The 72,089-nt window shown below is 37.0% G+C and overlaps 1 pseudogene; it reads left to right on the top strand.

The window, feature by feature from the left end:
• Positions 1 to 41,496: 41,496 nt before the first annotated feature.
• On the top strand, positions 41,497 to 61,175 carry LOC149228757 (putative galacturonosyltransferase 13; annotated as a pseudogene).
• The last annotated feature ends 10,914 nt before the right edge of the window (positions 61,176 to 72,089 follow it).

Below are 72,089 nucleotides of genomic sequence, written 5' to 3'. Positions count from 1 at the left end.
ACAACTTGGAATGTAATAGGTCTAGGAAGCAAAAGAAAATAGAGAATGTTGAATAATAGAATGAAACAGGTAGCTCTGGATATAATTTTTGTCCAAGAAACGAAATTCTATGTTCAAAAGATAAGACAAATCCATAGTAGGTGGCTCAACCGATATGAGTTTATAGAAGTCAAAGCATAAAATACTGCAGGGGGTACCCTCATCCTCTGGAATCCCCAAAAAATAAGTATTATTGATGTGGAGGCATCAAGGCATTATTTATCAGTTGTTATACATCTTGTAGGAGACAGGGACACATATCTTGTAACGAATGTGTATGGCCCTCAAAGGTTAGATGACAAAATCAAGTTTATCGATTCCTTAGTGGACCTTCGTAGAAGATTTGCAAGGTTACTGTGGGTTATAGGAGGAGATTTCAACATGATCAGATCTCTCTCAGAGAAAAAAGGGGTACAAGAGCTCTAAACAAAGATTCCTCAACTTTCCAATGTTTTTCAGAAAACATGGAGCTGGTGGACATTGAGACAAACAATGGTCTTTGCACACGAAACAACAAAAGAGGAGGGGATTCCCAGGTAGCTTCCAAGCTAGACAAATTCATGATCTTTGAAGAGCTCATGCTTCTAGACAAGGAAATAATAGCAAATATTCTTCCTTTTGGAGGCTCAGATCACTGGCTGATTCAAATGGAGATCAAGGGCATTGGCACCCCAAGAAACAAACTGTTCAAATTTGAAATATGTGGCTTTCACACCCAGATTTCATCAGAAACATTGGAAAATGGTGGGCTGAAGACCTGCAGATTCAGGGATCATCTATGTTCCTGCTACATAAAAGATTAAAACACATCAAGCAGAAGCTAAAGGAATGGAACTAGAGGGAATTTGGCAATATTTTCACATGTAAAAAAATCGTGGAAATCAAAATCCTAGAGCTCAATGAAGCTTTGATCAAGAATGGTTTTGAAAAAGACAAAAATGATCAAGAAGAAAAATATCACCAAGAATGGGAAAGGCTATGTAAATAAGAATAAAATTTTTGGAAACAAAAATCTAGAGTTCTATGGCTAAAAGAAGGAGAACGCAATACTAAATTTTTCCAAAAATCTACCACTGCGAACAGAACTCACAACAGAATCTCTTCGATCAAGGACGAGAATGGCCAAATTCATCAAGCCCATGAGGAGATAGAAGCAATGTTAGTAAAGCATTTTCGGGACATAGCCAAGGAAAACTTTCCAGGAAGAGAACCTTTCATTAAGAATTTTATTAAACAAATACCTAAACTAGTATCCAGAGAGGATAATTGTAATCTCAACAGACCTGTAACTGAAAAGGAGATCAGTGAAGTCCTTAAGGAAATGAAAAATGGCAAGGCACCAGGTCTAGATGGATTTAATGTGGATTTCTTCAAAGCCTACTGGAATATTGTTAAAATGGATATTGTAGAGATAATAGAAGACTCCAGGAGGAACGAGACCATTTTGAAAGCTCTCAATACATCCTTTATTGCCCTTATTCCAAAATAGGATAACGCTCAAACACCTACGAGATATAGGCCCATCGCCTTATGCAATGTTGTCTACAAAATAATCTCCAAGGTGGTGGCCAACAGAATCAAACCCCTGCTGCCCACGCTTATCTCCAGGGAACAAACAGGGTATGTAGAAGGAAGACAAATTCTGGACAACATAATTCAAGCTCACGAGGTGGTTCACTTGTTAACTTGCAACAAGAGAGCAGGAATGATCATGCAACTGGACATAGCCAAAGCATATGACAAGGTGAATTGGACATACATCAAAAAAGTTCTCACAGCGTTTGGTTTTGATCATAATTGGGTCAAATGGGTCATCGCCCTTGTAACTTCATCCAGCTTTTCAATTTTAGTGAATGGCTCTCCTTCTGAGCTTTTTCTCCCTTCCAAGGGTCTAAGAGACGGAGATCCGCTCTCTCCTTTTCTCTTCATCCTCATGATGGAAGGGCTGGGGCAGTCCATCAAGCATGCAAGAGTAATGAGAAGAATTCAAGGACTCCAACTTACGGAGAATGGGCAAGTTCTGACTCATCAACAGTTTGTAGATGATACCATGTTACAGGGAATTCCCACAGTCAAAGAAGCACTTGCTTACAAACAAATTTTGGACGACTTCGCAAAGGCCATAGGTATGGAAGTTAACCTTACCAAATCAAAAGTCTTTTTCTTTAACACTCATATTGCCATCTAGAGAAATGTCTCCAGAATTTTAGGCTTTCAAAGAGAATCTCTTCCCTCTAAGTATTTGGGGGTTCCACTTACAACTAAACCCCGACACCAGAGTATATGGGATCCATTAATAACTAAAATGCAAGACAAGGTCAGGAAATGGACAAATAGATCTTTAAATTTAGCTGGTAGACTAGTTCTTACTAAAGCAGTTCTCCAAGCTATCCCAATCTTCATGCTATCAGCCCTCCTAGCTCCAATAGGAGTCCTACAACAATTTGGGAGTATTCAATGAGTTTTTTGTTGGGAAAAGAGGAAACAAGGAAAAATGGGCTTTAATCTCATGGGAAAAGATCTGCAAACCCAAGAACCAAGGAGGCCTGGGTTTGGACAACCTAGGGATTCTCAACAAGGCTCTAGGAGCCAAAATTTGGTGGAGGTGGGTTAAGGATCCTAAAGCTCAATGGGCAAGCATCTAGAAGGAAAAATATGACAATGCCTGGCTGGATTCTGATATCATACGTATGAAAGGAACTGTGGAAGGCTCCCCCATATGGAACAAGGCCTAGGAGAATAGAGAAATGGTTCAAAAAAATAGTTTCTGGGAAATCTGAGAGGGAGATCTGGCACCTTTTTGGGAGAAAAAATGGCAACAGGAACCTAATCTACTGAAGGAAGAATTTTTAGGCCTCAAGAAAGACACTGACAATCAAGAACTAGTAAAGGTTAAAGACTTTTGGGAGAACCCACATAGTGTAGGAAAGTGGAGAATCTGGAGAAAAATGGAGGGCAGAGAGGATAGAACCCTCAACAGTAAAGCAGAGTCCCTTAAGAGACTATTGGATTAGTGAATAATTTTAGTAACGGAAGGTTAGGACCAACTGAGATGGGGTAACAACAAAGAGGGCAACTTTAATATCAAGGAAGCTAAAGGTTTTCTCCTTGATTTGGAACCCCAAGCTCCTAATAAAACTTGGCAGAAGCTTTGGAGGCACAAAGGCTGGATGAAAATAAAACTATTCATGTGGTTAGTTCACCACAGGAAAATTTTAACCTAGGACAACCTTAAAAAAAAGGGCATGCTGGGACCCTCCAGATGTCATCTCTGTGAGACCCAAGAGGAGACTATAGAGCATCTTCTCAATAACTTTATTTTCACCGACAAGATATGGGAATTTTTTACCAACATCTTCAAACAGTCTGATAGAGACAAAGAAAGTATTGCCAACACTCTAAACAACTAGAGAAATAAATTTTCAGATAATGAAATTCTCAAGTTTTCTTGGGATCTCCTGCCAAGTTTCATTATTTGGAATGTGTGGAAAGAAAGGAACAAAAGAATATTCAAATAGGTAAAGTCTGCCTCACTTAGCCTGGTGGAGCTGACCATAAAACAACTTAAGGATATAGTGGGCACCACGGTTAGGAATCTCCCCAAAAATCCTCCCTCAGTAGAAGAGTTAAAAATCCTCCAGTTTTTAGACATGCAAGGGCTTACACCTCAAGGTCTAGACAGGAAAGCAAGCATGAGAGATAAGGTGGAGGAATTCTGGCATCCCCCCGTGAAGGTTTTCTAAAGTACAACATTGATGGAGCTTCCAAAGGCAACCCAGGGGAGGCTGGTTTTGGGGGAGTTCTAAGGGATGATACAGGTAGCATAATCTCCCTCTTCCATGGTCACTTAGGAAAAGCCACTAACAACATGGCAGAACTAATGGCTTTGGAACAATGCTTAGAATTTTTTATACAAAGCAATTACCAAAATTTCATAACAGAAGTAGATTCAGAGTTAGTCATAAACACAACCAAAAGAATTAGTAATGGAACAAGGCCGGAAAAGGTCACAAAACACTGGAGGTTAACTAGGGTTCTTCAGATAATTCAAGTGCATATACAGGAACTTCGTACTCTCATATTCATTCATGTGAGGAGAAAGGCCAACAAATTGGCAGAAATTCTAGCCAACCAAGGTGTCAGCTGCAAGGACAACGCAATCTTAAGGAGATGGAATACAATGGCACAGAGCAACCTAAAAAAACTCTGCGATAACTAGGCGGAGGAGGACAAAGAAGAGTACAGAAGCAGAATGATAGAACCCAACCAGTAATGGTCAACGGTCAGAGGGCTACTCCAAGTGGGACAAAAAGGTGCACAATGGAAGGTAAGCCAAGGTTAGAGGAAAGTGGGCCACAATCAGGACTATTCTCTATGACGGGCGACAGAGTTTCCCGGACCGAAGAAAGCAGCAACTAAAACTTTCGCATCATCCTAATTTTTCGGTGACGGAAGTCAAAACTGCCTTTGAGCAGTTTCGAGGTGATCGCACAACTTGCATGTTAAAAGTGGTTTTAGATTTTAGGCAGCAATTCCATAGAAAGCATGACACGTGGTGGAGGGCCCGGTCCAAAAACCACTCTCCCTACGCCCTAAAGGTCGATGAATTCAGGCGCATGATTTTCTACTCAGCTGTCCAAGGGTGCAAGGTAAATCAATGCTCTGGATTCATCGAGTAGTTTCGTGGGGCCCAAGGGTTTCGTCAATCTTTGAGCTCCACGTGGCGGTGGGGCTAGAGGGATTTCCACCCTCATCACATGCTATCACCCGTGCAAGTGGGCAGGTGTGATTTCAATCTCCACCGTTGGATGGTACGTGGAGATTCAACGTATCAGATTGCTCGAAGAAAGCAGCAACTGAAACTTCCACTTCATCCTAATTTTCCAGTGACAGAAGTCAAAACCGCCTTTGGGTGGTTTTGAAGCGATCGCACAAATTTCATGTTAAAAGTGGTTTTAGATTTTCGGCAGCGATGCCATAGAAAGCATAACACGTGGTGGAGGGCCCGGTCCAAAAACCACTCTCCCCGCACCCTAAAGTTCGATGACTTCGGGTGTGCGATTTTCTGCTTAGCTGTCCGATGGCGCAAGGTAAATCAACGCTCTGGATACATCAAACAGTTTGATGGGACCCAATGGTTTGGTCACTCTTTGAGCTCCACATGGCGGTGGGGTTGGAGGAATTTCTACCCTCATCGCATGCTATCACCCGTGCACATGGGCAGACGCGATTTCAATCTCCACCGTTGGATGGCACATGAAGATTCTATGGATCAGATTGCTCGTGCAGACACTCGAGGTAATTGGCGAGCTGCTCTTTAGTCCGACTTGATCTACAGCCGGTGGATCAAATGGTAAGGCTCAAGGGATGAGTTTAATGAGGGAGGCTAGGTTTGGCAGGAAAAGTTCTTTCTAAGGGACTGTTCCTAATTTTGTGAATCTGGGCGGTCGTGCTACCTTTATTTGAAAACAACCATGTGTCCTGTTCTTTTTGGATCAGTCCAATCTTATGTTTTTTTTCTTTTGAGACAAGTAAAGTTTGGAGGTAGGGGGTTAGGAATAGTTTTGTTGGGACATCTCCATAGTCAACGACCATGAAAGTATTGATGTAATATATGTACTTTATTTTGTGATTAATGAATTGAAAGGTCCAACTCTTGCATTAGCAAAAAAATAGAAATGAATTTTAGGGGGCATGTGCCCTTGCAGTCATTATGCTGGGAGCATGAAAACTTATCTCAAGAACAATTTCATTTTTTTTCAAGCTTGTGTGAAAATGAAACCAACCTCAAGCAAAATTTTGCTATGTTTCAAGCTTGTGTAAAAATGAAACCTATCTCGAGTCCATTTCGGTTATTATTTTCAAGACTTGTTAAACTCATGAAAATGTCGAGATCTTTCTGTCTTTTCCTACTCGTTAATTAAATTGAAATTCGGTAAGATGAGTATATTTTTATCACTTTTTCAAACTCATTAAAACTTACGAAAAAGTGAAAGATAGGAGTCTTATTTTAAGCCCTTTTTCAGATTCTTTAAAAATAAAAATATTTCCAAGTACTTGTTTGTTCAAACTCGTAAAAGTAAATGAACAACCATCAACTCAGTATAAGTTTAACCCTTTTACGGACTGAGTTAGGGTTGTTTACGAAAAAGGTATACGTTGAACAAACATGGTCAATAGAGTTCTCTCTTGTATTATTTTATCCTTTTTCGAACCTGAGAGACTAAACTTACGAAAAAGAACCTGATGGAATATACTTATGTTTTTCTTCTGACTCTCTAAGACTGAAAAACACCAAGCTTTACTTTCTCCGGGCTTGTTAAAATTTTACGGTAAAAGAACTAAATTAGTTTCATTTTCGTATCTTTTTCAAACTCTTAAAAGAAAATGACATCGAGTTACTCCTTTACTGGACTCATAAAACTAAACAGTACAAGACTCATTAAGCATAATGAGATCGAACCATTCCTTCCTAGGGTTTGTTACAAATACTAGGATGGACTCATCCAAAGGATGATCTTACAGGACAAGAATATGTTATCCTCCTCAAGATTGTAAAAAATAAAGATGTACTTGCCAGTAATTGTAGGGGAAATTGAGAAGAAAAGTTTTTTTGCTTGTATTTTAGGTAGTATGTCACTCTTGAACATGACACTCAGTCACATATCTGTTGGGGTTGGGGAATCCATTTGTCTCACAGTTAATAAAACCTTACAAATATTTTTCAGTGTAAATCACATGATATTTCATTTGTCGACGCATTTCGAACCAACCAGTGTGGTTCATCGTCAGGACAAGTTGAAGAATTAGATCAAGCTTTTGCATGTTAAATAGTCAGAGTAGAACCTCCAACGGCTACAATTTCTGATCGGGCAATGGCTATATTGACCAACGGTTAAATTTGACCGGGGATCAGTTAGTTAGACCAAGGTCATAAAAATAAGTTAATTTAATATATTAAATAGGAAGATGGCTATATTAAGACAGAGGGACAAATAACCACACCTTTAATTTTTAACTATATATATATATCTAAAGTAATTTTAAATGGTTGTTAATAGTTAGTTATAAAAGGTAATAACTATTTAATAAATACATATAAAATATAAATTTTAGAATAAGAAAATGATATTAAGTTAATTTTATCTATTTTGTTAAATTAACCTATAGGATTATTTGATAAATTAACCAAATTTTAATTAATTGTTTAATAAAACCTTATTGAAAGTATTCAATTGGTTTTCGGTATTATTGTTGAGTCAAATGTTGCCAAGTCATTTTTCCATGTCTCCAATATGTTCAAGAGAAGTCCAAACCTTAGTTCAAATTACCTTGCAAATTGTAGCCTTCAATCGTGTCAGCCATCCTTGAGTCAGTCCTTGCAAATTGTTTTTTCAAAACTTGACATGAGTTTCGTGTCGTAGGCTATCCTATGATGGGTTGCTTCCTATTGACTTCAACTCATTATCTAGGAATTTGATCTAGAAACCTTCAGTACCTTGAGGCCTGCATGCCTTATTGGAAGGTTTCTCGCCTTTGACGACAGGTCCTCATCATTGGCCTCTGATCGAATGATTTTATGGGTGTTCGACTTCATATCGAATATTCGTACTTCATAGATTGTACTAGGAGTACCTTGAGAACCATTGTCATTATTGGTGGTTTCTCTCACACTTGTTAACGGTTCACATCATTGATTGGTAATCAAGTGGTTTCTGCCATGTTTGATTTCGAGACATTCACTCGCATGGTTAGAATTATACTGTGGATCGAGAGATGGAGATCAAGACCCTGGATCTGGTTTCATCAATCCAAGTTGCGAGGAGATTTTATATTCATGATTATGTAGACAGATGGATATGTCAATGTTTTGTCTACCATCTATATGATCTTAGTTTTTCCATGCTTGTTCATTGAGTTCTCTTTACTCTGAGTATGGGAATGCCTACCTCAAAGATGATTTTTGATATATATTTTGCATTATGTTCCCTTGAATGTTCCTTGTAGGTTTCTGACCATTGCCTCTAATCCGATCCTTGGAATGATAAAGCGCTTCAATATTTTAAACTTATTTTTCAAACTTCGCACTTTAGGGGGCAATCTATTACATGTCAATTTGTCGCCATGACACTTGATCAGTTTATGGATATTATTACCATCCGTGAACATGTTGAAACCATATCCCTTAGATGTCCAACAACTCAAAATATGTTAAATTCCATGAGAAATTTGGGTCAAATAGATCTCACACCTTTTTAAGTTCCACCTGTGTTGATTTCTCTGGTGTTCCCCATGCATGCGCTGAAATTTACTCTGAGAATAGCACAAAGTTGCACTTTGTTTGTAACTATAAACTCGCGCAGGTGAATTCTAGAAAGTAAAAATAAAAAGTATATTTTAGAAACATAATTCCCCACTGAAATCTTCTAAGTGATGTCTATTCGAACTATAACCCTCATAAGATGCATCTCCGTCCCTTTTCTCATGGTAACCTAATCCTTCACTAAAGGAGGTTCATCCTCATCTTAGGGATTTGAAACTTCTCCCTCTTTGATCTATAAAAGGCCTAGAGGGTTAAGGGATGAAAGAGGTCAGAATTCAGAGAATACAAACTTATGATGCTAGTTTGAGATTGGAGAGCTTATTATATAAGGAGGATATTGAAGGCATTTAGGAGGGACCTCATAGCATCAAGGCGAAGGTTGTAAGGCTCCTCTTATCTTCTGATTAATACAAATGAGCACTTTCTCCCAATGATTTTGTCTTTTGTGAATGATGAATAGTTTGCAATTGTTTATGTTCAGTAAGGCAAGTTCAATCCCTAATTTCCTTGATCATTAGGCTAAGTTGTTTGAATTACTGTATCACATGTGCTTTTGATCCTTTTTATGGTTTATGTTTGCAGGTTCTACCAATTATTGAAGAGCTACATCAAGTCACAACCAAGGATCTTCATCAAGCATTTCGTGAAACTGGTAAGAGGTCTACCCATTAGTTAGACTACTTGTAATTCGAATAAGTTCAACTTAGGGAAAGAGTTAGTTCATTTGTCTTGATTGTTTCTAGATTCCATTTAGGATCTAGGGAGATCGCTCTTGTCTGCAAGAGAGATTTTCTAGTTTGAAAAACTAGCGACTCCATTGGGGAACATATTTTTCTCTTCCATCTCTTTGTTTTTTATTCTTGAACCTTTTTTGATAGCTTTATCTGAGTCTTGACAAGTTAATGATATTTCAGATTTTCTGATTTGTTTGCATACTTTTTTATTATTTTCTTTAAGTTTCTCGACTTGCGCAATTCTTGTTTAGAAACAAAGTGCACATACGCACATATTACCTTTAGTAACATTGCGCATGCGCACTGTACTATCTTGTCTACCTGCGCATACTCTAAGGATTTTTGGAAAAAATAGATTTTCCTCTCATTAAAGTCTGAATTTTTGTTTCATTACATTTGTCTATGACTCCGGTCAGTCTCCTTGTGTTTGATCGAGTATTGTGAAGTCGTTTTCTTGATATTTTTCTGTTTTCAAGGATTGAAAGGTAGGGTTTCTCAAGATTTAGTGTTTTGATGAGATGTGCTTCTTGTGGTGCATTGAAAACATGAGTCATTTTTTTTCCAGTACTGAAGCTTAATCAGAATTACACTCTAAGCGTTGATTTCATAACATCCATTCAAGCATTTTTATTTTAAGGATTTCCTTGGGTGTTTTGAATTTGAATTCCTTTGGTCATTGCTCAAAGATTTATCTCAGTTTCTTAACAATTTTTGCATGTTTTTGCTTTCATTTTTGCAAAGACATTTGTGCCTGAGTGTGAATTTCCTTTGAGTGTGATTATTTTTTGATCTTTGGAATTTCACCCGATTTCCTTTACTTACACTAGATTGGTTTTTTAGTTGGATTAGTGAAGGGAAATAGTCTTATTATTCTTTCGCTGATTTGGAATCATCTTGTGTTTGTTTTGAAGAATTCTCTTGCATAGATTACATTTGCATGGTTAGAATTCTCATTTCATGAACGAAAATTGTGCATAGATTACATTTGCATAGTGTTAACGATTTGCATAGTTTTCAGGCAAATTGTGCATAGATTACATTGCGTGGTTTGCAACTTAGAGCTTTGAATTACATTGGAAAATTAGAAGTGGTACATTTTGTAGTTAATATTTTTAAGGAAGAACCTCTTTACTTACTCTAGCTACAATTCATTGAAATGAAAAGATTACAAATTTCTTTTTTTGCTAAAGCAAGAATGTTTCCTTCTCATTCAATGGCTAAAAAGTTACAAAATTATATTACAAGTCCCAGCCCAAAAGTCAACGGGAGCAGTCGGTGACCACCAAGCCTAAAAAATTAGGCCTTAGTCTCGTAAAACTCTGAGAACGCCTATAGAAACTCAAAACACCTACAGATTGACAAAACAGATGGACATGAAAGGAAAATAAACCCAATCCAAGGGTTCTATTGGGTCCGTCTAGGGAGATAAATCCCGAGCTACTTTGACATCTGAAACCCAAGAGCCACCACGATGATCACGATAATCTCAGAGGATAACGCATCCAACTAGCTCAATGAACTGTGGTCGTAGATCTTCACCCATTGAATCTGATGGTTGAGGAGAATATCGGGTAGAGAAGTAGCTCGAGGAAAACCTGCCTAATATAGGTGATTTTCTCTCTCCGCCCATCGCCATGTGGTGATTGATGAATGGCATGAGAGGCAAACCACGAAAAACCGCTTGGGCTCTTGGGAGTGCCCGATAAACCACTAAACTGCTTGACCTCTTTTTTCTTTGAGAAAGGAAACCGCTCTTTCTCCGCATCCTTCCATCCATTAGAAAGCTTCTGTCACGCCGATGTTGAGGTCTTCTGCTTGATGAACCCTTGTCTGCCATTCACTTAATTTCCCAATTGTTGTGTCTCCTTCATACTGTGTGTTATCACTTAGATTTTCCTTGAAGTTGTTGGGAAGAGGAAAGGGGTCTGAGGTAACCACAATCCAACTTTTAAGTATAGAATCTAGCTAATCTATACTCAGAGAGGGCTCTCTCTTTATGATTTAGCTTGGTTTTAAAAGATATTAGGCTAGTTGTGAAGTTTAGGAGTTTTGTTTGAATTTGGGTGGTGAGATTCAATAGTAAAGGGGTAAAATTGAGTAATTCAGGCCATTGGGCTAATGGAGTCAAAGAATATGGCTTAACTGGACTTGGTTTCTTAACAAAAGATGGTTTCACAGGGCAAGATGGTCAAACAGGGAACAAATGACAACTTGAGATAAATGGAATGGGTTTAAAATGGGTGATGGGTAGTTAAGAATCCTTCAACACATTTACATAGGGAACTTGAATGATTATTACTAAAGAGCAGTTAAGAATCCTTTAATAAATAATCAAAATGAATGAACTAGAAAACAAGAGCAATCAAGATTTCACTATTTATACTAATTCAGAAGAAAACATGGAGAATAATAACGATTGAAAACAGAGTGCAATCAAGCATATTCTGAATTATTCTTTTTCATGTATCATTCAAATGTGAAACATATATGATATAATAAACAAGGAAAACTTTAAAAAACAGAACGTATAGAGGACTTATTGATCCGGCGTTTTCTTCAAGAAATCTGTGAAAAGTCCTTTGCTTCAATTCTTTATCTAGCAAGCCATACAAAATTTGGTCCAATTAGCACTTTGTTCCAAAATAGTCAATGTTACAGCAATGTCTACGAATCCACCCAAAATACTTCAAATGAAGAAGTATTTATACTAATTGTAAACTGAAATATCTTGAAAAAATATCAAGATTAGTTTCACAAATATCTCAAATTGCTTTACAATAATAGAACTTATTAAAAGGACATTCAAAACTAATGAATCTATTTGGCACTATTTCTATGGATTAATAGTGACAAACAAGAGAAAGTTGAATTTGGTAGCAACTCTTAGTTGATGATGAGGCATCGCAGTCACTAACTGCATCCTTCCTTAGTGCATTCTGCCCCAGAAATTCAGCAAACTTAGGGTCCAATGAGACGCTTGTATATCTCAATCCGTAATATATATGTAAAAATTGAAAGAATTTTTTGTATATAGGAATATTTGTAGGATAAACCTCTCTCCGTTTCCCAAAATTCATCTCCAGATGTTCACAATATTTTCTGTAAAAAGATGTCAAAAATAGGACTTTGCATAAACTGAAAAATAGGCTGTGAAGACATGCATTTATCTCCCTCTTGTTAATATATGTGTAAAAAGTGAGATAGGTTTTTGTATATTGGCCGGTTAGGAATAAAACCCTCCTCTAGTTTCTTGAAATACTTCTTGGATTAGCCACAATAGTTTTTGAAAAACTATGACTTAAACAGGAAATTTCTAAAGAATGTACCATTTTTGCTCTAATTTCATCTTTTAACCTTAAAATTATTTTGACTGTTTTTCACTTTTAATTTGGATAAACTTCATTGTAGCTGGTGAAAGTGTTTTTATCTTTGTTTAACCCTCAATGTCTTCATGTTTACTTTTACTCTTTGTTGTTTACTTTTTACTTTTTACTTTTACCGCTCTGTTTTTTCATCTGTCTTCACTTTGAAATGAATTTGTATGCTATGCGTTGTAACTATCTTCCCTACTGTTTATCTTTATGCTAGCTGATTTACTTGACTTGGTCTTCAATTTGATACTCTTTAACCCTGATACATTTTGACTGTTCTTTACTATGTCCTTTTACCTTCACTGTATATTTTAGGTTTTTACTGTCTATTTCAACAGTAAATCCTTTTAATTCCATGTTTCCTCTACTTGTATTTTAATTGTATGTTTTATTTTCCATCTCTGTTTGAATAGATTTGATAAAAATATTGGAGTAAACAGGTCTTATAACTAGTATTAAGACTGTTTATCCAAGGATGTGGTCTTCTGATCACCTGTAAAACAAAACAAATTGTTAAGAAAGCATTGGTTCGCAGGGGAGGTCGAAAAGGTTTCATTTGAGCTTGAGAGGTCTGTGGAGTGAGTCCAGAATGATTTTCGGGAGGTAAACCATGCTTGAATCAGTTAACAGAGGCTTCAGGTGGCACAGATGGGTTACATAGGGTTTTACTGCACAATCAGGTGAAAACGAACAAAACTGGGGTTTTTGTGTTTAAACGGGTAAATGGTTGATATTGGTGGGTAAGCTTTGAATGAACAATGGATAGATGACATCAACTTGATGATGTGACATTTTGTCATTTATGGGAGGCGGTAAGTGGGTTTCATCACACCGCTCATGGAGGGGGGGCGGTATTCAGGCTTGAGCGAGCGATTCCATAGGATGGGTGACGCGTCGCGTGCGTACTATTCACGAAACCACTCTCCATCGCACGTTAAATGTCGACCAAAAGGATTGTGCGATATGCACAATGACCATTGGATCTGCAGGAGCCAATCGGACGGTTGTCGGGGAGGTGAAGTAGCGGAAGGTTAATGGACGGCGAGCCCGATATAATTTAAAGGGATTAATCATATCGGGGGTGATGCAATTGGTTATAGAGTTATTAATTAGTCCAAATGACATAATTAATCCTCATTGAATGGTGGCAGGGTCGGGTTCTTAATTATATACAGATTAGTTAATTAATCTTGTTTTATTGTTTGATTTACAGTTATATTTAACCATCAGGGTGGGATATGTAATTTTTGGGGTTTTGTATAATAATATAATACGGGCATGGGTAATTTTGTTTTATAGGGGAATCATATAATAAAACATTAGTGGTTAATATGACCAGAATGAATGGAATAGCGCCAAGTCTAATGTTTTCCAAAACTGCATTTCATCATACAACACTTATACCTTAGGCTATTGATATACGAGGGTTTCATGTAGATAGAATGTTTTTAATTTTCCTAAGAAAAATAGGATTTTACTTAGGAAAAGCTTTATAAAGGGAATGAGTGACTCTATGAAAGGGTGAATATTGATGAAGGGGATTTAAGTGCTTTAGGTATTTCAAATTATTGGGCCGAGGGTCCGGTCCCTCCAAAAGTCAGAGAAATGCTCTGAGCCCCCCTAACTTGTTTATAGGTACCTTTAGCACTTAGGGGAAATTAGTGAATTTTTAGGAAAAATGGGGTAAGGAAGTTAATTATTTTGAATTTGTCTCCTTGGTGTGTTGTCTCCAATGTGAGTTGTGCTTTGTCCAAGTGATGAAAGCAAAATATTTAAGCATTTAACTTAACCATTCACCACACATTTATTCTGCAACCACCATCTACTTACCCTACCTACTTTATCCTAGCATTTTTACTTCTTTATTAGGGTGCACTTAAACTGGCAAACCCTTATCACACTTTCTTTTTCTTTTACATGCAGATATCTATCTAAGTCTAGCCTTATTACATCCAAGGGCTCAGCTTAAACTATTGAGCTCCTTTTATTCACTCTACCTATCTACTTATCTACCAAGATTAAACTGTTTGGTCAGATCTTTATTCTCTAGTTCTACAACATGAAATTGAAATATGAACTAGCCAAGCTTAAGCTATTTGACTATTCATAAATTGTGGCATAGATGACAAGCTGCACACAATTGTTTATTCTACAATAGTAAAAAGTAGTGGCATTTAGACTTGCACACTTTCCTTGGTCTTTCTTTTTGTTTGGGTTCATTTTATTTCATTTTTTTGACCATCTTTATTCTTTTTACCCTTTGATTTTTCTTTTAGGGTATACCCTCTTTACATTTTTTAAATTTTTTGATTTTTGAAAATATGAAAACCTTTGCAACAAGTAAAGGTATGAACATATTACATAGCTCATCAAGTCAATCATAATATATGACATTTATTGGTATAGGAGCATAACACTGGCTCCACTTGGGGATGGCTTTTCCTGGTGGGAAGTCAAGAACAACAAGTCAGATAGCCTCTGAATGATTTTGACTGCACTATGAAATCTTCTTCTGCTTGTTGTTTTATTTGTATGTATGATAGTAATGTTTCTGGAGCTTAGGGCCTTCTCTTCGGGCTTCAACTTCACAATCTTACCAACCAATCAACACCAAACATTTATTCTTCCTTCTTGAATCCCACTTGAGCACATTGTCACTTAGGTAGGAATTTTTTTTAGTCTTGGTCCTTTTATCAAAATCTTCTTAACCTTTTCCTGCACAACTTGAGATCTGACCTGAAACTAAAAGGTGCTGCAACCTTCAAACCAAATTAGTAAATCATCAAGATCTTAGGGTCTTTTGATTGGATTCAAATCTTTAAGGATTTATTTCATAATCTACTGAAAACTGAATTAAATCAAACTGAAATCCTACCTACTTACTCTAATCAGCTTTTTGACTGTTGGTTAGGTAAAATGAAACAACCAATGCAACCACTCAAGCATCATATACATTGGTGACTTTTGTTGCTTGTGCTTGTTGGTGGTTAAAATTGAGATCTTAAAATCAAATATAGCTTTGTTAACCTTTGAGAAGATAAGGAAATTCCTGATTTCCTTTGTTGACTCTAGAAACTGTACAAAAGGATCTTGTAAAATATATACACTATTCTTGAGCTGATTCAAACAACTATGTAATTGTTCTGGATAGCCTCCATGCCATGAAACTGAAATGTCACTTTTATCTTTATCACCCTGCATGTTTTCAACTGATCTTTGTGATGATATTTCTACTGATTGTAATGTTTGTCTGGTGAAACCATTATCATCTTGATTTTGACTTTCATAGTTTGTTAATGGAGAAAAATTCTGATTGCATTCATCATTCAACCTATCAGCTATTGGATCATAAAGAACTTGGAAGGATTGCTGCAACTTATTACATATAGGTTCAAATGGAACTTCATAGATTTCTACAAGATGCTCCTCCTTTTCTTTAAAAATTTTATACCACATTTCCTTTAAAAATTGAAATGATTCAAAACAAAGAGGCAGGGAATCATCTTGGATCATTTGATCATATGTTCCAGCTTCCAAGTCTTCTTCTACAACCTGACATTCAATGGCATTTTGGGGCTGCAAATCTAGATATGAGAAGTCTTGAACAAAGATTTTATTGCCCTCTAGATAGTTAATATCAAGACTTGTTGACATTTGATTTCTAATTGCATGATAGTTATCTCTGATAAACTGAAATGAATCAAAACAAAATGGTAAAGTTCCTTCACTGATTTCAAAATTTTCTGCACTTTCCTCCTCATTCTCATAGCTGAAATGAACAAGCTGATCACTATTTTCAAGCTGCTGAACCTGAACTTCCTTATTCCTCAAATTAGCTTCTGATTGCTCTGTAAAGTTAGTTTGGATTTGAAAAACATAATTATCATCATACTGATCATATTTGGGCAAATCATCAAAAGAAGTAATGTCATCAAACATACACATTAGATCAGGAGATTGCTCCTCCACATATTGCTCTATGAATCTATCTTCTGGTCTATGGTAGATTGAGTTGGTAGGAATTTGTTCATGAATATCAACATCTTCTTTTTGTGAAACAAATATGTCATGGTTATTTTGAACAAAACATTCAACTTTCATTGTGATCTTATGAATCATTTCCTCTGTTTTCTTTATCAAAATGTCGAGTTTTTCCTCTTTTTCTACTTTCAACTTTTCTCTTCTAATTTTCAGATTAACTTCTACATCCACTACCATGTTTTGCATCTATTCCATTGTTGAGGGGTTTCTTTCTCTTAGATGAAGTTCTATCTCTGAATCAAATGCTCTTGGGTAATGCAAAAGCGCTGAATCGGGGGGAGGTCTTATATTTAATGGTATTGAATAATAGGCTTGATTAAATCTGTCTGAAAATTGTTGTATTGTTTCATCTGGTTGTCTTTTTAACTGATTATATTCTTCTATGATTATGAGAAAATTGACTTTGATTATCCATCTATCAAGGAAGAGTTTGAGAAACTGCTCAAGATTTGAGATGCTTGCCTCAGGCAGGGTTTTGAACCAACTCTTGAATTTGTCTTGCAAAGAAAGAGCAAAAAGCCTAATACTGGCATCCTCTTCATCTACTTCAAATAAGTTAAGATAATCCTCAAAAGCTTGAATATGTTTTTGGGCAGTGATACCATTCTCTCCATCAAACCTAGGGAGATACTTGGGACAATCGTTAGGGAAAGCATGGAGCGTAGGAGGTAAAATGAGTGGTTTATATCTATCAGGAACTTTGTGAGGTACTGGAATATGTACAGGGATTGTATGATTAGTCTTAATTTTTTGATTCTCCTTAATTGGAAAATGATCTTCATAAGAATTAGAAGACTGTTGCTCAAATGTGTAAGGAGACTTTATATCTACATTTTTCAAAGGAAAATAATAAAAATTTAATCTAAAATAATCTCTAAAATACAATATATATTGAAAAATTTTATCAATGAGAAAGAACATAATGTCTTGGATAACAATCCAAGCTAAAAGCCTGATCTTTTCACACAGTTCTTTCAGGTTCATTTCTCCAGTGGAGTCTTGATTGTAGAATTGATTTGGAGTCTCCAGGTGGATGATTTTAACCTTTGTGTGTCTGATCCCTGTCCACCATCATAGATCAGATCTAAACCTGTAAAACAATTCTGAAGGCAAAGTTAGTTCTCCAGGAAACCAAATTTTGAGTATTTTATGATTATTTTGCTTTTTATGAATTTTCGAAACAACTTCTATGATTTCTTTAAGAGGCTTTAGATATGAGATTTAAACTTTCTTAAATATTTATTTGACAAGAGGAACTAATTAAGTGTTTGAAACTAGATGTTCAAACCATAAACTAGACCGGAGATAGACTGAAGCAGCATTCATTTACTTTTGCAATTGCAAAGCAAGAGCAGTTCAAAGGCTACCCGGCTAACTTCAGGCTCCATCTGTAGTTTATAAAGTAAACAATAGTAACAAACAAATTATTTTTCCCCAGCGGAGTCGCCACTATGTTATCACTCAATTTTTCCTTGAAGTTGTTGGGAAGAGGAAAGGGGTCCGAGGTAACCACAAACCAACTTTTAAGTATAGAATCTAGCCAATCTGTACTCAGAGAGGGCTCTCTCTTTATGATTTAGCTTGGTTTTAAAAGATATTAGGCTAGTTGTGAAGTTTAGGAGTTTTGTTTGAATTTGGGTGGTGAGATTCAATAGCAAAGGGGTAAAATTGAGTAATTCAGTCCATTGGGATAATGGAGTCAAAGAAGATGGCTTAACTAGACTTGGTTTCTTAACAAACGATGGTTTCACAGGGCAAGATGGTCAAACAGGGAACAATTGGCAACTTGAGATAAATGGAATGGGTTTAAAATGGGTGAAGGGCAGTTAAGAATCCTTCAACACATTTATAGAGGGAACTTGAATGATTATTACTAAAGAGTAGTTAATAATCCTTTAATAAATAATCAAAATGAATGAACTAGAAAACAGGAGCAATCAAGATTTCACTGTTTATACTAATTCAGAAGAAAACATGGAGAATAATAACGATTGAAAACAGAGTGCAATCAAGCATATTCTGAATTATTATTTTTTCGTTTATCATTCAGATGTGAAACATAGATGATATAACAAACAATGAAAACTTTAAAAATTAGAAGGTATAGAGGACTTATTGATCCGGTGTTTGCTTCAAGAAATCTGTGAAAAGTCCTTTGCTTCAATTCTTTATCTAGCAAGCGATACAAAATTTGGTCCAATCAGCACTTTATTCCAAAATATTCAATGTTACAGAAATTTCTACAAATCCACCCAAAATACTTCAAATGAAGAAGTATTTATACTAATTGTAAACTGAAATATCTTGAAAAAATATCAAGATTAGTTTCACAAATATCTCAAACTGCTTTACAATAATAGAACTTATTAAAAGGACATTCAAAACTAATGAATCTATTTGGCACTATTTCTACGGATTAATGGTGACAAAGAAGAGAAATTCGAATTTGGTAGCAACTCTTAGTTGATGATGAAGCATCCCAGTCACTAACTGCATCCTTCCTTTGTGCATTCTGCCCCAGAAATTCTGCAAACTTAGGGTCCAATGATATGCTTGTATATCTCAATCCGTAATAGATATGTAAAAATCGAAAGAGGTTTTTGTAGATAGGAATTTTTTCAAGATAAAACTCTCTCAGTTTCCCAAAATTCATCTCCAGCTATTTACAATATGTTCTGCAAAAGATGTCAAAAACAGGACTTTGTATAAACTGAAAAACAGACCGTGAATACATGCACTTATCTCCCTCTTGGTAATACTTGTGTAAAACGTGAGATAGGTTTTTGTATATTGGCCTGTTAGGAACAAAAAATTCCTCTAGTTTCTCGAGATACTTCATGGATTAGCCACAATAGTTTCTTCAAAACTATGACTTAAACAGGAAATTTATGAAGAATGTACCATTTTTTCTCTAATTTCATCTTTTAACCTTAAACATATTTTGACTGTTTTTCACTTTTACTTTGGATAAACTTCATTGTAGCTGATGAAAGTGTTTTCATCTTTGTTTAACCCTCAATGTCTTCATATTTACTTTTACTCTTTACTAGTTACTTTTTACTTTTTACTTTTACCGCTTTGTTTTGTCATCCGTCTTCACTTTGACATGAATTTGTATGTTATGCTTTGTAACTGTCTTCCCTGCTGTTTATCTTTATGCTAGTGTTATAGACATTTTTGTGCCTTACAGCTAAAAGCATGAAATTTCCATAATCCAAGGGATCCAAAGTCCCTAAAAGTGTTGTTCCTGCCCCTAAAGGAACAAGGTCAACCAATGACAGCTTCTCTCAGAGGTTCTCCACCAGAAACTGCTCAAAACTAGTCAAATCAGGATCAATTCAGAAGCTCCACTAGCTGCCTGCATTGCAAAGCACCCAAATACACTGGCTAGGTGTGTTGCAATGCACTTGAATGCACTATCCAGGTGTGTTGAGCGGGAAATGACAAGTGGCAGAGTCATTCAACGAGGTGGAGAGACAATGGAAGCTTCCAGAATCTTCTCCAATGACACTTGCCTCACTGAATTCGACCAGTGATGAGTAAGAGGCTCTCAGTCTCCAAGTGGAAGCAAGAACTGACAGAGAGAGGCCACAAGTCAAAACATAAGCTGACTCATCCTCTCTGCTTACATCTATATATGGATCCCTCATCCCAGAGATCCAGGGGGCTGGAATTTTGTACTTTGCAGAGAATTGTTGTTGGTTTGAGATTGAGATTAGTACATTGGGTGATTTATGCTTTGTTGGAGGTGAGGAAGGGATTCCTTTGCTGGGAGGTAGATGCTGGATCGGGACTCACTTGGTTGTATCTCCTCTTGTACTTTCTTATCATATCAATAAAACTATTTGAGTTTCTTCTACATGCTTGTATATCAGTGATGTTTTGTTATATTTGCATGTTTAGCTTAATCTGATCCTAAGCTTTTTATGAATGTAAATCTATATCTTCGTGTAGTTTCTCTCTTCTGTGATCTTGTAGGAATTTGGTGAAGCTGGGCTGGTAAGGGAGCAGGGAGCTGGGAGCTATATAAGAGAGGAGCGATTGGACCAACAAACTAGCGGAAGACACAGGTTAGTTTATCCTTCCTCTTTGTTTACATCTCATAAAGAAGAATACTCAAGTAGTTTTCCTTGTTTGTTGCTAAGGCACTATCACACCTTAGAGTGGGATAGGGGCGTTCTGAATAGATACTTTTCCCAACAACAGCTAGCTGATTTACTTGACTTGGTTTTCAATCCGATACTCTTTAACCCTGATACACTTTGACTGTTCTTTACTGTGTCCTTTTACCTTCACTGTATATTTTAGGTTTTTACTGTCTATTTCAACAGTAAATCCTTTTAATTCCATGTTTCCTCTACTTGTCTTTTAACTGTATGTTTTATTTTCCATCTCTGTTTGAATATATTTGATAACAATCTTGGAGTAAACAAGTCTTATGACTAGTATTAAGACTGTTTATCCAAGGATGTGGTCTTTTGATCACCTGTAAAACAAAACAAATTGTTAAGAAAGCATTGGTTCGCAGGGAGGTCAAAAAGGTTTCATTTGAGCTTGAGAGGTCTATGGAGTGATTCCAGAATGATTTTCAGGAGGTAAACCATGCTTGAATCGGTTAACAGAGGCTTTAGGTGACGCAGATGGGTTACATAGGGTTTTACTGCACAATCAGGTGAAAACGAACAAAACTGGGGTTTTTGTGTTTAAACAGGTAAACGGTTGATATTGGCTGGTAAGATTTGAATGAACAATGGAAAAATGGCGTCAACTTGATGATGTGACGTTTTGTCCTTTATGGGAGGCGGTAAGCGTGTTTCATCGCACCGCTCATGGAGGGGGGGCGGTTTTCGGGCTTAACCGAGCAATTCCATAGGATGGGCGACACGTGGCGCGGGTACTGTTCACAAAACCGCTCTCCATCGCACACTAAATGTCGACCAAAGGGATCATGCAATATGCGTGATGACCATTGGATCTGCGGGATCCGATCGGACGGTTTTCGGGGAGGTGAAGTGGCGGAAGGTTACCAGACGGCGGGCCCGATATAATTTAAAGGGATTAATCATATCGAGGGTGATGCAATTGGTTATATAGTTATTAATTAGTCCAAACGACATAATTAATCCTCATTGAATGGTGGTGGGGTTGGGTTCTTAATGAGCTACGAATTAGTTAATTAATCATATTTTATTGTTTGATTTACGGTTATATTTAACTATCGGGGCAGGATATGTAATTTTTGGGGTTTTGTATAATAATATAATATGTGCATGGGTAATTTTGTTTTAGAGGGGAATCATATAATAAAACATTAGTGGTTAATATGACCAAAATGAATGGGACTGTGCTAAGTCTAATGTTTTCCAAAAATGCTTTTCATCATACAACACTTATACCTTAGGCTATTGATATACGAGGGTTTCATGTAGATAGAATGTTTTTAATTTTCCTAAGAAAAATAGGATTTTACTTAGGAAAAGCTTTATAAAGGGAATGAGTGACTTTATGAAAGGGTGAATATTGATGAAGGGGATTTAAGTGCTTTAGGTATTTCAAATTATTGGGCCGAGGGTCCGGTCCCTCCAAAAGTCAGAGAAATGCTCTGAGCCCCCATAACTTGTTTATAGGTACCTTTAGCACTTAGGGGAAATTAGTGAATTTTTAGGAAAAATGGGGTAAGGAAGTTAATTATTTTGAATTTGTCTCCTTGATGTGTTGTCTCCAATGTGAGTTGTGCTTTGTCCAAGTGATGAAAGCAAAAGATTTAAGCATTTAACTTAACCATTCACCACACATTTATTCTGCAACTACCATCTACTTACCCTACCTACTTTATCCTAGCATTTTTACTTCTTTATTAGGGTGCACTTAAACTGGCAAACACTTATCACACTTTCTTTTTCTTTTACATGTAGATATCTATCTAAGTCTAGCCTTATTACATCCAAGGGCTCAGCTTAAACTGTTAAGCTCCTTTTATTCACTCTACCTATCTACTTATCTGCCAAGATTAAACTGTTTGGTCACATCTTTATTATCTAGTTCTACAACTTGAAATTGAAATATGAACTAGCCAAGCTTAAGATGTTTTACTATTCATAAATTGTGGCATAGATGACAAGCTGCACACAATTGTTTATTCTACAACAATAAAAAGTAGTGGCATTTAGACTTGCACACTTTCCTTGGTCTTTCTTTTTGTTTGGGTTCATTTTCTTTCATTTTTTTGACCATCTTTATTCTTTTTACCCTTTGATTTTTCTTTTAGGGTATATGCTCTTTACATTTTTTAAATTTTCTGATTTTTGAAAATATGGAAAACCTTTGCAATAAGTAAAGGTATGAACATATTACATAGCTCATCAAGTCAATCATGATATATGGCACCTATTGGTATAGGAGCATAACACTGTGATAATGCTCATTGTCTACGCATGCCAGACTATGGCATTCCTCTCGCAAATTCCTTGTGGGTGTTAGCTCCCAACTGTAAATATTGTGATCATTTTTACAGAGCACCCCTTCATTTTCTAGCCGGTCCGCTAATCTGTTGGCATTTCTGCGCACATGTACAAAACTTATGGTTCTCGGGATTCTTAGATACAATTGAATATAATGATAGACCTGCAAAAGTCGCCAATGGTTCGAGACTTTCTCTGGTGCAAAGCCATTTACTATTTTTTTTTATTGAATTAATTGTTAATTTAGAGTCAGCTTCTATTATGGAGTTCGTCATATTGAGATCTCTCAGAATCTCTAAGCACTGCTTTATGGCTAGTTCCACCATGTTGTTGGTAGCATTCCCTAAATGACTGTGGAAGATGACTATTATATTCCCCTTGTCATCTCTTATAGCTCCTCCATAACCCGCAACCCCTAGGTTTCCTTTCGAGGCTCCGTCTGTATTGAATTTCAAATGGCCAGGGGGGGTGGTTGCTAGTAATCCTACCTCATTCTAGAGTGTGTTGCAATTTGGATTGTGCCCTGGGGGACTAGCTTCTATAGGCCCAAAAGCAGAAGAATGTGAGCCTCCTAGTGTGATGGAGGATTCTCAAGAGGTTGCTTTTGAATGGTATTTATAGTTTCTTTGAGTTTCCTTAGGACCTGAGCTATTATGTTTTGGGGTGGGCTAGATTTATCATTGAAAATTTTGTTATTGCGTTCTTTCCAGACATTCCGGATTAAAAAACCTGGTATCAATGTCGAGGCTGTGTTGACTATCTCATTCTGAGAAAGTTTTTTCCTCCAATTCTTTAAGGTTTTGGAGATGTCTTTTTCATCCCTCTCAGTTTGCCTAAAGATAGAGGCAACCCAGTTCCATAAGGTTGAGGTGAATGTATAGAGGCTGAGAAGGCGATCCCTCATTTCTTCCTGGATACCACATAACTGGCATCTGGATGGTCCCGCAAAACCTTTATTTCTAAGATTTTCCCAAGTCATAATCTTTTTGTGATGAACCATCCACATAAATAGCTTGATTTTCATCCAGTGAGGGTGCTTCCATAAGTCCTTCCAAATTTTATCTGGGTTTGAAAAATTATAACCAGTGACAATTTCTTTGGCTTCTTTGAGGTTGAAGTTGCCCTCGCTGCCTCTTCCCCATCTAAGTTGATCTGTGAAAGTAGAGATCAAAATTTTCCTCTTTTCCAGGATTGTAGCAAAAGCTTCAACCTGGGTCTTCAGATGAGTCTCTTCACTATAAACTGGTACTTTCCATGTTCTCCATTTGTCATTGTTCCTTGTCTTATCCAAAAAGTCACTGACCTTTTTTAGTCCTTTGTTGAAAGTTTCCTCTTTGAGAATATCCAGTCCTTCTCTACTTAATTTGGGTTCCTGCTGCCAGTTATCCTCCCAAAACTAGGCAAGGTTCCCATTTCCAATCTCCCAGAAGCTATGTTTCTGAACTAAAGCTCTATTCTCCCAAGCATTGTTCCAAATATGGGAGCCTCGGATATGTCCGGTCATTCTGATCTTTTCCCATTCATGCCAATCCTTTGCATATTTTTGTTTCCAGAGCTTGGCCCATGGGTTACTTGATTCCTTCAGCCATCTCCACCAAAGTTTGGCCCCCAAAACTTTTTTGAGAGTTTCTGGGTCATGGAGACCTAGAACCCCATGAGGTTTGGGTTTGCAAAGTTTGTCCCAAGCTACCAGAGCCCATTTCTTTTTTTCCTCCCCTTTTCCCCAAAGAAAATCTCTCTGCATGTCCCTGATTTGTTGGGCTACTCCTCTAGGGATGGGAAGAGCTGAAAACATATATATTGGAATAGATTGCAGGACTGTGAGAATGAGCCTGCCAGCTAGATTTAAAGATCTACTTGTCCATTTGTTGACTTTGTCCTTCAGTTTATTAGTCAATGGCTCCCAAACTTCCTTGCTCAGAGGTTTGTCAGTGAGAGGTATTCCCAGATATTTGGAGGGAAGATGGTCTCTCTGAAAGCCGAGAATTCTGGAGAGGTTTCTCTGAATGGCAATATTTGTATTGAAAAAAATACTTTAGATTTTAAGAGACTTACCTCTGTACCAGCTGCCAAAGAAAAAGCTTGAAAAATTTGTTTGTAAGCTTTGACTTCTTTGACTGTTGGTATGCCCTGTAACATGGTGTCATCTACAAATTGTTGATGAGTCAGAGAGTCTCCATCTTGGATGAGCTTGAGACCGTAGATTGTGCCTTCCCTTTTGGCAGAAATGATCGCTTTGCCTAATCCTTCCATCATAAGGATAAAGAGAAAGGGAGAGAGCGGATCTCCTTTCCTAAGACCTCTCGAGGGCCGAAAGGATCTGGATGGAGAACCATTGAGAAGGATAGAAAAGCTAGCAGATGTTACCAAAGCCATAACCCATCTTATCCAATTCCGGTCAAAGCCATATGCTATTATAACTTCTTTGATGTATAACCAGCTTAGTTTGTCATAAGCTTTCGCTAGGTCCAGTTGTATGATCATCCTTGCTTGCTTATTATTCTTGAGAGAGTGCACTATTTCATGAGCTTGGATGATGTTATTGAGAATTTTCCGTCCTTCCACATATCCAGTTTTCTCCTCCGACACGTATATTACATTACAGAGGGCTATGGGTCTGAATTGATCTGGAGTCATTGCAATTAGGGCGATGAAGGAGGTATTAAGCACTTTTAGGATTGTTTTTGAAATTCTTGAATCCTGTACCACCTCTAGTATGTCTTGTTTGACTATTTCCCAACTTGCCTTGAAGAAGTCAACGTTGAAACCATCCGGTCCACGAGCTTTCCTATTGTGCATCTCATTTATTACTTATTTTACCTCCTCTTTTGTCACTGGTCTATTGAGATTATAATTATCTTCCCTGGTCATCAGTTTTGGAATATGCTACGTAAATCTTTTAATAGCTAGCAATCTGTCTAAGATAGGCTCCTCTGCTATATTTTGAAAATGTTGTACTAGAATGGATTCCATATCTTTGTGTGTGCTTAGCTATTTCCCTTGAGGATCTATGAGCTTTGTGATTTGATTATGAGCCCGATGTTCCATGGTTGATTTGTGGAAAAACTTTGTATTTCTTTCTCCTTCTTTAAGCCATTGCACTCTTGATTTCTGCTTCCAGAAGATTTCTTCCTGCTGACATCTGATACCATCAGTTTCACGTCCATTTACCCTTTGAGTAAATAACAACTTAATAACACAACATTAATAAAATTCATCTAGAATTTTTATTATTTTTAGGGATCTTTCCACATACATTAGATTAGGTTGTAGGGCTTTGGAATATGGAAGGAGGTAAACTTTCCAAAGATACAAATAAACAATAGAATCTTGAGTTAGGGAGAGAAAATCCAATTATTTCAGTTTTGCTCTAGGAAGCTCTTCTTATACATGAGCTAAGCATGAGATCATGTTGGATCTGGTGAGGCGATCATACACACTTCATTATATATGATAGAGTGATTTGCACATATTACAATGGTACTGAAAGGTACTTGGACTCACTTGGAATTAAACCTCCAATTGATAATGTGGAGGAGCCTTCAAGGGGATTGAGCTTGTTACTCTGCCCCGTGTATGTCCGATATGTGATTTCCCCCCAGGTAAAATTTTTGTATTTAGTAAACTTAGTGACTATAATCCAAGGGCTCTACCTAAGGTGACGGAAGAGGGAAGGTCCTACTGTACCTGGAACATACATTGACTAGACTCACTTGGACAATTTGGAGGGTAATCTTTGCTCGAGATAGCATACGCAAAGTTACTTGTACCAAACTATTTCATTAAGTAGGTTGTCAGGGTAATTGGTTCCAAACACTCATATCTATAAAACTTTTGACTTTGATCTCTATGGCATTGGATTTCATCACCAACTAGTAAATATTGATCTCTGTGAAAGGTGAGTTTGTATGGTTTGAATCCCTAGATTTTTTAGCGTGTGTTACTTTGTTTCTTTTTAATTTTTACAGGACCTCAGGTGTGGACTGTGAATATTATTGAATTTTGGTAATAAAATCTTATTTGGATTGAATCTAATGGCTACCCATCCGGAAGTTACTGACCAAGGAAACCCCATTAATGAGAATCCTAGTCCTTTTCCCAATATTGGAAATGTTGGTCCTCCTTATATGGCTACATTATCACTTCCCGGATTCATGATAGGTTTACCTGTATGGTTGTTCCCAACTTATTTAATTCCAAATACTCTAATTGTACCAACTAAACTGAGTTTTTCACCTCAATCGAGTTCTCCATCTTAACATAACCAACCTATTGTTGACCCTTTACCTTATTCAACCAACATGTCCTCCTCCCTTTCTTCTTCTTCACTTTGTAAAAGCCTTGATGCTAGTAACCAAGTGAATAAGAAGAAGAAGAAAGGGAAGAAGAATAAGAAGCAAGATAAGAAAGTATTCAACCAACCAACCATGGCCATATGTATTGGTAATGTTGATGGAACTTCTACAATGCATTGTAAGCCCAAATACCCTTGCAAGATTTGTAAGGGTGACCACTTACTTATCAATTTTCCTCCTATTCCTAAGGTTTTGGAAGTATGGTCAAATAATTCTCATCAACTTACTATTGATCCATCAACCAGTGATTCCTAGATTCTAGGGAAAAAGATTACGGTCAGGTTTCCTTGTAGGTTATGCAAAGGGACTCATCATAGTCACCTTTGCCCTCACATGGATGCAACCTCGGAATTGTTAGAAAAAACTTATTGTTTCACAGAAACAACTTCCAACTAATTACTCTAAACTTTCTCCCTATATATTGTCAGTTGATGAAGTGACTGATCTAAATCCAAGTACACCCAATCCCACTATTCCATTGGAGGGTGAAACATGTATCACTCAAGTTGATGGACTATTTGTTGATAAAGTGGTTGTATCGATCCCATCTTCGGTCGTTCCCACTCTCCTTTTAGAGAGTGAACTTCATACCACTCATGTTCTTCATGTTACTTCAGATTCTTCTACACATGGGGGCATTTCATCTGTTTCTTTTGAACCCCATCCAAGTAATGAGCTTATTTCTTTTGATTGGAGTAGTCTAATAGAACCTCGTCTTCCTTATTCCACCCCTTTCCAAATCATTGTGAAGGCTTATTGTAAGAATGTGTGACACACAAATGTAGATGAAGGTGCTTCTGTCAGTGTTTTATCCTTGTCTGCTTGGCAAGATTTGGGTTTCCCTCAGCTTGTGCTTGTTACACAGAATATGTTAGCTTTTAACAGAACCGTTAGTGAACCTTTAAGGATCATTCCTAAGTTACCTATTACTCTGGAAGGTAGCACTGTTTGTATCAATCTTATGGTAGCACGAGGTCCCTTAGATTTCAATTTTCTCCTTGGGCAAGACTATGTCTATGCCATGAAACTTGTTGTATCGACACTCTTTTGCATGATGTCCTTCCCTCATAATGAAAACATTGTGATGGTTGATCAAATTTCATACGTTGATCTTGCTTCAAATACCAGTCATCCAACACCCCTGAATGTTCCTTATATGGAAGTGGTACCTACCGTGCCATGGTTTAATTATGTGGGAATCTATCCCGTGTTTTCAATTACCGATGCAAGAAAGCCTCTCACTGTCTGCTTGACTTCTTTTGAATCAGATCCGATAGCTGACATGATCAAAACATCAATGGGGAATTTGAACACGATTTTCTTATCACTATTGATCCCCTTGACATGTGTTCCTTGCAGAGGATTGTTCTTCCATCTAATGAAGACCTTTTAGAAACCATAATCAAGGGGTGTCCCTTGTCATGTGTTTCTTCGATATGGAAGCCATGAACATGTTCTATGAGGATAGTTATTTTACTGTGTCAACATTGTTAAAAAATGAAACAGATACTTATGAGGATGGTTCTTTTACTGTGTCAACCTCGTTGAAAAATGAAACATGTGTTTGAGGATTGTTCTCTCACTGTGTCAACCTCGTTAAAAAATTAAACAACCTCTGATGAGGACAGTTCTTTTACTTTGTGAACCTTCTTAAAAAATGAAACAAATACTTGTGAGGATGGTTCTTTTTTTGTGTCAACCTCGTTAAAAAATGAAACAAGTGTTTGAGGATAGTTGTTTTACCGTGTCAACCTCGTTAAAAAATGAAATAGGTCCTCATGAGGATAGTTCTTTTACTGTGTCAACCTCGTTAAAAATTGAAACAACCTCTTATGAGGAAAGTTATTTTACTTTGTCAACCTCGTTACAAAATGAAACAGATCCATTTGAGGATAGTTCTTTTACTATGAAAACCTCGTTAAAATATGAAACAAGGTCTTTAGAGGATAGTTCTTTTATTGTGTCAACCTCATTAAAAAATGAAACAACATTCCATGAGGATAGTTCTTTTACTATGTCAATATCATTAAAAAATGAAACAAGTGCATAAGGATAGTTCCTTTCCTGTGTCAATCTCATTAAAAAATGAAACATGTCATTATGAGCATAGTTCCTTTTCTTGTGTCAAGCTCGTTAAAAATGAAACAAGGTTCCATGAGGATGGTTCTTTTCCTATGTCAACCTCATTAAAAACTGAAATAGGTCTCATGAGCATAGTTCTTTTCCTATGTCAAGCTCGTTAAAAAATGAAACAAATCCTTCCCTATTATCATTGAGTCTTTAATTAGATCTCATAAATGTTAAAGTTGATTCTTCCTGATGTCGTAAGTAAGCCTTCATTTCATCCTCCTACTAGTAAATTGTATTCTACCTAGGTGAATGAAATGAAGTTTGGGGGGCATGTGCCCTTGCAGTCATTATGTTGGGGGAATGGAAACTTATCTCAAGCACAAATTTTTTTTTTTCAAGACTGTGTAAAACTGAAACCAGTCTCAAGAAAAATTTTCCTATGTTTCAAGCTTGTGTAAAAATGAAACCTATCTCGAGTCCATTTCAGTTATTATTTTCAAGACTCGTTAAACTCATGAAAATCCCAAACTCCTTTTGCTATCTTTTCATGCTCGTTAATTGAATTGAAATTCAGTAATATGAGTACAGTTTTATCACTTTTTCGAACTCATTAAAACTTACGAAAAAGCAAAACATAGGAGTCCTCTTTTAATACCTTTTTCATACTCTTTAAAAATAAAAATATTGTCGAGTACTTGTTTGTTCGAACTCGTAAAACTAAATAAACAACCGTCCACTCAGTATAATTTTACCCATTTTATGGACTGAGTTAGGGTTGTTTACGAAAAAGTTATACGTTGATCAAACATGGTCAATAGAGTTCTCTCTTGTATTATTTTATACTTTTTCAGACCTAAGAGACTAAACTTACAAAAAATAACTTGATGGAGTCTACTTATGTTTTTCTTCTGACTCTCTAACACTGAAAAACATTGAGCCTTACTTTCTCCGGGCTCATTAAAATTTTATGGTAAAATAACTAAACGAGTTTCCTTTTTGTGTCTTTTTAAAACTCTTAAAGGAAAACAATATTGAGTTACTCCTTTACTGGAATCGTAAAACTAAACAGTACAGGACTCGTTAATCATAATGAGACCAAACCATTCCTTCCTAGGGTTCGTTAAAAATACTAGGATGGACTCATCCGAAGGATGAGCTTAATGGACAAGCATATGCTATCCTCCTCAAGCTTGTAAAAAATTAAGAGGTACTTTCCAGTAATGGTGGGGGAAATTGAGAAGAAAAGTTTGTTTCTTGTATTTCAGGCAATATGTCGCTCTTGAACATTACAATTCATCACATATATGTTTAGGTTGGGGAATCCACTTGTCTCACAGTTCATCCAAACTTATTGAAAGTCTTCAGTTGGTTTTGGGTATTATTATTGAGTCAAATGTTGCCAAGTCATTTTTTCGTGTCGCCAATATGTTCAAGAGAAGTCCAAACCTCAGTTCAAATTACCTTGCAAATTGTAGCCTTCAATCACATTGGCCATCCCTGAGTCAATCCTTGCAAAAAAAAATTCAAAACTTGACATGAGTATCGTGTTGTAGGCTTTCCTACGACGGGTCGCTTCCTATCGACTTTAGTTCATTATCTAGCAAGTTGATCTAGAAAGCTTTAGTACCTTGAGGCCTGCATGCCTTAATGGAAGGTTTCTCACCTTCGACGACAGGTTCTCATCATGGCCTTTGATCGAATGATTCTATGGGTGTTCAACTTAAGATCACATATTCGCACTTCATAGATTGTACTAGGAATACCTTGAGAACCATTGTCATTATTGGTGGCTTCTCTCACGCTTGTTAACGGTTCACATCATTGACCAGTAATCAAGTGGTTTCTGCCATGTTTGACTTCGAGACATTCACTTGCATAGTTAGAATCTTATTGTGGATCGAGAGATGGAGATAAATACCCTGGATCTAGTTTCATCAATCCAAGTTGCGAGAAGATTTTATATTAATGGATTGTAGATTTCTGTGGTTAGGTTTTTTAGAATCTACACTCGGCTATTCCACAGTTTTCATTTTTTCTTTGTCGACGTTTCGAGTCTATACCCAGACTCATCATCAGGACTTGATTTACAAAGGAGAGAGATACAGTAGAGATAAATAGGGTTAGGGTTGAGATGTCAAGTAAGTGAGACCACTGCACACTGATTTGAATTAACTAGATTTATAATATTTTTATAATTTTCGATATATTAATGTTTATTATACATGGATAATTCTTATAGATTTTTTATTAATTACTTTAAATTTTTTTTATTTTTTTTAATTAATATATCATAATGCTTTTGTTTTACTTAATTATAACATTATAATAATTTTGTTTATGTTTTAGTTTAATTAATTTATTTATTTATTTATTTTATTTTTTTATATATATTTTTTATGGTTAGGATAATTTTTAATGTTTTAATATTCTATAATTTCTATTATTATTATTATTATTATTAATCTCATTATTATAGTTGTTTATTAATTGTTTGAGTTAAATTGTTTTTGCATTAAGTTTTTTTATTATATTCTATTTAATAAAATAATTATTTAATCATAGCGATTTTGTTTATTTTATTCAATCCTTGCAAGTTTTTAATTACTCAGGAGGTTAATGAATTGTTAACGATGTGCTTCAAAGCTTACTAGCTAGTCCTAAAGAAGGGAGGGAAGGAAGAGAAAGAGAGGGTCAATTTAATCCATGGGTGAGGAGTGAGGTCCAATTCCTACTAATTTCCAAGCCTCCATCCCTGTTGAGGTTATGCAGGTGTTTTATGATCTCAAGAGCTTCTCTGACTTTTCGCTTGAAATAATGTTTTTCATTTGCAATGACTTTTGTGTTTTCAAGGCATATATGGTGGTTTGTCTTACCTGCATGTTCCGCCAAGGCTGAGGAATGGGTTCTTTCCCTACGGATATCTGCACTATGTTCTTTTAACCTGATACTAACTGATCTACCTGTTTCCCCGATATATTGTTCTCCACAGGAACAGTTAATAATATAAACACCTTTCTGCTGGAGATGTCCTGGGCTGTCTTTAACAGATTTCATTCTTTGTCTAATAGTTTTCAAGGGTTTGAATGAGGTTTTGATATTATTTTTTAAGAGAATTTTGGCTAGTTTGTCAGTTACACCATGAATATATGGAAGGTAGGCGTTAGTGGCTGAGGAATTGTTGGTTTTGTTTTTATTGTTTCCAGATTTGGCTTTTTGAAAGGCTCTGAAGATATCTTTATTATTGTATCCAAGTTTGGAAAAGGCTCTTTTTAAGTACGTGATTTCTTCCTTGGTGTGGTTCTCATCAGAAATTCTACAAGCTCTAGTGAAGAGGGTTTGAAGAACCCCCATTTTTTGGGCTGGGTGGTGGTGGGAATCTACGTGGAGATAGTTACCAGTATGCGCTTTTTTCCTAAACACTTTGTGACCTATAGAACCATCCTTGTTTCTAATGAGGAGGATATCTAGGAAAGAGATGCAATTATTCTCTTCAGTTTCCATAGTAAATTTGATTTCATTGGAAATGCTATTGAGATGGTTTAAAAAGTTTTTAAGTTTGTCTTCTCCATGGGGCCAATCCACACTAGTGTCGTCCACAAACCTAATCCAAAATTTAGGTTTTAAAGGGTAGGTGTCAAGAGCCTTCTTTTCAAACTTTTCCATGAAGAGATTGGCTACAATAGGTGAAAGGGGTGATCCCATAGCCACTCCTGATGTTTTCTCAAAAATCTCCCCTTGGAAGGTGAAGAAGGTGGACCGCAGACAGATTTCAGCTAATCTTGCAGTTTGTGGGTCTGCTACCTCTTTTACTACTTGAACTGCTTCATCTAAGGGAATTTTAGTGAACAACTAGACAACTTCAAAACTGACGATTTTATCATCCGGATCTATCTTAGCATTTTTAATGAATTCAACATATTGGTAGGAATCTTTTATGTAAGAACTGGTCTTACCAACTAGCGGAGCTAATTTTCTAGCGACATATTTTGCTAATTCGTAAGTGGGTGATCCTATAGTATTGACTATAGGTCTCAAGGGGACATCTATTTTGTGAATTTTGGGGGCTCCATAAATACGAGGTGTAATTTCACTATCAGGAGTAAGGAGTTTTTTCAGTTTTTCATCTAGATTGGTTTCTTTTATAGCTTTTTTGACAAGTCTTGTGATTTTCGAGATGGGGTTCTTCTCTAGCTTTTTGTAGCTACCACTATTATATAAGTGGTCTTTCATTTTGTTTATGTAATCTTTATGATTCATTACACTAGTGGCACCTCCCTTGTCAGCTTTTAGAATGACAATGTCATTTTTATTCCTTAGGTTTTTTAAGGCTCTGAGTTGTTCTTGGTTCAGATTCTTTTTAGGAGGTCTTGCTTTCCTAAGGATAACTGCACATTCTTGTCTCACCAGTTCTTTGTCTTCCTCCTTGAGTGTTTTGATTCCATCCTCCAGGCTACAGATAATTTCTTCATTTGGGATCTGTTTAGGGGCTAAGGCAAAATTGAGCCCTTTGTCTAGGACTTCAATTTCTTCTTTTTTAAGCTCATAAGAAGAAATATTTATAACCTTGTTGTTAATAGGGTTACAACGGATTTCAGATACATTGTTTATATTCTTTATATTATTATCTGTCCTATTAATATTATTGTGTTTACCTATGTTTTTTATGTCACAATTGTTATCCTTATCCTCATTCCTAGTTTTATTGTTTTTATTTAAGTTATAATCTATGTTGATTGAGTTATTGTTATTTAAACTTACCTTACTAATGTTGTTGCTGTTATGAAGATTTACGCCCAAATCTTGGCTGGAGTTGAATGAGATTCCTACGCTGTCCAATGTTTCATTTCTACCTGGTTCTCTATTTTCTCTGGTCCCAGCATCACTATCTAATGCTTCCTTGTTGCGCGGTTTTCTATTATCTCCAGCTCTGGTATCCTTCGATTCGTTCAAGCCATGGTTATAATCCAATTTGCTGTGTGTTTTGTTTGTTGCTTTTGACCTGGGTGTCCATGCCAGTGTTTTGCTATTTTTCAACGCGGAGTTGCATTGTGTATCTATGATGTTCGTGTCTGATGCGTTTATGCATCGATTTTCTGATTCCATCCCTGCGCTAACCAGTGTTACTCTGCGTGGTTCATTTTCTCCAGTCTTGGCATAACTGCTCGACGTTTCCTTGTTGCACTGTTCTTCTACACAGAGTTCTGATTCGTACAAGCTGGGTATACAAGCCAATGTTCTGCGTGTTTGCAGCCTGGAGCTACATTCTGATTTCGTGTTGTCCATGTCTGATGGGTTTATACAATGATTTCCTGATTCAATTCCTACGCTGTCCATTGTTATCTGTTTGGATTCATGTACAACGTTCTTTTCCTTGACAGCATGTTTTGTGAGTGTATTCTTCGATTGCGAGTCACTGCATGGTTCAGTTCCTTCATTTTTGTCCGTTCGCAGCCACTCCAGCTTCTGCAGTTTGTTTTTATGTTTTGTTTGGGCTGTTTACCTTTCTTTGTCTACTTTAAGCGCTGCGCAGGCATCTATGACCATCCAAAGGTCTTCTCTGATCATTGCTGCAAGTTTTAAGTGGGTCTCCAGGGCTGTTGTGGATAATCACCATAACAAATTTCTACACCTGCGTACTTCAAGGTGGATTAAGGATTTGTTGAGCCTTTCAAATGCTTTATGGTTGTGCTGGTTGTGTAATTTGTGTTTGATGCAGGCAAAGGGAGGGGTTAGATTAGAATCTCTGCATTGCTTGAGAAAGTGAAGGTCTGACTCTTTCCTTTGTATTTTAACCCTTGTCTTTTCGAGATTACGTATCTCCTTCCATGTTTCCCCTCCGTACAGGGTCAAGATAATGGATTGTAGATTTCTGTGGTTAGGTTTTTTAGAATCTACACTCGGATATTCCACAGTTTTCATTTTTGCTTTGTCGACATTTCGAGTCTAGACCCAGACTCATCATCAGGACTTGATTTACAAAGGAGAGAGAGATAGTAGAGATAAATAGGGTTAGGGTTGAGATGTCAAGTAAGTGAGCCGACAGCACACTGATTTGAATTAACTAGATTTATAATATTTTTATAATTTCTGATATGAATTAACTAGATTTATAATATTTTTATAATTTTCGATATATTAATGTTTATTATACATGGACAATTCTTATAGATTTTTTTATTAATTACTTTATAATTTTATTTTATTTATTTATTATTTTTAATTAATATATCATACTGCTTTTGTTTTACTTAATTGTAACATTATAATAATTTTGTTTATGTTTTAGTTTAATTTTTACAAGTTTTTAGCTACTAGGGAGGTTAATATAGTATAAAAAGTTTAAGTTTGTTTGTTTGTTTTTTTTGGTTAGGATAATTTTTAATGTTTTAATATTCTATAATTTCTATTATTATTATTATTATTATTTATTTTATTTTATTTTTATTTTTTTTTAATCTCATTATTATAGTTGTTTATTAATTGTTTGAGTTAAATTGTTTTTGCATTAAGTTTTTTATTATATTCTATTTAATAAAATAATTATTTAATCATAATGATTTTGTTTATTTTATTCAACCCTTGCAAGTTTTTAATTACTCAGGAGGTTAATGAATTGTTAACGATGTGCTTCAAAGCTTACTAGCTAGTCCATTATACAAAGCTATTGGTTAGGAGAGGAGTCGCTTTGATCTAAAGAAGGGAGGGAAGGAAGAGAAAGAGAGGGTCAATTTAATCCATGGGTGAGGAGTGAGGTCCAATTCCTACTAATTTCCAAGCCTCCATCCCTATTGAGGTTATGCGGGTGTTTTATGATCTCAAGAGCTTCTCTGACTTTTCGCTTGAAATAGTGTTTTTCATTTGCAATGACTTTTGTGTTTTCAAGGCATATATGGTGGTTTGTCTTACCTGCATGTTCCGCCAAGGCTGAGGAACGGGTTCTTTCCCTACGGATATCTGCACTATGTTCTTTTAGCTTGATACTAACTGATCTACATGTTTCCCCGATATATTGTTCTCCACAGGAACAGTTAATAATATAAACATCTTTCTGCTGGAGATGCTCTGGGTTGTCTTTAACAGATTTCATTCTTTTTCTAATAGCTGTCAAGGGTTTGAATGAGGTTTTGATATTCTTTTTTAAGAGAATTTTGGCTAGTTTGTCAGTTACACCATGAATATATGGAAGGTAGGTGTTAGCGGTTGAGGAATCGTTGGTTTTGTTTTTATTGTTTCTAGATTTGGCTTTTTGAAAGGCTTTGAAGATATCTTTATTATTGTATCCAAGTTTGGAAAAATCTCTTTTTAAGTACGTGATTTCTTCCTTGGTGTGGCTCTCATCAGAAATTCTACAAGCTCTAGTGAAGAGGGTTTGAAGAACCCCCATTTTTTTGGCTGGGTGGTGGTGGGAATCTGTGTGGAGATAGTTATCAGTATGCACTTTTTTCCTAAACACTTTGTGACCTATAGAACCATCCTTGTTTCTAATGAGGAGGATGTCTAGGAAAGAGATGCAATTATTCTCTTCAATTTCCATAGTAAATTTGATGTCATTGGAAATGCTATTGAGATGGTTTAAAAAGTTTTTAAGTTCGTCTTCTCCATGGGGCCAATCCACACTGGTGTCATCCACAAACCTAATCCAAAATTTAGGTTTTAAAGGGTAGGTGTCAAGAGCCTTCTTTTCAAACTTTCCCATATTCATGATTATGTAGACAGATGGTTGTGTCCCTTCTCTGTCTACCATCTATATGATCTTATTTTTCCATGCTTGTTCATTGGTTTCACTTTACTCTTGAGTATGGGAATGCCTACCTCAAAGGTGATTTTTGATATATATTTTTCATTATGTTCCCTTGAATGTTCCTTGCCAGTTTCCGACCATTGCCTCTGATCCGATCAGTGGAATGATAAAGCGCTTCAATATTTTAAACTTATTTTTCAGACTTCGCACTTTAGGGGGCAATCTGTTACACGTCAATTTGTTGCCATGACACTCGATCAGTTTATGGATATTATTACCATTCGTGAACATGTTTAAACCATCTCCCTTAGAAGTCCAACAACTCAAAATATGTTAAAGTCCATGAGAAATTTGAGTGAAATAGCTCTCACACCTTGTTAAGTTCCACATGCACCGATTTCTCTAGTGTTTCCCGCACATGCGCTGAGATTTACTCTGAGAACACTGCAAAGCTGTGCTCTATCTGTAACTATAAACCTACATAGGTGAATTCTAAAAATTAAAAATAAAAAGTACATTATAGAAACATAGTTGGTCGAATATTTCCCAACTGAAAACTTCTAGACGATGACTATTCGAACTATAACCCTCATAAGATGCATATCCATCCCTTTTCTCATGGTAAGCTAATCCTTCACTAAAGGAGGTTCATCCTCTTCTGAGGGATTTGGAACTTCCCCCTCTTTTATCTATAAAAGGACTAGAGGGTTGAGGGATGAAAGGGGTTAGAATTCAAAGACTACAAACTTATGATGCTAGTTTGAGATTGGAGAGCCTGTTATCTAGGGAGGAGATTGAAGGCATTTGGGAGGGACCTCACAGCATCGAGGTGAAGGTTGTAAGGCTCCTCTTATCTTCTTATTAATCCAAATGAGAACTTTCTCCCATTGATTTTTTCTTTTGTGAACGATGAATAGTTTGCAATTGTTTATTATATTCATTAAGGCAAGTTCAATCCCTAATTTCCTTGATCATTAAGCTAATTTGCTTGAATTACTGTAATCACATGTGCTTTTGATCCTTTTTATGGTTTATGTTTGCAGGTTCTACCAAGCAATAAAGAGCTGCATCAAGTCACAACCAAGGATCTTCATCAGGCATTTCATGAAACCGATAAGAGGTCTATCCATTAGTTAGACTGCTTGTAATTCGAATAAGTTCAACTTAGGGAAAGAGTCAGTTCATTTGTCATGATTGTTTCTAGTTTCCATTTAGGATCTAGGGAGATCACTCTTTTCCACAAGAGGGATTGTCTGGTGTAACAAACTAGCGACTCCACTGGGGAACGTCATGTTCTCTTCCATCTCTTTGTTTTTTATTCTTGAACCTTTTTTGATAGATTTATTTGAGTCTTGACAAGTTAATGATCTTTCATATTTTGTGATTTGTTTGGATACTTTTTTATTTTATTTTTTAAGTTTCTCAACCCGTGTGGTTTATGTTTAGAAACAGAGTGCAGATATGCGCAGATTACCTTTAGTAATAGTGCGCATGCGCACTATACTATACTGTCTACTTGCACATACTCTAAGAATTTTTGGAAAAAATAGCTTTTCCTCTCATTAAAGTTTGAATTTTTGTTTCACATTTGTTTATGACTCCAGTCAGTATCCTTGTGCTTGATCGAGTGTTGTGAAGGATTTTTCTTGAGATTTTCCCGTTTTCAAGGATTGAAAGGTAGGGTTTCTCAAGATTTAGTGTTTTGATGAGATGTGCTTCTTATGTTGCATTGAAAACATGAGTCATTTTTATTCCAGTACTGAAGTTTAATCAGAATTACACTTTAAGCGTTGATTTCATAACATTCATTCAAGCATTTTCATTTTAAGGATTTCTTTGGGTGTTTTGAATTTGAATTCCTTTGGTCATTGCTCAAAGATTTATCTCACTTTCTTAACAATTTTTGCATGTTTTTCCTTTCATTTTTGCAAAAACATTTTTGTGTGAGTGTTAATTGCCTTTGAGTGTGATTATTTTTTTATCTTTGGAATTTCACCCAATTTCCTTTACTTACACTTGATTGGTTCTTTAGTTGGAATAGTGAAGGGAAATAGTCTTGTTATTCTTTTGCAGATTTGGAATCATCTTGTGTTTGTTTTGAAGAATTCTCTTGTATAGATTACATTTGCATGGTTAGAATTCTCATTTCATGAACAAAAATTGTGCACAAATTACATTTGCATAGTGTTCATAGAAATTGTGCATAGATTACATTTGCATAGTTTTCAGGAAAATTGTGCATAGATTACAATGCGTGGTTTGCAACTTAGAGCTTTGAATTGCATTAGAAAATTAGAAGTGGTACTTTTTGGAGTTAATATTTTTAAGGAAGAACCTCTTTACTTTAGCTAGAATTCATCGAAATGAAAAGATTACAAATTTCATATTTGATGCATTAGAGTTTTGAGTCAAGTCATAATACCATCAATTTCACATCCATTTACCCTTTGAGTAAATAACAGCTTAATAACACAGCGTTAATAAAATTCATCTAGAATTTTTATTATTTTTAGGGCTCTTTCCACCTACAATAGATTAGGTTGTAGGGCTTTGGAATAGGGAAGGAAGTAAACTTTCCAAAGCTACAAACAAACAATAGAATCTTGAGTTAGGGAGAGAAAATCTAATTATTTCAGTTTTTCTCTTAGAAACTCTTCTTATACATGTGCTAAGCACGAGATCATGTCATATCTGGTGAGGTGATCATACCCACTTCATTGGCTATGATAGAGTGATTTGCACGTACACAACGGTACCGAAATGTACTTGGGGTCACTTGAAAGTAAACCTCCAATTGATCATGTGGAGGAGCCTTCAAGGGGATTGAGCTTGTTACTCTGCCCTTGCGTGTACGTCCGATCTGCAACATTCCCCCCCAGGTAAAGTTGTTGTATTTGGTAAACTTAGTGACTATAATCCTAGGGCTCTACCTAAGTTGACGACATAGGGAAGGTCTTGCTGTACCTGGAACAGATGTTGACTAGACTCACTTGGACTTTTTGGAGGGTAATCTTTTCTCGAGATGGCATAAGCAAAGTTACTTGCACCAGATTGTTTCATTAAGCAGGTTTTCAGGGTAACTGGTTCCAAACACTCATATTTATAAAATTTTGACTTTGATCTTTGCGACGTTGGATTTCATCACCAACTAGTAAATATTGATCTCTGTGAAAGGTGAGTTTGTATGGTTTGAATCCCTATATTTTTTAGCGCATGTTACTTTGTTTGTTTTTACTTTTTACAAGGCCTTAGGTGTGGATTGTGAATATTATTTAACTTTTTGAATAAAAACTTATTTGAATTGAATCTAATGGCTACCCATCCATAAGTTATCGACCAAGGAAACCCCATTAATGAGCATCCCAGCCCTTTTCCCAATATTGGAAATGTCGATCCTCCTTATATGGCTACATTATCACTTCCCCTATTCACGCTAGGTTTACTTGTATGGCTTTTCTCAACTTCTTTGATTCCAAATACTCCAATTGTACCAACTCAACTGATTTTTTCACCTCAATCGAGTTCTCCATCTCAACATCACCAACCTACTGTTGACCCTTTACCTTCTTCATCCAACATGTCCTCCTCCCTTTCTTCTTCTTCGCTTGGTAATAGCCTTGATGCTAGTAACCAAGTGAATAAGAATAAGAATAAAGGGAAGAAGAAGAAGAAGCAAGATAAGAAAGTAGTCAACCAACCAACCATGGTTGTAGGTATTGGTAATGTTGATGTAACTTCTACAGTGCATCGTAAGCCCAACTACCCTTGCAATATTTGTAAGTGTTACCATTTCCTTATCAATTGTCCTGGAATTCCTAAGGTTTTGGAAGTATGCTCAAATAATTCTCATCAACTTACTGTTGATCCATCAACCAGTGATTCTCAGATTCTAGGGAAAAATATTAAGGTCAAGTTTCCTTGTAGGTTATGTAAAGGGATTCATCATAATCACCTTTTACCTCACATGGATGAAGCCTCAGAATTGTTGGAAATAGAAACAACTTGCAACTAATTGCTGTAAACTTTCTCCCCATCTATCATCATTTGATGAAGTGACTGATCTAAATCCAAGTACATCCAATCCCACTCTTCCATTGGAGGGTGAAACATGTATCACTCAAGTTGATGGACTATCTATTGATCAAGTGGTCAAATCGATCCCATCTTCAGTCGATCCCACTCTCCCTTTAGAGAGTGAACTTCATACCACTCATGTTCTTCATGTTACTTTAGATTCTTCTACACATGGGGGAATCTCATCTGTTTCTTTTGAACCCCATCCAAGTAATGAGCTTATTTATTTTGATTGGAGTAGTCTGACAGAACCTCGTCTTCCTTATTCCACCCCTTTTGAAATCATTATGAAGGCTTATGGTAAGAATCTCCAACGCAAAAATGTAGATGAAGGTGCTTCTTTTAGTATTTTATCCTCGACTGCTTGGCAATCTTTGGGTTCTCCACAGCTAATGCTTGTTACACAAAATCTGTTAGCTTTTAACAGAATCGTTTGTGAACTTTTAGGGATCCTTCCTAAGTTACCTGTTACTCTAGAAGGTAAGGATGTTTGTATCGATCTTATGGTAGTACAATATCCCTTAGATTTCAATTTTCTCCTTGTTGAGACTATGTCTATGCCATTAAAGTTGTCGTATTGACACTCTTTCACATGTTGCCCTTCCCTCATAATGGAAACATTGTGACAATTGATCAGCTTTCATACGTTGATCTTGCTTCAACTACCAGTCAAATGACACCCCTGAAGGTTCCTTATATGGAAGTGTTACCTACCGTGCCACAGGTTAATTATGTGGCAACCTATCCCGTGTTTTCAGTTACCGATGCAAGCGACCCTCTCACTGTCTACTCGACTTCTTTTGACTAGATCTGATAGGTGACATGGTCAAAACATCAATGGGGAAATTTGAATACGATTTTATTATCCCTATTGATCCCCTTGACATGTGTTCCTTCTAGAGGATTGTTCTTCCATCTGATGAAGACCTTTTAGAAGCCATGATCATCGGGTGTCCCTTGTCCTGTGTTTATTCCATATGGAATCCATGAACAGGTTCTATGAGGATAGTTCTTTTACGGTGTCAACCTCGTTAAAAAAATGAAATAGATACTTATGAGGATGGTTCTTTTACTGTGTCAACCTCGTGAAAAAATGAAACAAGTATCTGAGGATAGTTATTTTACTGTGTCAACCTCGTTAAAAAATGAAACAACCTCTGATGAGGATAATTCTTTTATTGTGTCAACCTTGTTAAAAAATGAAACAAATACTTATGAGGATGGTTCTTTTACTGTGTCAACCTCGTTAAAAAATGAAACAAGTGTTTGAGGATAATTTTTTTACTGTGTCAACCTCGTTAAAAAATGAAACAACCTCTGATGAGGATAGTTCTTTTACTGTGTCAACCTCGTTAAAAAATGAAACAAATTTCTACAAGGACAGTTCTTTTGCTACGTCAACCTAGTTAAAAAATGAAATTGGTACTCATAAGGATAGTTATTTTACTATGTCAACCTCGTTAAAAAATGAAACAACCTGTTATGAGGATAGTTCTTTTACTGTGTCAACCTCGTTAAAAATGAAACAGGTCCATCTGAGGATAATTCTTTTACTATGCCAACCTCGTTAAAAAATGACACAGGGTCTTTAGAGGATAGTTCTTTTACTATGTCAACCTCGTTAAAAAATGAAACAACATTCCATGAGGATAGTTCTTTTACTATGTCAACCTCATTAAAAAATGAAACAAGTGCATAAGGATAGTTCTTTTCCTCTGTTAATCTCATTAAAAAATGAAACATGTCATTATGAGCATATTTCCTTTTCTTGTGTCAAGCTCGTTAAAAATGAAACAAGGTTCCACGAGGATGGTTCTTTTCCTATGTCAACCTCGTTAAAAAATGAAATAGATCTCATGAGCATAGTTCTTTTTCCATGTCAATCTCGTTAAAAAATTAAACAAATCCTCCCCTGTTATCATTGAGTCTTTAATTAGATCTCATAAATGTTAAAGTTGAGTCTTCCTGATCTCGTAATCAAGCCTTCATTTCATCCTCCTACTAGTAACTTGTAGTTCTACTTAGGTGAATGAAATGAAGTTTGGGGAGCATGTGCCCTTGTAGTCATTTTGCTAGGGGCATGAAAACTTATCTCAAGCACAATTTTTTTTTGTTTCAAGCTTGTATAAAAATGAAACAAGTCTCAAGCAAAATTTTCCTATGTTTCAAGCTTGTGTAAAAATGAAACCTATCTCGAGTCCATTTCAGTTGTTATTTTCAAGACTCTTTAACTTATGAAAATCCCGAGCTCCTTTTGCTATCTTTTCATGCTCATGAAACGTACATAAAAATGCCAAGTTCTTTATGTATTTTCGTGCTTGTTAATTAAATTGAAAGTCGGTAAGATGAGTATATTTTTATCAATTTTTCCAACTCATTAAAACTTACGAAAAAGAGAAACATAGGAGGCCTCTTTTAAGCCCTTTTTCAAACTCTTTAAAAATAAAAAGATTGTCGAGTACTTGTTTGTTTGAGGTCATAAAAGTAAAATAAAAATCGTCCACTCAGTATAAGTTTACCCCTTTTCGAACTGAGATAGGGTTGTTTATGAAAAAGGTATACATTGATCAAACATGGTCAATAGATTTCTCTCTTGTATTATTTTATCCTTTTCGTACCTTAGAGACTAAACTTAAGAAAAAGAACTTGATGGAGTCTACTTATGTTTTTCTTCTAACTCTCTAAAACTAAAAAACACCGAGATTTAGTTTCTCGGGGCTCGTTAAAATTTTATGGTAAAAGAACTGAATGAGTTTCCTTTTTGTGTCTTTTCAAACTCTTAAAAGAAAACGACATTGAGTTACTCCTTTATTGGACTCGTAAAACTAAACAGTACATGACTCATTAAGCATAATGAGACTTAACCATTCCTTCCTAGGGTTTGTTAAAAATACTAGGATGGACTCATCCAAAGGATGAACTTACAGGAAAAGCATATGTTATCCTCCTCAAGGTTGTAAAAATTAAATAGGTACTTGCTAGTAATGGTGGGGGAAATTGAGAAGAAAATTTTGTTTCTTGTATTTCAAGCAGTATTTCGCTCTTGAACATGACAATTCATCACATATCTATTCATATTGGGGAATCCATTTGTCTCACAGTTAATCGAACCTTATTGAAAGTATTCAGTTGGTTTTGGGTATCATTTTTGAGTCAAATGTTGCCAAGTCATTTTTTTGTGTTGCTAATATGTTCAAGAGAAGTCCAAACCTTCGTTCAAATTAACATGCAAATTGTAGCCTTCAATCTCATCACCCATCCCTAAGTCAGTCCTTGCAAATTGTTTTTTCAAAACTTGACATGAGTTTTGTGTTGTAGGCTTTCCTACGACGTGTCACTTCCTATCGACTTCAGCTCATTATCTAGGAAGTTGATCTAGAAACGTTCAGTACCTTGAGGCCCGTATGCCTTAATGGTAGGTTTCTCACCTTTGATGACAAGTTCTCATCATTGGTCTTCGATCGAATGATTCTATGGCTCTTTGACTTCAGATCACATATTCACACTTCAGAGATTGTACTGGAAGTACCTTGAGAACCATTTTCATTTTTGGTGGTTTCTCTCACGCTTGTTAACAGTTCACATCATTGACCGGTAATCAAGTGGTTTCTACCATGTTCAACTTCGAGACATTCACTCACATGGTTAAAATATTACTATGGATCGAGAGATGGAGATCAAGACCCTGGATCTAGTTTCATCAATCCAGGTTGTGAGGAGATTTTATATTCATGATTATGTAGACAGATGGTTGTGTCCGTGTTGTGTCTATCATCTATATAATCTTAGCTTTCCCATGCTTGTTCATTGAGTTCGCTTTACTCTGAGTATGGGAATTCGTACCTCATAGATATATATATATATATATATATATATATATATATATATATATATATATAGATATATATATATATATATATTGATTGCACTATGTTTCCTTGAATGTTCCTTGCGGGTTTCCAACCATTTCCTTTGATCAGATCCTTGGAATAATAAAGCGCTTCAATCTTTTAAACTTATTTTTTAGACTTCGCACTTTAGGGGGAAATATGTTACACGTCAATTTTTCGCCATGACACTTGATTAGGTTATGGATATTATTACCATCCGTGAACATGTTGAAACCATCTCCCTTAGAAGTCCAACAACTCAAAATATTTTAAAGTCCATGAGAAATTTGGGTCAAATAGCTCTCACACCTTGTTAAGTTCCACCTGCGTTGATTTTTCTAATGTTTCCCACACATGTGCTGAAATTTACTCTGAGAACAGCGCAGAGTTGCATTCTGTTTGTAACTATAAACCCACGTAAGTGAATTCTAGAAAGTAAAAATAAAAAGTACATTCTAGAAATATAGTTGGTCGAATATTTTCCAACTCAAATCTTCTAGGTGATGACTATTTGAACTATAACCCTCATAAGATGCATCACCATCCCTTTTCTCATGGTAAATTAACCCTTCACTAAAGGAGGTTCATCCTCTTCTTAGGGATTTGAAACTTCGCCCTCTTTGATCTATGAAAGGACTAGAGGGTTGAGGGATGAAAGAGGTGAGAATTCAGAGAAAACAAACTTATGCTACTAGTTTGAGATTGGAGAGCTTATTATCTAAGGGGAGATTGAAGGCATTTGGGAGGGACCTCACGACATCAAGGCGAAGGTTGTAAGGCTCCTCTTATCTTCTGATTAATACAAATGAGCACTTTCTCCCATTGATTTTGTCTTTTGTGAATGATGAATAGTTTGCAATTGTTTATTATGTTCATTAAGGAAAGTTCAATCCCTAATTTCCTTGATCATTAGGCTAAGTTGTTTGAATTACTATATCACATGTGCTTTTGATCCTTTTTATGGTTTATGTTTGCAGGTTCTACCAAGCATTGAAGAGTTGCATCAAGTCACAACTAGGGATCTTCATCAGGCATTTCATGAAACTGGTAAGAGGTCTATCCATTAGTTAGACTGCTTGTAATTCGAATAAGTTCAACTTAGGGAAAGAGTCAGTTCATTTGTCATGATTGTTTCTAGTTTCCATTTAGGATATAGGGAGATCGCTCTTGTCTGCAAGAGGGATTGTTCGATGTAATAGTTACATTGTGATATTCACACTTAGCAATGTTGCTAAGTGAAATATCAATTTTGATTAATTTTTGTCATTTTTGGGTTGCAACATAGGAAAAGTGGGTTGTGGGGTCCCACTTGCAATTTTGGGCTAAAATAAGACTACAACATAAGGAAAAAGGGGAAATCACATTTCTAGTGGATGGTGGGGGCTGCCCCCAAAAGGGAAATACTCTCTCCTTAGCTAATACGCACTCATGGAGGGAAGAGAGATAAGGGGGTCGATGTATGGGATCCACATGGAGAATTGGAGGCTCAAGCCTAAACATAAGGTGCATTCATCATTTTGGGGGCTTTTTGATCATTTGATGTTTACAGTTGCCTAACACGCTTGAGCTAAGAGCCAAGTCTGCAAGTGTTGTTAAGCACATGAGATTTTCATGCGATAATCTCACCCTACCCTCGGTGGACTTCAAGTGCCATCCCAAGGAGGTGATCTACACTACATGGGAGCTAGCTCGAGAGTTTATCAGGAAATTCATGGAGCTTTCCAACAGGTTGGGTGCAATCGAGGAAATAGGCATCACTTAGGGGAGCTGGTTGTGGAGCATAGAAATCATTGGGTATTTCGGGAGTGATTTGGGCCACCATTTGTAGGAGATTTGGAGTACTAACTGGGCACAAATTTGAAGGAGTTTTGTTGGGCCATTGAGTCATCATCAGGGATTGCGTGAGCCTGCACAATGGTGCTTTTGTGCCACACGTGGGAGCTTGGGATAAGGCTGATTTGGGTGCTGAGGTGAGTTGAGACTTGTGGAGACTTCCAGAAGGGAATTTCTCTAGACCTTGCTTGAGGACTTCAAATAGTGCTATTTCTTCAAGTGTCAATTTACCTAGCATTTGTTGAAGTGCATGTAAATTGGGGAAAATTTCAGAGGTAAGAACTAGACCAAACCCTTTCTAGGTTTTGGTGGGTTATTTGTGGGGAGTGTTGTGGGGAAAAGTATCCGATGCGGATGACACTAACCCTTCTAAAGGTGACAGTCTTTAGCAACAACTGAATGATAAAGTTTTCATGTTCCACTTTATGAAAGTACAGAGAGAATAGTAAGAAGGTCAACCAACCTGGTGTCTTGCGCTTAGTCGATCCTTGTCCTTCTCTCTTTGTATCCTGCTCCCAGCTCTTTGCTCTCCTAGCCGATCCGGCTACATACAGATCCTGTACAAAACAAGAGAGCGAACTACAAGATACATGTACTCATAACTGAAGCATGGATTAGGGTGCATCAAATATACATGTAAACACAAAGCATCTATGTAAAACAAGTATATAGGAGAACATGCAAACTTTATTGATAGAAAGTAACAGGGTTCCAGAGGAAGTTACAACCAATGATGTTGGATCCAATCCAGCAGCACTTCCTCGGCAGCAAGAACTCTCCTCTTCACCTCTAGTAAAACAATCACCCAATAATCCTGGCGGTATACCAACAGCACCTCCTTGCTTATACAAAATTCCAGCCTCTTTAGACCTCATAGAAGAGCTCTATATATAGGAGGGAAGAGGAAAGGATGAGTCAGCTGGAGGCTGGCATATAGCTGACTAGTGTCCTCTCCATCTTCAGTTAATCTTCAGTTCGTGTGTCCACTTGGAGATCCTTGCTTACACATGGTGATCAAGTACCTCTTACTCATCACAGGGCGAATCTCATGAACCAAGTGTCATTTTGGAAGCTTCCTGGGCAATTGACACCTTGCAGGATGACTGTGCCACTTGGCCAATCTTGCCCAGCGCAGGTAGCCTTCATTGTTTTTGACTTCCAGCGCAGGTACAGAGTGGGACAGTTGCAATACAGCGCAGATGCTCAGTTAAGCAGCTGACATGATCCAAAATAAGCCTGTTTTGAAGTGTTTTCAGGTGGAGAACTGATTGGAAGTGCTGTTGTTTGATGACCTTGTTCTTTTAGGGGTAAGAACAACATATTTAGGGACTGAGGATCCCTGCAATTATTGACATTCCATGCTCCTTGACGCGAGGCACAAAAATGTCTATAACAGTTGCCCCCTAAAGTATGAGGCCGTTTATCGGGTGAAATGCTTTAGCTAGAGGATCCGAAGTTCGTTCCAGTGCTGAGGAGAGTGCCCTGTAATATAATACAATACAATACATTATTTTTCATTCATCATTATTCTCATGATCTAGCTGAGGCGGGCATTCCCATGCTCAGCTTTCTATAAATACATTTTGGTACACATGACAGACGATCGTCTGAAGATAGACTGATAATTTTCTGCTGAAACTATCATCCTTTGAATAGGATGATCATCTGCTGCAATGATGTACATGGCAAATGTTTTTATATTTCCTGAATATATATCGCAGCCCGGATGGATGAAACTAGATCCGGGGTCTTCAAACTCGTTCGATCTTCACTCTAAGTACAAGTCGATCCATGTGAGAATTGCGCTGAAGTCGAACATGGAAAGACATCGCTTGATTACCGGTCAATAATGAAAACCGTTAACAAGCGCGAGAGGGATCACCAATAATGACGATGACCCTCAAGGTACTGCAGTACAATTCACGTGGCGTGAAAAAGGACTTGGCGTCGAACGCCACGCAAAATCTTCTGGTCGAAGGTCATTGATGTATACCTGTCGCCGGAAGTGAGAAACTTGCCATTGAGGCATGCAAGCTTCAAAGTACTGATGGGGGTGTTCCTAGATCAACTTCTTGGATAATGAGCTGAAGTCGACAAGAAGCGATCCGTCAAAGGAGGGCCTTAATGAATCCCACATCAATGACATGGAACGGAGCTAATGACTTTAGTGGAGGTGAAAACAAACTGTGAAATATGATTCAGGGTGGCGATCATGAATGGATGAAGGATAATGTATGGTAGTGGATGGGACACGGTTGACACTTCCAGAATGACCCTCTTGAACATATAACGACACTGATGCGATGGATCGGTAGCATTACCCCAAATGTGGATGGTGTGGCGAGGACCATGGTGATGAGACCGGTGAATGAAACAACCCAACCCGATAAGGTACGGAGGAAAAGTGTCATGTCCAAGAGTGATTTGCTACCTTTAAACTTTGATGTTCTCCCAATTTTTCCCCAGTCATTTCTGACCAGTACCTCTTTATTTTTGTCAAGCTTGAGGAGGATAACATATGCTTGTTCTATAACCTGCCCTTCGGGCAAGCCCATCGCTATGATTTAACGAGCCTAGCGATAGGGAAACTCGTTCTCGTCTAAAGACAAGTTTGTCGCTATTTAATCATTTTAACGAGTCTAACGACAAAGAAAACTCGGTCCTTTTCATTTTTAGAGAGTCTAAAAAGGTACAGAAAGTTAACTCCATAATTCCTTTTTCGTCAGCAAATCCCTTAAGTCCGAAAAAGTATAAAACAATACAGAAGGGATGGCTGTTCGGTACTTTTAACGAGCCGAACAAGACAAGCGCTCGATCCTTTTGTGCAATAATCCCTCAGGTCCAAAAAGATTAAAATTTAGAGGAGGGATAGCGTTCCGGTCATTTAACGAGCTGGAAGGCCAAAACTCGGCAAACTTTTCATATTTTACGAGTCAGTGAAAAGAGCTGAAAGAAGACTCGTCTTTTGAGGAACGAGTGATAAACAGGGATAGCTACAGATTCCAGGTACAGGTTGGAATTTTCCAATCACGGCAGTGTCACAAGGATGGCTAGGTGAAATCACTCTTCGCAGCTGTTTCTCAAAAGAGGTAAACACACAAATGGAAGTGAATGATCGACCAAATGAACAGTGGAGGTGATGGATGAAAACACGATCAAGGTTCTTATGGCTGATGAATTTACGATCTCAAAAGGTTATTTACCGGTACTGGGTTCATTTTTTAAAGAGCTTGAATGCGCCAAAACACTGCTCAAAAGCTTATGTTTATTTTTTAACGAGCATGAACTATGACGCTAAAACTGCTCGGATCTTTGCATGCCCCCAGCATCATAATGACGCATGTCAAAGGAGGGTGCCCCCCAAGCTTCATTGCAATCAACTCGGTGATTGGAATGAAGGTTTACCTTTGAATTTTGAAAAGGGGATTTGTTTCATTTTTTAATGAGGTTGACATAATAGAAGAACTATCCTCATGACTCCTTGTTTCATTTTTTAACGAGGTTGACACGAGATAAGAACTGTCCTCAGAGCCCACTGTATTTACAGTATTTCCATTAGGGCGACGATCCATGCTGACAAAATATTTAGGAATCTTCTGAATCCGTTGGATATAGAAGAATTCATATTGTAGGTTTCCACTGTGGCTACTTCCGCCAGATCACCTGCCGGCGGTAGGGCAAAAGTACCCATTAAGGCTGGGTCTTTTAGGAGACCTACTCCAATATTTTGAAGTGAATGATTACTCTCATGGATCATTGTGCTGCTTCCCGTAACTTGAGAACTGTTGGGGAGAAACGTTTGTTGGTCGACGATTGTAATTTTTCCTTGAAAAGGAAATACAATCCTTCTGAAGTAGGTCGACACAACTGCGGCCATGGCATATATCCAAGGCCTTCCCAGTCGGATGTTGTAATCGAGATTTCCGTCGATTACTTCAACATCAACTTCTATTGTTTTTCCCCCCAGTTCGACTTGCAAGTTACTTAGAATTCCGTATGGAGTATATGATCGTCCATCAAATGCTTTTAATGTCGTCGACGATTTCGACAAGGGTGGTGAGCCTAAATTTTTCCAGCAACTCATCGACATAAGACATGTAGATGCCCCCTCATCAATAATTGCTCGATGAACAATTTTGTTGAGGGCTTTCACTTTAATAAGGAAAGCTTGTTGAACTGGTAACTTAGGGTCATATCCTTTATGGTCAAAGGCCACAAGATTGGAATCCATTGGACCAATCCCACTTATAGCTGATAATAAAGCTTGCTCTTGGGAGGTGCAATTTTGCGGTACCTCAAGTGTCGACATAGCGGACGGCGATTGGGCCAGGTCCTCTATTATATTATAATTCTGTGCTATTTCAGCACGAGGATTAAATGTCGATTTGTGTACTACTCCCTCTGGCGAGTTTATTATCGGCTTAGGAACGATGGGTGGCACAACTTCGTTCAAAGTTGTTGTCGAACTACTAGGTTGTTTATCAGCCTTGTTATTCGACCGCTGAGGATTCCGGTAACCTTTATCCCTTGTCAAAGCATTATTCTGCTGCTTTGAGGTGGACAACATAAGCACTTGGGATCGGGAAGCATTTTGATTGGCAACCAGATTTTGACCAGTATTAGGAAACGGATCAGTCAACACAGCTGAGGTTTTTGGACTCTTAAAGAATCTTTTAAGCTCAGCTTTGCATGGACAATCTGCTGTCCAATGATCCTCATCGCATATATGACACCCCGAAGGGGGTTTCCCTTTCTTTTTCTTCTTGCCCCCTGGTTGCTTCAGTTGTTTGCCCTTGTCGTCCGACACAACACTTACTTCCGAGGCAAGAAGTTCTTCATTTGCATTTTGATTCGAAGTCTTACGGGTTTTCTTAGACGAATCCCATGTTGACTTTGCGTTTGCAGTGCCAATCACACCGTCGCCGGCATGAGAGTCACTATTTGATCCAGGAGGGGGAGGAATTGAAAATTCCGGTCTAGGGGCGTCAGGTATCTTGTCATAGAGCGTGCCAGACTGAGTATATACTAAGTCTAAATACTGGGCACGAGCAATAACTTGCTCCTCTGTTACGACGCCTCCCTTGGCCACATCTTCTGTTATTGCCGGCAGAAGCGACTTTATAAACCACTCAGCTAATAGCTGATCTGGAACATAGGTTTTTACCATTCTGCGACGACGACGCCACTCATGTATATGATCTGATATATGTGTGGCCGTTGTCTGCTTGAAATTGGTCAAGATTTCTGTTCCAGTTTCGTACCTTATAGGTAACTGAAAGTGTGTTAAGAAAGTCGTGGCTAGGGAGCTAAAATTGTCGAAAGAGGCTCTAGGTAATTCAATATACCATTTGGCCGCCGGACCAGTCAATGTCCTCTGGAAAAGGCGAAGCCTTATTGAATCATCATTCAAGGTATTCGACGAACACCACAGATGGAATGTCATCACATGATTCGACGGGTCTTCGCCCGGATTTCCATTGAATTTAGGAATGTCCGAAGGAAGTTTGTGAGGAATCGCTGGCCACCAATGGGCATAGGCGATTGGATCGTTTGTTAATCGATGTAAATCTGGTAATTCTAAGGTTGCCACGAATGGCAACTGCTGATTCAGGTTTAGTACTCTTTTCTTCAAGAAATGAATAGCAAAATACTACAAACACCAACAAGATACTAGGCTCCCCAGCGGAGTCGCCAGTTTGTTGTGGGGAAAAGTATCCGATGCGGATGACACTAACCCTTCTAAAGGTGACAGTCTTTAGCAACAACTGAATGATAAAGTTTTCATGTTCCACTTTATGAAAGTACAGAGAGAATAGTAAGAAGGTCAACCAACCTGGTGTCTTGCGCTTAGTCGATCCTTGTCCTTCTCTCTTTGTATCCTGCTCCCAGCTCTTTGCTCTCCTAGCCGATCCGGCTACATACAGATCCTGTACAAAACAAGAGAGCGAACTACAAGATACATGTACTCATAACTGAAGCATGGATTAGGGTGCATCAAATATACATGTAAACACAAAGCATCTATGTAAAACAAGTATATAGGAGAACATGCAAACTTTATTGATAGAAAGTAACAGGGTTCCAGAGGAAGTTACAACCAATGATGTTGGATCCAATCCAGCAGCACTTCCTCGGCAGCAAGAACTCTCCTCTTCACCTCTAGTAAAACAATCACCCAATAATCCTGGCGGTATACCAACAGCACCTCCTTGCTTATACAAAATTCCAGCCTCTTTAGACCTCATAGAAGAGCTCTATATATAGGAGGGAAGAGGAAAGGATGAGTCAGCTGGAGGCTGGCATATAGCTGACTAGTGTCCTCTCCATCTTCAGTTAATCTTCAGTTCGTGTGTCCACTTGGAGATCCTTGCTTACACATGGTGATCAAGTACCTCTTACTCATCACAGGGCGAATCTCATGAACCAAGTGTCATTTTGGAAGCTTCCTGGGCAATTGACACCTTGCAGGATGACTGTGCCACTTGGCCAATCTCGCCCAGCGCAGGTAGCCTTCATTGTTTTTGACTTCCAGCGCAGGTACAGAGTGGGACAGTTGCAATACAGCGCAGATGCTCAGTTAAGCAGCTGACATGATCCAAAATAAGCCTGTTTTGAAGTGTTTTCAGGTGGAGAACTGATTGGAAGTGCTGTTGTTTGATGACCTTGTTCTTTTAGGGGTAAGAACAACATATTTAGGGACTGAGGATCCCTGTAATTATTGACATTCCATGCTCCTTGACGCGAGGCACAAAAATGTCTATAACAGGGAGACTCGAGTTAATTTTGTGGAATTTTCTGAGCACCAAAGGAGGGCCAAATAATAGATTATTCCAGCATAGAGCATTGAGGGGAACATCTTTCTAGAAGCTGAGTAGTTGTTTCCATCAATGGGCCTTGTTAGCTTGCCTTGGGAAAGTCTAGGTGCATGCATTTCGAGCTTATATTGTACCCACTTGGCATTATAATAAAATGGCTAAGTTCTGCGCAATTTTTGGAGTATTTCCGAGTATTTAATTTTGTGTCAAATTTTGTGTTGCATATGCTATGAATGCTTTGTTTATCGTTGTTAATTTTCCTTGGGTATATTACATACATAGATGATATTCACAACATGGTACATGTTAGTGAAGTATTAAAAAAATGCATGAAAAAACAAAAGTTCTTTTGCAGAAAAAATGAAAAGTAATAATAATATAACATAATTTTTAAGATCACAGTTGATCCAAACACCAATTTGGTGTATAAGATCCCATTTATTTGACTATTGAAGTCTACAGAAGTGTACATACACTATTCCCTTCTAGATATAACGTGTAACCTAGAAGGAAACACATGTTCTTAACCATTAGGCCCACTCACTAAGTGTTGGGAAGATACTCATAAATGTTGAGAAGAGACCAAAATTGTGTCACATGGTTTCATAATGGAAAACCTACTATACCTATCATTCCTTGTGACTATTCCATACTCCTCTTATTTTGACATATTATAGGATGTAGCAGTGCTTGCAAGTTGCAAGTTGCAATAATTGGCATCACTATTTGGTGCAATTAGTATTCAAGAAAGTGCACTTCTTTTCTTGAAAGCAATATGTTGCAAGGCCTTTTCTCAAGAACTTATCTTAATTATTTTATTTGTCAAATCCAAAGGGTATTGTAGTTCTGGAAATGGGTGAGATTGGGTTATTTATCTATGGAATTGTTGGACTGGTATGACTACCGTAAATTTAGAACAACCTAGTTATTAGTTATGCAAACCTTTCATCTTCCATTTTTAGAAAATTGTTTTACCCTTCTAATAAGTAGCCTATATATACAAATGCATAGTCTCTCTTTGTTAGAAATATTTATGAGCTGAAGAAACCAAAACCCTCAACACACTGGATTCAGGATGTGAACTCGGTTAGAGTTGCAAGAATTGTTGGCAATGGGCATAATTCATAGGAAGACCTTATATAATTACAGGTGAAAGATACGATATATGTGGAGCTGAATTTTTTCCAATCTTAGTTGCTAATTTACTTGACGTTGAATTACATTGGTTTCACAGGTACAACAAATGGAACACAAAACTCGAGCAGCATTTTGCATCAATTCGTATTCCAAAAGCCATGCATTGCCTCTCTCTTAGGATGGCAGATGTGACATCTATGGCGGATTGTCTTCTACTTTAGTTTGCAAAATACAAAAGTTATCGAACACTGCCCTTCTATATCCTATGGGGCATATGGAGGGCAAGAAATGCCTTGATATTTGAACACAAAGTGCCAAATATTAGAAGCATCTATCTAAAAATCTTGGCATATTGTATGGAGATTGGACAAAAGATGGAGAAGAAATACAAAGTGCTAGATATTAGAAGCTGTAGAAAAACCTATAGATTCACAAGCTCATGTAATCTTCTAAAACAAGACACAAGAATCTACTTCTACTCTTTACAGCGGAAGCCCATAAACATCAAGCAAACAATAATCAATAGAGGAAGAGAATCAAAAGGACATAACACAATAAATATCTGGGGAAAGCCACAGCTCAAAACCCCACCATCTGTTTTGTATTAATCTAGAAAATCAAGATGAAATTACAATGCTTGTTCTCTGTAGAAAAATCCCAACACTCAGCAAATTCAATCTCCAACTCATAAGAAAGATCAAGGCAAAATCTTAGCCTCTTCACAAGCTCTCCTAGTCTCTATTCCAATTGTGTAATTCCTATGAAGGATAGCTTGTATTTAGAGGGAAACAAAGCCTCTAAAAATAACGCAATCCCTCAAAGATCAGTTCCGAAATGCATGCACTATCAGTGCAACTCAGAAAAATCTAAAACAAATAGTACAAACTCCCTGCACTCTAGTCTCAATTGGGTCTTTCTCAGAATCAACATTAATGAGTGTCTGATGGTGGAATCTTCAGTTAACTAGAGTAGCACTAATTAGGTCACTAGTGTCCCAACTTACTGTTTACTCACTATTAGTTCCTGAAATTGATTAGAACTAATTTAACTGGACTTAACTCAATAAACTAAGTTAACTAATTACAAAATCATTCTTAACTCATCCTTAACTCCTATAACTTAAGGAGAACATATACATGTCTTCTAAAAGACTTCCAATTCGAATTTCCTAAATTAATGAAGTTAATTAAACTTAATTAATTATTTTCAAATTGCTATGAGAAAAGAATTCTATTTTAATTCACAGGTTAATTCAAGGACAAATTAAACTGGAATTTCTTATTGCCATTTCTCATAAAAAACATCTGTCTAAAAATCTTGGCATATTGTATGGAGATTGGGCAAAAGATGGAGAAGAGGCCTAGTAGACAGTGTCGAGTTAAGGAGACTTGGGCTAGGATTCCGGTGGTTTTTTTCGATGGAGCTTCTAGAATATGTGGAAGTGGGGCGTATATTGTAATGAAGCCCAGCAGTTTTTATCTATTTAGCTGGTGCAGTAGTGAAGGTACTAACAATAGATCAAAGCTGCTATTGGCACTCTGAGGAGTATTTTTTTGTGCTACGTGGCTTACAATAAAAGAGATCAATATTTTTGGGGATTCCAAAGTGATTATTGAATAGGCATAGAGGATCTCTAGTTTCCAGGCCCCATCACTCACTAATTGGATGGATAGAATCAGTCAATTGATTAAGACTTTCAAAAGACTTCTTTTTTCACACATCTATAGAGAACATAATCAAGTTGTAGATGAGTTGTCCAAAGACGGATGCAGTAGAATTCTGGGAAAGATTAAATATATGGCATATGAAGATGGATCTTTACGGCTTTCTAGGAACATCAAAATATGAAGTCTGATATTGACATTTTTAGATTTATGTCTTTTTGGTTTTGGTTTTTGTTTATGCTTTTAGCTTACAAGATGCTTCATTAGACATGCTGTTGAGATATTACGTAAAAACATCTATGTAATAGTCTGGCAAATCTTAGAAGAATAGTAGAATAGATGGAGGACATGGGAAGGATAAATGACAATAGTATTTTCAATGGGCTAGAAGGAAAACAAGATGATAAAGGATGATAATTTAATGCAATAGCTCTTCATATTAATGCAAGTGTGTGTTTTTCTCTTATTTGAAAAAAAGAAGAGTATTCCTCCAATGTGCAAGCCCGCAGACAGTTACCATCACCTGAATTAGTTCCTCGGATTACAGACAACTCGTATAATCATTTTGTGGTTGCTAGTGATAGTGTACTTGTAGCATATGAACAGTGAGGAATTTTGTAAAGCTAGAAAAAAATTAGTTTTTCATATCATTATAGATAGGAAGACATATGCTACCATGCATGAATTGTTTGCTTTGCACCCTTTTCGTTCTACCATTCTTGAGGTGAAAGGTGTGCACCAATTCGATCAGACAAAATATAATGTTCCTGTGTCATCTTGAAATTCGAATATACTGTTAGTGTCAGTATTTGCATCCTACCATCAGTGATCAAAAATCCTCTTTTCATATTCATATTAGGGTCTCGCTCAGAAATTTTTGTCTTTCCACCTAGGTCCTCATTCAAAAATTTATTCACTAATGGTAGCTCTAGTAAAAAAAAAACCTCACTCTCCCTCAAAAATCTATACTTGTTGGCCCACCTTCATGTATTACTGAGCATACTTCAATTATGAAAGCTCATTTCATCATGTCTTTATGTCAATCAAGTCACCATGAAGTCTACTCGCTCAAGGTTTTCATTAGGTCTCTATGTTTCATTTTTTCAAGGTCCAATAAAACACCATTTCCATTTCATAATGTCAGCAAGTCTCATAGTGATTAAATAACATCTATTCACTATCTGAGGATGATTTGTAAACAAAAAATCTTGTTTCAACATGTAATTTTGATTTTAAATGTAATATTTTTTATTTTTCACTATGTAATTTTATGTCTTTCAAATGTAATAAGCACATGATTTCCAAGCTGCTAATTCAAAGCACCAAAATGCCTCCAAATTCTCTCAAAACTTCAAAAAAGTCTTGTTTCCTCTTCTACCAAGTAAGTCACACAAATTTTCCACCTCTTTGCACTCCTAAACAACATTTGTTTTTAGTGTTTTGGTTCCTAAGCAAAATTGGCACTTGGGCAAGTGATAAAACCCTAATTCCATCCCTATACCAAATTTTCTTCCCATAGACCCTACAACACCTTTCTACATCACTATTAAACCCATCCCTACCCCTACACTATCATTTCCTAATCCCTAAACCCTTTTCCCATAAAACCCTAAGACCTAGGTTTCCAAAATTCCTAGGTAGCATCTACTATAAACCCGTAATTTAATTATCATTCCCAACTCCCTTGACATTTTCATCTCCTATCACCTCCCACAGCTCCATAATCCCTCCCCACATCTCCTCAAATTTTTATAGCTCTATCCCTATTCCCTAGACCTATTTCCACTTCCCATTCCCATCTACCTTATCCCTAGGGTTTCTTAACCAAACACTATGGAAGAAGAGAAACATAGATTTCATGGAGGAAGAAGAGAGGGAAGAGAGAAGGCCACATAAGGGAGGAAGGATTAACCAGCATTTGGAGAAGCTCCTAGATAAGGCCAACAAAGACAATGACATTTAGAGAAAGATGGCAAAGCATTATGCCATGAGGAACAAAATTGCAAGGTCAAAACTTAAGAGGGAAAATGCCAAAATTGAAACCCTAACCATGCAAGAGGAGAAGAGAAAACTTGATATCCTTGTTGAGGCCTCTTTCCATGCTTGACATACTTCATCAATGGTTCTTCTATCAATTTTGACAAGTTTCTAGGCATTTTTTGAAATTTTTGGGTTTTTGTGCAAACTTTGACAGTTTTTAAACAGTTTGACTATCCTATGCACAACACCCTAGGCACTGCGCACCTTCTAGAGACATCCAAATGCAAAACCAAGACAATCGTTAGATTCAAAAGGCAGTAAACATGCAATTTTAACTATTGGCACACCAAAATTGGGCAATCTGACAGGGAGAAATGGCCAAAAACACCTCAAAAATCACATTTTTGCCCTCTTTTTCAGCTAGGCGTTGCGCACAGGAGCAGTCTTGGGAGATTGAATTTTTGGAGGGTCAACTCTTATCATTTTTTGCAACCAAGTACATTTCTGTAACTTAGAAAGGACAGGGTTTCCAATGAGCTATCCTGAGCTCAATTTGGACATTGGGAACCCCTTCAAAACTCATCTGGAAGATGGCATTGTGCACAGACCAAAGGCGCTACGCATAAACCACTGGCGCTATGCATAGGACCAGAAATTGATATTTTGCTACTTTTTCACACTTTCTTAGTTACTCAAGGAATTTTATGAAGTTTACTGATGTAATTGGTCAAAACAAATGTAATTATGGCCTTTTTACTATTACCTAGGGTAAATACATTAGGTAAATAGATTCTATGAGGTGTAATGAATCTGTTTCATTGTAATTAGGGATGAGTCACTTTGACCACCCTACACTCTAGCTATCAGTTCAAATTTTGGTGGAACTGCTCCTCCTCTCATGGATTCAACCCCTAAGGTTAGGAGGAGTTCGTTTGAGACCTACATCTTGTATTTTTCAGTCTTTTCAAGGGTTGGACTCAGTTGGATCTTGTTGTATTGATCAGAGACATTAGTGTAATCATTATTTGGCAGAAATTTAATGAATGAGTTGCAACTATTTTGATGGAATACCTGTGGTATGGAATTTTGACAAAGTTTCTTCTTATGTTTCACATGTTTGAATGCTTTTTACTCTCATGTTTCATTTCACTTCTATGATATGTTGATTTTCAAGTTGATGAGAAGAATACATCTTACGTGCTCTGTTTTGGGGAAATCTTCATAATTTGTCCATTTTCTTCAGTTTAGAAAGAATACATGCTTGTCTTGCTCTTTCTATCACCTCACCAATCTGATCCATCTCAATCAAGAACCTTAAAGTGTTTGAGTGTCTACCTACCTAGCTCCATCAAATTTCTACAATCATACCCTTATTTGCCCTGACCTAGTCTCTTTGACCTAATCGTCATCCAGCAACCCAATTTCAAATAATCAAACCCTTCTGCACATCATAACTACCCTACAACCCTAATTCATCCAGCTCTCTTGGCTGTGATTTTGTGGAGAGATCCCTCTTTGGCTTGGTAGGGCTAGATACCAAGCTAAAAGGTTGGTCTATGGTTACCTCAGCTGGACTCTTCCTCAACCTTGGAGATTCAGAGGAGTGATAATAGATACTACCATTGAGACCATGCAACATCTTAATGACTCTCCGAACATCTTAGCTGCAAAACTACAAGCTCGAAGCCCAAAATATATATCAAGTATGCACCACTTGCGGATATATTTCCAGAGGTAAGCAGAATATTTAAATTGCATCTTAGTTGTGGCAGGTGATTTTGTTATTATACTTAAACTCAGAGTCCATTTTTCTTTTTCTTATATCATATTTTAGGTGTGACTCATTTTTTGGTTTTATTTAAATGACTTATCCGCATTTCACACATCACCAGGATGCACATTTCCTTGCATCCTTTCCATAAAAACTTTAATTTCCTATCAATTCTCTTTGTTGACAGCTTTTCCCAAACCTTCAGAAGGTTGTTTTCTTGGATGATGATGTAGTGGTTTAGCGCTACTTATCTCCACTATGGGATATTGATATGCAAGGGAAGGTCAATGGGGCAATAGAAACATGAAGCAACATTAACCCATGGGTGAGGTCAAAGAGTTTCATTATCTCAATTTCTCTCATCTTTTTGTAGCAAGCAATTTGAATGCAAATCAAAGTGCATGGGCATATGGTATGAATGTATTTGATCTACAAGCCTAGAGAAGGACGAACATCAAATACATTTATCATTATTGGCTTAAAGAAGTAATTTGATAGCTGAACCTAATCCAATTTGATCTCAAAATGTTGTTCTGCAATGGTCAACGGTCCTTGCAAATTTATTAACTTCCAAATTCTATAATTGTTAAAAGTGCTTATTCTTTATTTTCCAGAATCTGAATTCAAATTTAACACTACCGTTTGGGCACTTTACCACCTGAATTAATTGCATTTAATAGTCATGCTCGAGCTTTTGATCCTTCTTGGCCACACTAGGATTGGACTATCAATCTAAAGCAATCAAGACTCTCCTAAACAGCTGTTGTAATTCACTATAAGGGCCAGGCAAAACCATGGCTAGGCATTACATTTCTCAAGTTAAAACCTTTATGGACAAAATATGTAGATTACTCTGATGAATTTATTATGTATTAGAGTTCTAATAAATATTGAAACTTGTAAGATTATGTAGCGATATTATCAGTTGTGTTGTAAGTCTTATCCTTATCTATTGAGTCATCGGTCTTATCTTCTAGCTATCATTAGAAGCCTCTATTGTTCCTATAAATTAGGCTCATATATAGCTCATTTTCTCAAGCAATGAAGTGTGTTTCTCTTCGTTCTTCATCTTGTGATCTCTTGGTAGAAGGATTTTTTAGCTTTGCAGTCTGATCCTTGGGTATTTTAATACTCTTTCATGGTATCAGAGCTATACTATGAGCTCCTTTCTCATCTTTTTTGAGATCTATTTTAAACTTTTTAAGATCTAGTTTTGGATCTAGGTCTGTTGAGGTTTGAATTTCATTGTTCAGTCCTTGAATCTGCCGAAGAAGAGCATTGAGGTTGTTGAGGACTCGTTTAACGAATTTATGAATTTACCGTAAGTTCTCAAAGGCTCCATTCATATTTGACAGAATTTTCCATAATTAATTTGCCCGTTTTTAAATTTTTCTCGTGATTTTTTTTTAAGAAGGAGAAAGGGTATTTAGAAACGAAGAAAGGAATTTATGAATGTGTTGTTTTGGATTTCAAAAAAGGAGAAAGTTTGCCCACAAATTTTAAAGGACGAGGAAAGCGTATGGGTAAAAGTTTTTTTTAAAAGGTTTAATTTGAAATTCTTTGGATTTTGAAATGAGGAAAGCGTATTAAAATTATTTTGAAATTCTTTGGATTTTTTTGGGCAAATCTTTTTGGGTTAACAAAAAAAACTTCAAAATTATTGGAATTTTTTCTCATGGGTAAAAGAAGAATTGGGAAAAAATTATTGACTGGGGTAAAAAGGAGAATCTGGGCAAATATTATTGGCATTTCTTGGCATTTTTTTTACTGGCATAAAAAGAAGTTTGGGCAATTTTTTTGGCATTTTGCAGTAGTTGTAAATTTTGAGTTTTGATATTATGGCAGAGTTAAGGATAATAGAGTTACTTACTCCGTACAATTATCATACCTGGAAAAGAAAAATGCAACAATTGCTGCAATCTAAGGGGTTGTGGCAAACATTAAGTGAAAACCAGCCAAATTTTACAAAAGAAGTTGAAAATTTTGCCTACAAGAACAAATTGGATGAAGCAATGGGGCTGATTGGGTTGCATGTTTCAGACAACCTTTTATTTCATCTTGAAGAATGTGAGACTCCCAAAGAAAGTTGGGAAAAACTAGCTTCTGTATTTGGAGGTATCAATGAGTTCCATGCATTAGAATTGGAAACTAAATTATCAGCCCTAGTACCTGATGAGCATGCCTCTATTGAGGAGTATCTGGCTCAATTTAGGTCTTTGTTGTCTCAATTAAAATCATGTGGCAAGGAGAAAAAAGATGTTGAATGTATTTTCTTGATTTTGTCAAAATTAAAGGGTCCTTTTCAAGTTTTTGCATCTACCTTCTATGCATCAAGGGATGCCCTTGGTGACAAATTTCAAATGCCCAGCTTTGAGATATTTTGTGATCATCTCATACGAGAACAATCTAAGCTCAAGCAACTAGATGTTCTCTCTAGCTCTTCAAATCAAGCTTTGGTGGCTCATAACTCCAAAGGTAAGCACAAATCTTGGTTTCAACCAAAGAAAAATTATGCACAAGCCCGTGAGTCTCCCTCCAAGCCTAAGCAAAATACTAAGTCTTCTCCTCTAGTTTCTAAGAATGAAGAATCCTCCTCAAAGACAAACAAAAAACAGGAAAAGAAGAAGACCAAAACAAATGAAATTTGTACTTTTTGTGGCAAACAGGGACATATTGAAGCAAGATGTTGGATAAAGTTGAATGCCTTAGAAGAGGCCATGAAGAAGCACAATATTTCAATAGGCAAGGGATATGCTCTATCAGCTCAAGCCATATGTAAATGTACAGACAATTGGATACTTGATTCAGGAGCTTCACATCATATGACTCCTTGTCAAGACTTGCTTCCCTCTACATCTCATAGCAACATCTCACAAATTGCAGTTGGTGACTCTACACAACTTGAAGTCTTGGGATCAGGCACTGTACAAATGACACATGGGTGCATTAACAATGTGCTCCTAGTCCCTGAAATTTCTGCAAATATATTGTCCATTTATCAGATCTATCATTTTGGTAATGGGAAAATTGTAGAGTTTTCTCCAAATGAAGTAGTCATTAGAGAGCTACATGATCCTGCAGTTGTTGTTGCTATTGGACAAGTTGATCATGCTTCTAGATTATATAAGTTTTTCTGCTTCGAGCCTTCCTTTGCTTCTTCTTTTATAGCTCATGTTGATTCATTGAGTAAGCTTTGGCATGAAAGATTTGGGCATCTCAATTATAATTATTTGCAGCAGATGTACACTCAAAATTTGGTTTCAGGCCTTCCAAAAGTTTCATGTATTGATGGAGTGTGTGAAGGTTGTGCCCTTAGAAAACAACACCAAGATCCCTTTCCTAAAGGGAAAGCCTTGAGGGAAAAAACACCTCTTGAGTTGGTGCATAGTGATCTAATGACATTTTCAACTGCTCCTTTTTCAGGGGCCAAATATGCATTAACTTTTATTAATGATTTTTCACGTACTCTTGGGTTTATTTTCTCAAGTACAAGAGTGAAGTCTTTGCAACCTTCAAGAAATTTAAAGCTCTTGCTGAGAAACAACCTTCATGCTTCATTAAAAAGCTACGCACAAATAATGGGGGGGATATGTGAGCAAGGCATTTCAAATTTTTTGCAAAGAACATGGCATTCTTCATCAACATTTTGTTCCCTACACCCCTAAGTAAAATGGTGTAGCTGAACGGAAGAATAGAACACTTAAGGAGATGGCTAATTGCATGATTCATTCCAAGAACTTGGCACCTACTTTTTGGGCTGAAGCAGTTAATTGTGCTAATTACATTCAAAACAGGATGCCTCATAAGGCAATTCAAAATATGACTCCTATTGTTGCACAAAATTTCTAGGCACCACGACAACGGTTCAGATTGGGAGGTGTCACCCTGATCCCCAATCTCTAAGTTTAAGTTGTCTCCCAACAACAAACTTATCGGGGTAGACCCTACGAAAATGGATGGAAAAAGGACTAGTTAGGAACCAACCAATCAAGGAGATATAGTTAAGCGACTAAATACTCATTTTATATTAAGCAAGATTTTAAAGAATTAGATTACATTTATAAGATTGATACCAATGCCTTGTGGAGTCAACTATCTTGCTAAAAAATGTACAAGATGGACAACTACTGTTAAGGAAAATGTTACTATGATGAAAAAGAGATGCAAGATGTGATTAGCAAAGGGATGAGTGAGTAGTCTTGAAATAAGATTGTTTAATGTTTAAGTACTTAGTATAAATTAACCTTATGACAAGCGTACTTAATGAAATAGGAGACAATTTCATACAAGACAAAGTGTCAAGTTTCCAAACACCAATAGGAAATAGAAGATGTCAAATATACAATTGCACACAAAGAGTATCCCTCTTAAAGAAAGATGACTGATATGCTCAACTTTTACAATAACCATAAACCAATGATATTAATGTCAAGAGAAATTGGAGCATTTTATAACAATCAGCCAATTATCTCAATATAAGTTGCTGAAGATTATCCTTCAAAAGAGGCCATAAAGTTATCAAAGGCTTCCTGTAATACCTTGCAAAATGATAAGTAATTCTGCAACAAATACTCATCAAAACACAAGGAAATGGATGATATATTTAAAAAATTAAACGCTTGCACCAGCACTTACGACAGACCCACAGTTTGATGTATCAGTCCTTGACAAAATACTAGCAATCATACCAAATCAAACACTGAAAGGCAAGGCAAAGATATGATAAAGTGTCACTGTTGTAGATTTAAATCAAACCTGAAGAGCCTGTATGTGTTCACAAAAATTATCACAATTCAACACTAGATGCAAAGGAGATAAACAGATGACCAAGATACAAAATTATGTGCTAAATGCAACTTGAAAATAGCAGATCTCAGAACGGAAGAATATCAGATCTCTGAAATTTTATGACAGCCCTCAGAAAATATCATTTTCCAGCAAGATAAATGAAAGCCAAACACTTAGATCAAATGTCAATCCTAATGTATGAACTGTTCAAGAATTATCTGCCTTGCTGGAGGTAAAGCAATGGCTGCAAAAAGATATATCAATCCTCTAAACCTTGTAACAGTCACTTTCATTATGATGTTAGAGAACTAAACCTTCAGAAATTTATTTTTAGGACATCAATGAATTTAAATTCACTTTCAGTACTTAAACTTCAAAGATGTATTCAGGACGGCAATAAGATTAAGAGTTTAAGTCAATGCCAAAATAGTTCAAACAATTCTGAATTGATCAGCTTCTCAAATGTACTCAGATGCAATTTAATGTTATGAGCAGACTTTAGAAAACATGACGCAGTTGTTTAAAATTTGTAACTTTATATCAGATATTGCCTTGCCATTATTTTGAATTAATGTTACTGTTTCAGATGTGCTTATCTTGATGAATTAGACAGTGAGAGAGATAAGGGTATAGGAGTAAAACCTGAGGCCCTAGGCCTTGAAGTTACTTGCCCAAATTCTCTAATGTGTGCCACCTGAAAAACATGAAACTTTACCCAAATATTTTTTCAAAACTTAGTGATGTGCCAACCCAGAAAATTACCTTTTCCCACAGTTTAGATTTGAATTTTAAAGCCCTTCTCTAAACTCAAAAAAAATTCAGAAAAATCTTTTTATCACAGATAGTGTCAGTGTTATCTTGATTTAGGCCTTGAGGGTGTTGTACTAAGCCTAAAATAGGTTGCTACAGCAATGAAAGGGTTGCCACGGGGATAGGGAGACAATGTGCAAGGGAAATGAGGGGCTGTGTTAGGCAGTTAAGCCCACAACAACAAGGAAAGGGTTGAGAGGGGAAGATAAGGCAGCGAGGAGGGAGGAGTGTAATGTCCCAAATGAGAGAAATTTGGAACAGTCACTTCAAAAATACTTCAGAAATTTAGGCCGTCAATACCATAAACAAATTGCATAATTTTAACCATGAAATTAACATCAAATCACGAAACATAAACTGCAACTTAAAATGGACAAGAAATATACACAGAATCCTCAGACTTATTTTATTAAAAATTAAGAGTACATAGAAAGTTGGAAATGGCTGAGAGTATGACCACTAAAGAAATCTGCTTCAATACTACACTGGACCTCCAAAACTAAATTGACCAATCAATATGTTGCAACCTGTGAACCCTGAATGGATCCACCAAGGGAAGAGATGGATCCACCAAGGGAAGAGATGGTTGCTCGCCCAATCTCTCTAAATCACCTAAGGGTTTCCGTCTTGGGGCTACCATTGGAGTAGAGAACCAAGTTGTCAGCCTCTCATACCAGAAATAATACCAAATCCAAGATGTTTCCAAATGACCTTCTCCTCTTCTTTTATAGATCTTATGGATAGATCCTCGAGCCTCTAGAAACAACTTATTTTATTATTATTCTAGAAGTTCCTCCATTGACTTTACCAAGTGACTTTTTAATTTTATTTTATTTCACTTAAGTCACTTTTGGCCCTTTTTCTCTAATTAGTTATTTTTCCTTAATTAATAACTAATTAAAGTCATTTTTAACTAAGGAAAATGGAAAATCGCCCACCATACCCTCTTTGGCCACTGGAAGTCTCTTCTCAGCATTCCATCCTATATATCTTCTCGTTCCAGTTCTAACGAGCTATTACACTGAGGTGTTCTATCAATTAATCTCCCCAAAATGCCACCTCGAGCGTAATTAATTAAGTTATGCCCAATAATAATGTTGATTTTTGAAAATTGTCGGAATGTGACAAAATGAAAGGCAAATTGTGCGGATGATGGAATATTCCAAGAGAATTCCATCAAATCCCATAAAAAATCCTCCAAACTCCATCACGACCCTTAATGACATATACCTGCTCCACTGACCTGGCCATCCCCTACCCTGGAAATCCCCCCTGAATGTACTATGAAGAAGAATAAAAATGTGGACATGACATTCCTCCCGCCCTAAGATTGCTTGCCCTCAAGCAATCCAAATTTTTGGACCAATTTGGTGGCCCAACGCAACTGAGACACAATGTCAGGATTTCATACGAACCACTGGGTGATGCTCTGCTCTTGTATAAACCCACCATGAACAGATTCCTCAATGCCCGGATCCCAGACCAATCTCCGACTGAATATGTCATCAACAAATCCTCCTAGATCCCAATGCCACCAAGGTATCAATGCTCCATGGCTCCTGCACAGGTATAGCTCCAGTTGTGAATGTTGCCCCACCAATTGCGTACCAACTCATCACCTCTCTCTAGTTAAACACCTGACTCAATCCACCACAAATGTAGCTCTCTTAATTTTGGGAAGGAATTCTAAAGAGTCATCAACCTGTCTCCCAAGACCAACTAGAGCATGTAATCTTTGACATGTCTGGGGGTCCCCACTCTACTACGCCCCTACCTAAGGATATCACACCATCAATAGGATACGAACTCATGATCTCTCACCAATCCATCCTGTGGGAAGGATCAGATGCATAGGCATTTATAGAGGTGATGAGTCCCCTATGATGCACCGTGCCCCACTCATGTAACCTCACCTGGTCATTCAAAAATATCCATCAAGAAAGCCCTGCCTCTCTCCCTATAATGGGTACAAGTGGCTGAATTGTGTTGTAAGCCCTATCTGTGTAATCCTGGAGAGGGCTGCTCCCTAAAAGTCTTGCAACTCTGCCAACTGCCTGTGCATATACCCGCACTCCTTAAGTGGGTCGGCCCAAAAATGGATGCACCACCATCTCTAACAACTCCCCTCTCTTCTGATTGTAAACTCCACGTTCCTCCTGTCTACTAGCTTCTTGAAAAACTACTATGCCAAGCTCCAACACCTCCAGACGACAAGTGTCAACACATACTACCATCATTCTAGTTGCTTGCACATCTATCCACTCCTCATCAATGGTTGGCCCCAAGGATATCTGCGCGTCCTCCTCCACCATGGACTCAACATGAGCCACTAACTCACTCTTCAAAAATGGCCCATCATGCATCTTGTGTTCCACTGTGGGTTGCACATGTTGAATGAGTAAAAGTTGTTGCTCATCAATCTCCTCCACCAAACATGCCCGCATCGCTGAGCCGCTGCCAACAACCTCCCCTGATTTCTCATGCCACTCAGAGCTATCCAAGGACTCAACTATAGAAGAAGAATCCTCATCCTGAAAGTCAGAAGGAATCTCCTCCTGATCTGACTCATGCTCCTCTATGTGCTCTTCATGCCAAATCCTCACTGGGAGCTCATCTCTCTGAATGTCTCCTCCCCTCACAAGGACAATCTGTTGTGCGTCACGTTCACCCATTAAACATGGATGCACATAAAGGTTGTTGTCAACATTTCCATATGATGGTTCAGGAGAACCAATGGACTCCTCTATAGTAGACTTATGTTCAACTAAGGACCCTTCAATCTTCTTCATAATCAATTGACTTGAGTTTCTTGCCAACTCTGCTTCAATTTTAGCAGTCTCGTCTGCTTCTCTGTCCCCTCTAATTTTATGTTTTTGATCCAATGTCCACACTCCCTGATATGTAAAACAAATCCGCTCTCTTCTCATTTGATTTTTGTTCTTCTTTAGGGGTTCTAGAGACTGCTTTATCTTTGGCTCCTCATCTTTTCCAGATCTAAACCCTCCGAAAAATCTCCTTATCAAATTTCTTCTAACAAGAGGGTCAACGCTAAGGGCTGCGAGCTACCTCAATGACTAGTCCATGAGCTAATAAATTTTAAAATTTTAAGCTCCTTTTATTGTTGTGTTAAAGGCCCAACAAAATAACCCAAATAATTAATTCGTACTACCCAAAAATTATGTTGTTGCTGTTGAAGATGAACTGATGTTTCTTCTCTCAATACTACTCCAAAAATTTTGAAAATTTAACATAAGGCTCCTCCCAACAAACCCATAAAAACCCAAAAATGGTTTGGCTTAAATCTAAGCCAAGAGCAATCTCACCAAGTGGTGTGAAATACCCAGTTCACTGATAAAATGAACTGATGACGGAATACTTATTTATAGCCCGCATACTACTCAGAAAATTCTGAAATTTTAACTACAAACTCCTTTCATCAAACCCAGAAAAATCCAAAAAAAATTTGGGTAGATTCTAGAAGATATAGAACGCCCCAATTTAGTGCAACTTTCCTACTCTTCCCAACTCTGCACACTACAATGTCCCTTTTAATAATTTGCACAAATAATAAAAGATTTGGACTCTAATAAATTTGACGACTCGATGAAAAACCCTCAAGTCATAATAGTTGTAACTGAAAACTGAAAACCCGCAGGCTGAGCCGAGATCGACGCTTTGATACCATTGTAATGTCACAAATGAAAGAAATTTGGAACAATCACTTCAGAAATACTTCAGAAATTTAAGTCCTCAATACCATAAACAAATTGCATAATTTTAACCATGAAATTAACATCAAACCACGAAACATAAACTGCAACTTAAAATGGACAAGAAATATATGCAGAATCCTCAGCTTTATTTTATTAAAAATAAAGAGTACGTAGAAAGCTGGAAATGGCTCAGAGTATGGCCACTAAAGAAATCTGCTCCAATACTGCACTGGGCCTCCAAAACTAAACTGACCAATCAATATGTTGCAACCTATGAACCCTGAATGGATCCACCAAGGGAAGATATGGGTGCTCGCCCAATCTCTCTAAATCACTTGGGAGTTTCCGTCCTGGGGCTACCGCTGGAGTAGAGAACCGGGTTCTCAACCTCTCGTACCAAAAACAATATCAAATCCAAGATGTTTCCAAATGACCTTCTCCTCTTCTTTTATAGATCTCATGGATAGATCCCCAAGCCTCTAGAAGCATCTTATTTTATTATTTTATTATTATTCTAGAAGCTCCTCCATAGACTTTATTAAGTGACCTTTTAATTTTATTTTATTTCACTTAAGTCACTTTTGGCCCTTTTTCTCTAATTAGTTATTTTTCCTTAATTAAATAACTAATTAAAGTCATTTTTAACTAACGAAAATGGAAAATGGCTCACCAAACTCTCTTTGGCCACTGGAAGTCTCTTCTCAACATTCCTTCCTGTAGATCTTCTTGTTCTGGTTCCAATGAGCTATTACACTGAGGTTTTTCATCAATTAATCTCCCCAGAATGCCACCTCGAGCATAATTAATTACGTTATGCCCAATGATAACGCCGATTTTTGAAAGTTGTTGGAATGCGACGAAATGAAAGACAAACTGTGCGGATGATGGAATATGCCAAGCTAATGCCATCAAATCCCATAAAATCTCCTCAAAACTCCATCGGGACCCTTGATGACATTAACCAGCGCCACTGACCTGACCATCCCCTGCCCTGAAAATCCACCCTGGTTGTACTATGAAGAAGAATAAAAATGGGAACATGACAGAAAGAAAGACTGTCGAGAGGGTAGAAAGGGTGTAGCAGAATGTTGGTTAAGGCAACAACAGAGAAGAGGTTGGGAGGTAGCAGGGAAAGGAAGTAACGATAGGAAGGCAGGAGGGAGAAAATGGGACAGCGACAACAACAAGGGCCACGACAAAACTAAAAGAAGTAGTGTTGGGCGACCAAGGGGAATGCTGGGCCTTTGGGCCCTTAAAAGAAATTGAATTTGAATTTAGAGAAATCTTTGGCCCAAGATTTGATTTCAAATCTCAGAATTCTTTATGAAAACTCCGGATTTGAAACTTTCACTAAAAGATCTTGTCGTTTTTTATCCTTGCAAACAAAGATTTGAGGCTAGATCTTGCTCTCCATGGCCTTGATCTACCTCAAAACCCCAAAATTTCCTTGACAATATTCAAATATGTTCCTACACAAGTAAAAAGAGAAAAACCCAAGACCCAATATATATAAAAATAGAGAAAATCCCAAAAAACTAAGTGTTGAAATTCAAATCCCAAAAAACTAAGTGTTGAAATTCAAAATTATGTTACAAAACTTTAGATCTACACAAATAAATTACAGATTTATACAAATAATTTACAGATTTATCAGATCTAAGGAGTATGAGTCCAACTCCACTCCGAGATTTGTAGATCTAAGGCTCTTCCTTGCTAGATCTAGCTATTTAGCACAATTTTTAAGAAATAAATAGTTTTAAAAGAGGTACTAACCAGAAAACCTTGCAAGAGAAGCTTTGTTAGATAAATCTTGGGGTTTCAATCAAGCAGGCTCTTCAGAACTTATGCCTTAGGAGTCAGCTGGTCCAATCGAGGACTCTCCAAACACCCAATTTTTTAAGTACGAATGATTTCTGCAAACACTAGATCAAATTGCCAAATCGATATAGATATAAAATAACAATATAATCTTCAAGAATTATAGATGTCTGTTAATTCAATCAAATTAAAATCGCTACCTTAGATCTAATAAACTAAGCAAGATACATGTGTAATAGATTATTCCACGAGAGCTATTAATCAATAATTTATAAATAATATTCAACAGAACATTAAAAACAATATTACCATAAAATACTAGAGAGGAAATTGCCATCAATAAAGCCCCAAAGACTTTTGCATTATATTATTCCATAAATATTACAAGATAGCTTCGAGAGAAAGTACATGATCTTAAAGATTGGATGATTTGAATGACAAATGACCTCTAATTTATAGATTAATTCTTCAATGGCTAGTTGGCTTGATCCCCGTCAAAGTAATCTTGATTGTTGAAAAATATTTAATTATCTTTTAATCTCCTCCGTCGAAATTATTTTATTTTTGAGGAAATTCAAATTTTTCATTTAATTGAATTTTAATCAACTCAAAATTAATTATTTTGAGTTGATTTCCTTAAAAAATTGACTTTGACTTAACT

This window comes from Pinus tabuliformis, chromosome J (assembly GCF_031772625.1).
Source record: "Pinus tabuliformis cultivar Carrire ecotype Pingquan chromosome J, CPIR1, whole genome shotgun sequence".
Lineage (NCBI taxonomy): Eukaryota > Viridiplantae > Streptophyta > Pinopsida > Pinales > Pinaceae > Pinus > Pinus tabuliformis.
Note: the sequence above shows the minus strand (reverse complement) of the source record. Positions and strands in the feature narration are given on the sequence as shown.